Source organism: Nelumbo lutea, chromosome 1 (assembly GCF_056320005.1).
Source record: "Nelumbo lutea isolate HS-2025 chromosome 1, American lotus-T2T, whole genome shotgun sequence".
NCBI lineage: Eukaryota > Viridiplantae > Streptophyta > Magnoliopsida > Proteales > Nelumbonaceae > Nelumbo > Nelumbo lutea.
In genome coordinates this window covers 74,564,742-74,636,436 of record NC_142684.1, presented here as the reverse complement: position 1 = coordinate 74,636,436, position 71,695 = coordinate 74,564,742, and the positions used below count along the sequence as shown (strand labels likewise).

The following is a 71,695-nucleotide window of genomic DNA, read 5'->3' as shown; positions in this document are numbered from 1 at the left end:
TCATTTCATCAAACTCTTTGAACAGCATTGGATTATTCCAGGGTACATCTCATTTATCCAAGTCTATCTGATGAATAGTTTTAGTAGATGAAGCAATATTCCTCAGTATCTTGTCCCTTTCACAATTTATTGGAGTATCTAGAGGGAATATAACTGTCAAATACATGATAGCAAGTGCTACCTGAAACTTATGCTTATTGGGAAAGTTGAAGGAATGATTTTGGTGCCCTTCCATTTTGTGGTAGTTTAGAGGTTTGGTTGGTAACTTGTTTGATAATTTTGACTATGCTAACTTTCTTTGATGATTTAAACGTAGTACATCTTTGTACGTGTAAAAGGGTCAATTACCCAATGATGGTCTCAACTATGACCTAGGGTCTTCAGGAAGGGGTAGACTAGATATGGTCTTAACTTTTGTCATATTTTCTTTTCTTGTTTTTCCTTCCATCAAGTGGCTTCTCTCAGACTTGAATGTGTATTCTTCTGGGTTTTTTCTGTTTGGAGTGCTTGAGGGTGGTTTTGGATGTTGGTTTTGTCAGGAGAGGGTGTTGTTCTATTGGGGTCTGAAGTGGTTTTGTTTGTGCTGTCTTTGAGTCTGAGTTTGGTGTGTGCTGGTTGTGTTTTTTTTTTTTTTGTTGTCAAGGGGGTTTGATTTTGGTGGTTTGTTTGGACTTCTGGGTTTTTTGTTAAGTTTCGGTTGGGTTGGAGTGCTTGTGTGGGAGTTAAAGTTTGTTGTTTTCCTCTCTCGAGTGACTACTGATCACTCTCCTTTAATAATTTCTTTCTTCCTTTTTAATAAATTTTATTTTATTACCAAAAAAATCCCGTATTTTTCCATTTGTAACCCCAAGATTTTGCTTTGTACATGAGCCAAGCAGAAAGAGGCCATGTATTTTTGTTTGTGGAATTTGTTACATTATTTTCTTGATCAGAAAGAAATTATTACCTTTGAACTTCTTTTGTTATCCTTAGGCAATTTCTATGATGTTGGAAGGGTATGATACTGGAAGAACTTTGAGGGGGTGAATTTTGATGAACACCAGTTGATTGGTTACCACTTCTATGATATTGGTTGATGGGTTATCAGTTTTTTAGGTATCATGCCTTTCTGGTATCATAATTGGACTCTTACCCTTGTTAAAACGAAACAAAAAGCAAAAGAGAAGAAAGTAAAGAATATCTCAATTATGGTGGACAAGCACAAAGGAAATCATTTTTTGATAATCCACCATTAGAGGATTCAAGCAACTGCTGCTGAGGAACTTAGGATCATCCAACCTTTTGTAAGAGGTCCTGATAACTGGGTATTGTGCCCCTTAATATATGCACCCTGTTCATTTCTATGCTGTTTCTATATCATCATTGCAGTGTAATTCTTACAAAATCTTCTGGTGAACTGGGGGATGTGAGCATTTTATTAACTAAAATTATTATTATGGAGATTTTCCAACTGGTTTTATTTGGACAGGGCTTGACTTTTGAACTAAACGGTTTTCATGTTTTCTTGGTTTGCCTCAACTTGGGAATAACTAGGTAACAACAACAATTTTTTGGAATATGGACAATGCATGTAGCAGTTGGTTACTTGGTTTTCATAGGAACATGGAAAAATGGTTCAACTGTTACATTCGTTTTGTTGTGTTGGAACTGAAGGTTGAAGTTTTTTCCTTACTTTATTCAATTTAATTTTTCCCTGATTGAGGTTTTTTATGCAGGAATGGGCTTGGAATCTCCTGACAGGATATCAGAAGAGGTCAATGATCTTCAAAACGAGGCTAAACCAGCTTTTGTTGGAAAATTAGACCTTAATCTTGCAGTGAGTAGAGAAGAAGCAGTTGAGGGTTATGGTCATGAAAACGAAGCATCGGGTAATAAATCCCAAGTGGATTTGAATCACCAGGGGCAACATGGATCCCCTTCATTGCATACTGATGTTAGATTGGAAGAGCCAGAATCTCCTTGTACAAATTCTAGGTTGCCATTGAAGACTGAATTAGATCTGGCGGAAGTGAGCACAAGAAACATTGCCTATGATCAAGAAAGGTCTCCATCTTTGCCTTCATCAAGGGACAAGCGTTACCATGAGGAAAGGGAGGTGGTATCTGGTAGTTCTAATAAATCTTCCTCCCCAATAGAGGTAGAAGCTTTTAGTAATGAAATGAGGAAAGGAGATTCTAATCATTGTTTGTGGAAGTCTCCTTCAGAAGTTGATATCCATCATCAAGGAGAACTTATGGAACAGGAAAATTCTGATATATGTAGGGCAAACTCTTCTCCCCATGATGAAAAGTTGAAGGAAAAATTTTCAGGAAGCTTGCATTATGAGAAAACTGAATCTACCTATGAAGGAATGGAAGCAGGTAGTGCAGATCACCACATGGTAAAGTCCTCATCTCCTGTGAGAATGCAACACAATCCTGATGAACCTGAGAAGGAGGAATCCTATCATGCAAAGAGAGCACCTTCTGAGAATGAAAAGATGGATCTGCATTGCTCCGATCTGCACTCCCCACATAGAAACCCTGAAAGATCATCTTCACCTGTGAGGCAGATGTTCACCTCTCCTGAAAGGTCTCCTTATGTGCAACAATCTCCAGGTCAAAAACCAATATCTCCTCCACAAGTTGTTCAAGACCCAATGCATTCCCCTAGATCTATTCGGCAGAGATGGTCCCCTTCTCTTGACAGGCAAACCAAGGATGTTAAAAGAACTTCTTCACAAGGTCATTTGTCTCCAGCCAGACAGACTTCTCCTCCACGAAGGCAATCTCAGCATGATTCTCAGCGTAGGGATGACTCTTCTCAGAGGCACCTATCTAGATCACCAAGGAGGCATCATTCACCCTCAGACGATAGAAGACCAGGCAGGTCAGAGTCAGGATCACCCAGTAGGCGAAAAGATTCTTCTGCATGTAGAAGAGACAATCGTGATAGATCTCGGTCAAGGTCCCCTAATATAAGAGACCGTCACAGACGATCACCAAGGTCATCTTTATTTTTCTTACTTTTTTTATTTGGATTGCTCAGTTATGGTCATTTTCATGTATCACCATCTGAACAGTAGACAGGTATGTATGTTCAGTTTCAATATGTTTGACTTCCATTCAATGAAAAGAAAGCATTTAATATTCATAAGATTCTACTTATGTCCCTCATATTGTTATTCACAGAAATGGTTAGGTGTTATTGATATCACATTTACTTCATTGTTTGAAGAACTACTAGTCAGAATCCATGTGATGCACGGGCTTTATTTATAAGCAAAATTGAGGATGGAGCTATATAACATTTCCAATTAAGTGGTGCTCATCTAAGTTCAATTCACGTATTATTTTTTGGGTCATGTCTAGTTTATCCAATCAAAATCTAAGTTGCGCTTTAATGAGAGTGGCCAATTTCCTGTTCGCTAGATAAATTTGTATTTTTTTGTATCTCAATGCTAATTTATTTTGCCAGACAACTTTCGAAGAATAATTCTCCTTACTCTTCTTGGACAAAGTAAGGCAAAAAGGCTGAAGTGAAGTAATATTAATGCATTATATCAACATTTTTTATTTGGAATAACAACGAAAGGAAGGTATTTGCACCTTTTTTCAAAACAATAGGGAGGCTTTTGTTAAGGTCAAAATACTAGGGAGTTTCATAGGATTATTAGAAAACCCAAGGAGGTTTCTTTGATTTTCTTTATTTTTAAATGGAATTTAATTTAATTTTAAAATAATTAAACTATGTTTAAGATCCCAAGTGGATCTTAGTTTTTGTATCTCAATGCTAATTTATTTTGCCAGACAACTTTCGAAGAATAATTCTCCTTACTCTTCTTGGACAAAGTAAGGCAAAAAGGCTGAAGTGAAGTAATATTAATGCATTATATCAACATTTTTTGTTTGGAATAACAACGAAAGGAAGGTATTTGCACCTTTTTTCAAAACAATAGGGAGGTTTTTGTTAAGGTCAAAACACTAGGGAGTTTCATAGGATTATTAGAAAACCCAAGGAGATTTCTATAGTTTTCTTTATTTTTAAATGGAATTTAAATTAATTTTAAAATAATTAAACTATATTTAAAATTGATATTTTATATTAATTTTTGAAATTAGTAAAAATTAAATTTAATTAAGTATATTAAGTTTTTATTTTTCAGTAGAACTTAAGTTGGTTTTAAATTAGTAAAAAATATTTATAAAGCTAATAATTGTTAGATAATTTTGTATTAGTTTTATATTAATTTTAAATTGATATTAGTTTTTAATTTATCTTATTCCTTTTATTAATTAAATTCTTTTTATTATATTAATAAAATATTTTTATCAATAATACTAATTAATAATTATTTTTATTTTATTTAAGTAACTAAATTATTTTTATTATGGTTAATTAATTTTTGTTATTTTTGAACGGAATATAAATGGATTATAATTTTAAATGCAAGTAGACTATTAAGTGTAATAATAGATCATTGAATATCTCAATTTCAATATAATTAATCTTTACTAATAATTACAATTTAATGTAAATATCTAATATACATAAAATTATAATTAAATTGATATGGATATATATATAGATAAAGTTAATGAATTTTGTGAAATTTAATGGAGTAATGGAGATGAGAGAATTAGTGGCATTAGTTATTGAAGGAGAGAGTTAATGGCATAATTAATGAGGAGAAATTATTAAAAGAGTTAATGAGAGAGTTGATGGTGAGCTAATGAGGGGTGTTAAAAATCTTAAAGGTGATTGGTCAATACTTGAGTTATTTTGTTCAATTTTGAAATTAAAAATAATAAAAAAACAGAAAAAAGATAAGTGCTTTTGAGAAGAAACCAGAGTAAAGATAAGTGACTTTGAGAAGAAACCATAAAGCAGGAAAGTTCCAGCTTGGCACATTCCATTTTAATAGATAGATATAGATGGCATACTTTTTGTAATACAGCAGTTGTGGCATTAGTTATTGAAGGAGAGAGAGAATGGCATACTTAATGAGGAGAAATTATTAAAAGCGTTACGAGGGGTGTTAAAAGTCTTAAAGGTGATTGGTCAATACTTGAGTTATTTTGTTCAATTTTAAAATTAAAAATTAAAAAAAATCAGAAAAAAGATAGTGCTTTTGAGAAGAAACCAAAGTAAAGACAAGTGACCTTGAGAAGAAACCATAAACCGGGAAAGTTCCAGCTAGGCACATTCCGTTTTAATATATAGATATAGATGTGTAGAGAACATTGATGAACATTGATGTGGGCCCCACAGCTGTGGTCCCACTCTGTCCGTAGGGTAGAATGTATCTAGTCACAACTGTGGTCGATTTATGATTCTGTTATTCTAGTTATTTACTTTTCAGTTTTATATTGTTATGTGTTATGATGTAAACACCAAGGGCAGATGTGTCCTTTCATGTAACTAGCATAACATATAAATATTAAATTAAAGTGGCGGCGGCAGAATATTGAGATTTTGTTCTTCTCCTCAAAACTGTGTTCTACTGCTCTCTCACCACTCTTTCTCCACTTTCTCTTATCTTCGAACCTGAAATTTCTTAGTGATCAAGACTGATAGCAGAGCCAAGTTAGGGTTTCTCATGTGAGTCTAATACCAGTCGACCACATGGGAATCTCCTAGAACTGAGAGCTGAAAAGGAGGAGTTGACAGATTGATTCTTGGAGATCGCCAGAAGTGCTAGTAGCTGTTGGAAACTTGCTAGGGTTGCAGAGTGTTGGTGGTCAGGAAGGATCAGAGAAGACTAGGGTTCGATCAGAGAATTTTTCCTTGTAAGTTATTTACTTTCTAAGAGAAGTTAGATCAGAGAAGATAGGTTGGACCTATCTGGAGGGGAAGGCCGAACCATCCTAGGGTTTTCTCTCTGATTCACTAGGGTTTTACAGCAAACCCTAGGCCAAACTGTCTCAACTGTGTTTCTCTCTACTCTAGGGTTTGAAAGTAACCTTGCGGCAAGCCCTAGTGTTTGACGAAACTTTGAGATTTATATATACAGATTCTAGGGTTTCTTATTAACCCTACTGCAAGTCTATATACAGTACTGAGTGGATTGTGCAACTGAATTGTTCACTTTAAGGACTGATTAAAACCCTAACTCTCCTAGCATATCAGACCACTTTTAAGCTGTTTTCAGAGTCCTAAGGGGTTAGAGTTCTACGGACAGCTACTGTTGTGTTGGCTAGTTGGTTTCAAATCAGAATTATCTCAGTTTTGTGCACATACACTGTGAAGACAAATCAGGCCCATACTGTTTTTGATTGTGATTGATAGTCCAAGTGCTGTTTTGAGACTTGACAGAAATGGAGTTTAAAAATTAGGCAGAAGGCAGCCTTGGGAATATCAGTTATGGTAATGTTTCTGAGATGGGTGGTCAAGTTACGATTGTAAAGTTTGATGGATCAAACTATTTGGAATGGGCCCAATCAGTCATGTTGGCTATTGGTGGAAGAGGTAAATTAGGGTATCTCTTGGGAGTTATGAAGGAACCTCCCAAGGGAGACCCGACATATACCAAGTGGATTCAAGAAAACTACTTGGTTATGACATGGCTGTGTAATTCTATGCAGCCTCATATTAGTCGGAATTATTTGTGAGCAAAGACAGTTAAGGAGATATGGGATGTTATGAAAGAGATTTATTCCCAACCCCTTAATGTTGCCAGAGCATATGAATTGAAATGTGAAGTGAAGAATCTTAAACAAGGAGAGAGATCGGTTTCAGTATATTTCTCTACCTTGTAGTCCCTGTGGCGTGAGATTGATCACTTAGAGACTCTTGAGTGGGAGAGTCCCAAAGATGCACAGATACATAGGAAGTAGGTTGAGACAAATTGGGTATTTGAGTTTCTGGCGGGCCTAAATTCAGAGTATGATATTGTACGGCAACAGATTTTGACTAGAGACGGTGTGACTCTCTCTCAGGCATATTCATTTGTACACAATGAAGAGACCAGAAGGAAGGTTATGATGCAACCTCAGCCCCCCACACCAGCCTTTGTAGCGGTCACACCCAAATCAGGGGGTGATTCAGAGAAGGACAGGAGGAAGGAAGACAAGAAGGATGTGGTATGTGAACATTGTAAGAAGCCCAAACATACAAAAGAGACATGCTGGAAACTGCACCCTCACTTGGTTCCTGCGAAGTTGAGAAGCAAGAGGGCACTGCTCATGTAGCCGTGAACACTGATTCAACATCCTCATCTGGCACAAAAAGAACATCTTTAGAGATCTTAGCAGCAATTCGGGCTGCCCTAATACAGTTAGAAAAGGAAGTTGGAAATTCAGCTCAGCCACCGCAGTCTTCATCAACACCTGCCACATCTGCCTTCGCACATTCAGGTACTCGAGCTTTAGCCTATCATGCCTCAGCTCCAGGTACTACTGAACCTTGTTGGGTAATAGACTCAGGTGCATCTGATCACATGACTAGCTTGCCTTCACTGTTTACTACTTTACCATTTGTCTTCTGGTAGGGATAAAGTATCTATTGCTGATGGCTCCCTGGTTCCTATTTCTGGAAAGGGTGACATCAAGTTATTAGATACTATCTCCCTGTCATCTGTCTTGCATGTTCCTAAGCTTGATAATAACATTCTTTCAGTCAGTAGTATTACCAAGCATATGAACTGCTCAGTAACCTTCTTTCTTGACCAATGTGTTTTTCAAGACTTGGAGACGAAGAAGGTGATTGGGACTGGCCGTGAGACGAATGGGATCTATTTGCTCGGGGAGAGGTTCCATCAGGGAGAGTCAGTTGAGAAGATGTCTTTTGTTTCTCAGCGTGAGTCCGGTTATGCCAAAGCATAACCGATTAGGTCATTTGTCCTTTCGGTCTTTACAGAGTCTGTTTCCTGCTTTATTTGATTCTATTGAGTTGTCTCAGTTACAATGTGAAAGTTGTGAGTTTGCTAAGCATTGTAGAAAGCCTTATTTATTGAGTAATAAAAGGAGTGATAATTCTTTTGATATTGTGCATACTGACGTTTGGGGGCCTTATCATATCCCTTCCATGGGTGGGTACAGATATTTCTTGTTATTTGTTGATGATCATACCTGTTTTTCTTGGGTTTATCTCATGCGTTCACGAGATGAGGTACCTTCCCTGACCCAAAATTTTCACCAAATGATCCAACCCAGTTTGATGCCAAGATCAAAGTTCTCAGATCTGATAACGCAAAGGAATACTTTGCTAACTCATTGACATCTTATCTTCTTTATCATGGGGTTATCCACCAGAGCTCTTGCCCTCATATACCTCAGCAGAATGGAGATGTCGAAAGGAAGAGTAGGCACATTTTGGAAGTGGCTAGAAGTCTCATGTTTACTTCCAATGTTCCTATCCGCTTCTGGGGTGATGTTGTCCTCACGGCGGTATACCTTATTAATCGGGTTCCTTCCAGGGTCCTTGATATGAGATCTCCTTTTTCCCTTCCATACCCACGTGAGGACTTGTTTTCTATTCCCCTTAAGACACTCGGTTGTACATGCTTTGTTCAGCTTATCGGACCCCATCACTCCAAGTTTGAACCCAAAGCCTCCAAATGCATCTTCCTTGGTTATGCACAAACTCAAAAGGGTTATTGCTGTTATGATCCTGTCTCAGGGAGGAAGTTTGTCTCCATGGATGTCACTTTCTTTGAGGGGACACCCTATTATCCTCGGGTTTCCCCTCAGGGGGAGAGCAGTGAGAGTGGGGCAGTTCCTTTACCTATTCCATTGGGTGATGAGAGCTGCAATGGTGAGGGTAGTCAGAGGGATCAGGAGTTGAGGGAAAGCTGCAATGGTGAGGGTGGTCAGAGGGATCAGGAGTTGAGGGTCTATCACAGGCGGTGCAGGCAGGTTGATCCTGATCATCAGCAGTCCAGGCCAGCTCCAATCTCACCTCCAACTCCAGGTCCAGGTACTACAGTTTCAGCCACTTCACCTCCTACAGATGATCTTGACCTTCCGATTGCAGTCCGTAAAGGGAAACAACATTGTACCACATCTACAGCCCACTGTATTTCCCATTTTTTATCCTATGATCGCCTATCTCCTACCTACAGGTCCTACCTTAGCTCCATTTCCAATGTCCCTATTCCAAGAACAGTGCAAGAAGCCCTATCCGTCCCGGAATGGAAAGATGCAATGCAAGCTGAGATGGATGTCCTGTTGAAAAACAACACCTGGGAGGTAGTTGATCTGCTCAAAGGAAAGAAACCAATTGGATGCAGATGGGTATTTACGGTGAAGCATAATGCAGATGGATCTATCGAGAGGTATAAAGCTCGGTTAGTTGCAAGAGGGTTTACACAGACTTATGGCATAGATTACTTGGAGACCTTTGCACCGGTAGCCAAGATGACCACTATTCGAGTCCTGTTATCCCTTGCAGCAAGTCACAATTGGCCTTTACCAAATGGACGTGAAAAATGCCTTTCTGAATGGAGATCTGCAGGAAGAAGTTTACATGCGTTTGCCTCATGGATTCTATGATGCTGAGATAGGTAAGAAGGTCTGTCGGCCTAACAAGGCTTTGTATGGTTTGAAACAGTCACCTAGGGCTTGGTTCGATAGATTCAGACTAGCCCTTGTGAAGTTTGGTTATGTACAGGCCCAGTCAGATCATACCCTATTCATCAAGAGGGTGGAGTCCTCCTTGACACTACTGGCAGTATATGTTGATGATATTGTGGTCACAGGGAATGATGGCCATGAGATTGAGTCCCTTAAACAGCTCCTTCATCAAGAATTTGAGGTGAAAGACCTTGGTGTACTGTATTTTTTGGGTATTGAGGTTGCTAGATCCAAACAGGGGATCTTTATCTCTCAGAGGAAATATGTCCTAGACTTGTTGGCAGAAACTGGAAAGTTAGGTGTCAAGCCTGCAGATACACCAATTGAACAGAACCACAGGATTAGTGCCGAGAGTGGGGAGCTTCTTGAAGACAAAGTTATGTTCCAGCAAGTGGTAGGAAAGCTCCTATATCTCTGTCTCACTCGGCCAGATATTACTTATGCTGTTAGTGTTGTCAGCCAGTACATGCATTCTCCTAGAACCACACATCTTCTTGCAGTAGAAAGAATCTTAGCCTACTTGAAGAGATGCCCGGGTAGGGGTATACTGTTCAAGAGCAACAACCACATGAAGGTGGAGGTCTATACAGATGCTGATTGGGCTGGGAGTGTTGATGACAGAAGGTCTACCTCAGGATATTGTGCCCTTGTGGGGGGGAACCTTGTTTCCTGTAGAAGTAAAAAACAAAGTGTTGTCTTCCGGTCAAGTGCTGAAGCAGAATACAGGTCCATGGCCAACGGAGTGGCTGAAATCCTATGGCTAAGATCTCTACTTGAGGAGTTGGGCATTGAGTATGAGAAGCCCTTGATGCTGTATTGTGATAATCAAGCAGCCATTAATATAGCACATAATCCAGTGCAGCATGACAGAATCAAACACATTGAAGTTGACCGGCATTTTGTACGAGAGAGGGTCTCATTTCAAGAAGTATGCCTCCCTTACATCACATCCAGTATGCAACTAGCGGACATCCTCACTAAAGCCGTATCAAGAAAGAAGCTAGAAGCAGATCTATCCAAGTTGGGAATGATAAACATCTACTCCCAACTTGAGGGGGAGTGTAGAGAACATTGATGAACATTGATGTGGGCCCCACAGCTGTGGTCCCACTCTGTCCGTAGGGTAGAATGTATCTAGTCACAGCTGTGGTCGATTTATGATTCTGTTATTCTAGTTGTTATTTACTTTTCAGTTTTAATATTGTTATGTGTTATGATGTAAACACCAAGGGCAGATGTGTCCTTTCATGTAACTAGCATAACATATAAATATTAAATTAAAGTGGCGGCAGCAGAATATTGGGATTCTGTTCTTCTCCTCAAAACTGTGTTCTACTGCTCTCTCACTACTCTTTCCCCTCCTTCACTTTCTCTTCTCTTTGAACCTGAAATTTCTTAGTGATCAAGACTGATAGCAGTCTTGAACAACTACAAGATGACATACTTTTTGTAATACAGCAGTCAGTAATTTGTCATTTTCTCCCATTTCTACCGTGGCACCACAACTCATTGTCAAATTCTGCTTGGATCTCTTTGTCATAAGCTCATAATCTCATGTTCATTTTTTTTATCAGTATCCTTGTGTTTATTTAACATAGTCACATGCCTCTCTCACTTCCTCTCTCCACTTGTAATTCCCCTCTATTACTCAACAGTCTATGTCCCTACATTGCAGTAAAATCATGGTTGCTAAATAGCTCTAGATCTGGTTCTGTAGTAGTTGGAATCACTTTGTCCAAATCTCTATATCATCTGGTTTGCACAACCAGAGTTTCAATCTCTAAAAACAGATATGTTGCAAAAGGTGTAGTTAGTGATTGCACCTTCCACAATTTATCTGCATTCTGTAGCATATAATAATGTCCAATTGTTCACTGTTTATTTTGTTTCTGTTTTCCATTTTAGATTCAAATGTACTAACAACATGCTTGCATGTTGTAGGAGGAGGCACTCCCCTAGACGCAGAACTCCTTCAGGGTATTATTCTCGTCATCGCTCTCCTAGAAGGAGACCTTGGTCACCACCTCCTAACCGGAACACTGGAGTGGGAAGACCTGGAAATAATCTATTTGTTGCAGGTTTTAGCTTTGTGACTACAGAAAGAGATCTTGAAAGGAAGTTTTCAAGGTTTGGTCGTGTGAGAGATGTTCGCATAGTTCGGGATAAGAGGTGACAGCATCTTGCACTAAACTGATTCTAGATTTAGATAGTTATGATTCCTAAGTTGATCTCGATCCAGACATCTAAGCAGTTTCGTCAATTCCTAGGTCTAACCTTTATGACATCTTGCTGTTTTATATTTTAAATATCTGGAATGCATCATCCTCCATATGTCTTTCTTTTGGTCTATGAAATATGCATCATCCATCTTTAATTACAGGGTAATGGTCACTACTACCTTAATCAATCACTATATTGGTTGTTCTTCAATACCATCTATCCATAGAAAAAAGAAAGAAAAGAAACAAAATTAGACCAGGTGTGGCTTTAAAGAAAGAAAAGACAAAGGAGAAAAAAACCAGATAGTCTTTAGACTTAGTTTTGCCATGTTATACATAGTGACATTCCCAGAACCGTAAATGTACAAAACAGAAATTCAGAGATTTAGAGAAACCAAGAAAGGTAGATCTGGACTAAAGGATATCACCTGAAGATGGAGAAATAGCAGTTTGAAACATCAATGAACTCTTATGATAATTAGTAGAAGAGGAAAATTGAAAAAAAACATGCATTATTATTCAGAGGCTTAATAACAGGGATAAATACAAAAAAAACTGCTTACATGGTTAAATATCAATAAACTAATTACATTTGTACTTAGTTCAATATCAATAACCTAATTACATTTGGATCAATGTTGTCAGACTTGGCCTGGAGTGGACAGGCAGACCGTCAGACTCAGGAACCTCTGGGCAATCAGTTTTTAATATTCTGCTTTTTAGTATTTTTTTCCCAAAAAAATATCTAACCTGCTATTAACCTGGGCAAACTGTTGAAATCTGTCCGGGTTTTAGCAACCTAGCCAGTTTTCAATGATTTACCTGGGTCTTTGTTTCATCATAAATTATAAAGTGATAATAAGGAGAATCAAACATATAACCTCTTATTTACAAAGAATAATATGTTACCATTGAACTGTGGCATGATTTGCGTTTATTTTTGATTATTTAATGTCTATGCTGACCAAATGTGTCAATATTTTTTGAAAAACATGACTTGCAAGACTTGAAAGACATTTGAATGAAAGTCAGAAAATAATCATTGGATCACAGCTAATACACATGAAGAAGTATACATAGTACATTATGTATTTATTTATAAAACAGCACAGGCCACTGGGTAAAATCAGTGGTCAGACCACTTGAGCCATGACCCAGTGGCCTTCCTGGTTCTGTAAATGGTCTAAATCTGACAATATGGACTTTTACTACGACTGTACATGTGTGAATTAACTGTTAATTTAATGATGCCTAAACTTTAAGCATAAATTCTATTAAAGATTCTTATTTTGTAAAGAATAAAAGAAAAAGAATTTCATCAAAGAAAATAAAAGCAGAACAAGATGAAGGTGATAAGATATCACAAGAGAGAAGAAACTAATGAGCCTAAGCCACATCTAACAATTCAACAACACCGGAACACCCTACAACAACCCCAAAACTATAACAAAAAACACCACCACAACAATTGTTCAACCCTCCCAAAGATCAAAACTCCAAGTCTCCAACCCCTAGAACTTTCAAACCCGAGCTCTCCCAGAAAAACTAAAGCAGCAGGTACTTAAAAGAAACCCCCAACAAAGCCACCCTTAATCCTCTTTGAAAACTTCCTCCTGCCCTGTATCAGCCTCGTTCCAAATCTCTCCACCTTCACCTACTGTGACTTTCTTCATCCTCTCCTCCCTCTCCCTCTTTTTCAAACTTCTCGAAGGCTCTTCTAGCAAGCTCCTCCCCACCCCCAAAAAAAAAAAGAGAAAAAAAGCCCAAGCCCCTTTCCCACCTCTACATCTGTTTTAATGAGATCCTCAATGGACACACACCCTTGCCTCACCTGCTCTCCTGAAAAGGTATCCTGCACTTCCTTCAATATTTTGGACCCGTCATTCTCTTTCTGCATCTCTGAAGAGAAAACCTTTGATTCTTTGAATGAGGTCCCAACTCAGTGGAGGTATGAGCCACCCCACCAAACACCTCTGACTCCAACATTTTTGACTTCCTTCCCCATCTCTTGAGTGCCTGTTGTACTTGCTTGTAGGACCTGTCCCCACCAAACCATCTTTTAACTGTGAGAAGACTTTAGTCACATGAACAATATGAGAGGCATTTGAGCTATGAGGTAGGTCTCTTAGCCTCCACCACAATAGCAGCATCAAAATTTTGCAATGTATTGGCCAATGCGTATTGTATCAGTGGGTCACAGATATGCAAACTACAAGGAGTTTTGGGGTTTGACTAGTTTCAGGTGATAGCCAGGCCCTATACCAACCCCCCCCCGAACATGTTTGGGAAAAAAACTAAAATAAATATAGGCACCCTCTTAAAAGTCTGATATACCCCATCCGGTGTATCAGACTGTATCAATATTTGGAACCTTGAGTTTGATATTCCATCCACTGTAATAAAACCTGACTGCATCACTTTCGTTCCTTCAAGATATTGACCTTTTCTTATACCGTGCTTGATCTTTTTTTTTTTTGAGGATTTGAATTGCATATATTTCACTTTAAAGAGGTTGATTTGTTTTTGCTTGGTTGGGTTCTAAAGAAACTGGTTGAATCAAAATCTTCATTTAACTTGGAACTTGTGTATTATATCATGTTGTTTTGGTTTCAAAAAATTTCATATTCTTGCTGTTGAATCTTTATTTTTTTGTATGTAAGGTCTGGGGATTCCCGTGGTTTTGGATTTTTATCCTTGGAAAGAGATGAGGATGCAGATGCAGCGATCCGAGCTTTGGACCAAACTGAATGGAATGGTCGGATTGTCCTGGTGGAGAAATCAAAAGCTCGCTGAAGCTTTACTATGGTTCAAGCTAGTTAACCTGTTTAAACTTGGAGATTCTGTTACTCTCAATTTTGTTTCATACTCATACATCTTTTGTCGGTATGGTTTAAGTAATGGATATATGGCAAGTATCACCTTAGATAAGATTCTCGACATTGTAATAATGGTTCACGTTTTCATGTTTCATCCCATGGAATGACTGCAGAATGTCAACCAGTTTATGTATTACAAAGTCTGTTTAATTTTCAACCATGAGTTTAAATGCTAGAGTTTATCTACAAGCTACTAAAACAACTGTTCTATTTAGATGGACTGCTAGTACATGCTGACATTTCTGGTAAGTTGCTTAGAAGTAACTATTCACATAAAATCCTCTTTCAGTGTTCATCATCGGTTACGTATGAAAGTTCTCTACCATCTTTAGTGCCTGAGAATGTGTCAAAAGTATGTTATAGTTGGAAACTTGACTGGAACATGATTGATTCATTCACCATATCCAATCTATGTGGAGTCCATGGATGTTTTGTTTTTTCAGTGCCTGGCCTCTGAAGTAAGGTTCTGTGCCTCAGTGTTTCTAGAGTAAATAGTTAAGACATGAGTACATGAGTTTATGCGTTTCATTTCATTCTTTTTTTTCCTTGGTTCTTTATCAACTCTCCTAATACATTTCTAGAGTTTTTTCCCTTATGCTGCAGGCATCGCAATGAGCTTAGCCTTTAAGTAGAGATTGAGAATATGATGACTATAAGTTGGGAACATGAAATACCTGAAAATTTTGGCCTCGAATCAAAATGATTGCTTTGGAGTTTGTGTTCCTTCTCGGTGTTTGCTACTTGATTCTAAGACCCAAGTTGCCATATAATATTGACTGGATAGGGAGGATAACTGGATATGTTTATATGGTATCTTCCCGGGCTTCTAGTTTATTTTTCCTTCTTTTTCATTGTAAGATGGAAGTACAATTTTCAGGAATTTTTTAGTGGTGCAGGTTGTGTGATATATTCTTTACTATGGGTTCAACTCAACAAAGCTTTCTTCCAACCTTAGGGGTGATATTTTCTGAGCTATAAATCAAATATGATGATTCAAACCTCAGTTTTCATCAAGCACAATATCTTCCTTGATCTTTCGAAGTTTGAATATGAACATGGGGTGCTAGTCTCATTAAAGCTGATTGTGATGGGTCACATGTTCTGTTCAAGTTTCAGAATTTAATTTCTGAAACCAATGACCATGACATTTCATCCTTGGTTGTGTGAATGTATGGTGGTGACCTTTGCTGTCTGTTTCCGTGTGTTTCTTTCTCACTGTAACCTAGAGTGGTTGAGAATCTCCATGTAAGCTTTTGGACCTTCTGTACCCAGAATAAATTCTTCAAGAGGCTTTATCTTGTGCATCTCGTTACCAAATCATTGAGGTTGGTAATCACTGCTGGTTTTGTACTCAAAATAGGTTTTGCTGATGGTTGATACTAGGAAGAAAATTCAGCTTTCATGAAATCAATTGTTGGATTGCCTGGAATATCACATGACCAAAAAATGCAAATATTTTATGCTTTTGTCCTTGTTTGGCAAAAACATTGTTGTATGTATTTGTCCCAAGTAGAATGTACCCCATAAGTACATGGTGAAGAAAGTAAAAACTCCTTTTCTCCTTACAATGCTTTAGGGTCTTCTGAATCTAGTTAGGTTAGCACATGCAATCCTAGTATAATGGCTCCGGTTGCTATAGACATGTTGATGTTAACTATCCTTTACTGCTATTGTCCGCCTTTTAGAATTTACAAGTCATGTTTTTTTGTTATCATTCTTAACACAGCCAATTAACCTGGACTTCTTTTACTTGATCATGGGGACTGCCGGAAAATACTTAGTCTTTTTTTTTTAGTCATGAACTCTTGAACCACTATAGACTTTCGAGTGTTTGGCGTTAAATCCTCGAGTATCTGAAATTCTGAATCAGTCTATCGCTACATGTGCTGCTCAAGTATATGAGAACTGTTGCAGTTTTCAACAGGTCTAGTGTGTTCTTGATTTTGTTTTCCGATCATTCATTGGAAAGAAACATGATACTCTTGAACCTTGGTTTGGGCTATATAGAGACCTTAAGGCTCATTCTGGAAGAAGTACAAATGCAGGTTTAGCAATACAAAATATAAGACTTTGCACTGTACATACTTGAATTTGCACTTTTTTTTTTTATCAGTAAAAAGAAATTTCATTGATGAAAATAGAAATTACAGGGGTTAAAGTTTATGAGTAGCCTCGGCTACTCCACTACAATGTAATGTATCCACTATTAAATTGATTTTTTCACTCTTACAGTTGAGCTCAGAAACAGTGATCCCTGTTATTGAGCCTAAGTTATTGAATATGAACAAAATGCCACAGAAGTGGAACCAATCATTCTTGTATCAATTTCACAGGAAAAAAACAAACAAAAAGTAATTCAATTATTTCAGACCTCTTTTATATTATAGAATTTGGCGATAAAAATAGCTGATGTGAGATGGCCTTAGAATGTATTGGACACTGGGCAAGTGGACAGCCGGAGTGGATTCAAGAGGTGGTGCTTTGCACGTTGTGATGGCCCTTAAATAATGGTGAAATAGAATGTTAATTAGACCCACTTGCTCTGATTAATCCACGGCTTTCATGTAGGAGATGGAGCTGGTGATTTATAAATACGGCTTTTTCCTAACAAATACTCGTCAGACTTTTTCCCAAGTTAAATAATCAAACAAATACAGCTTTTTAAGCCGCAGCCAACGGACCAACTGCTGACCAAGGATCATGACCAAGAAATGCACAAACACAACCGAAGCCAAAGCTATTCCTTTTTTTTTTTTTTTTTAAAAAAAAGATGAGGGATAAGTAATGGTGGTTGATTGAGTGTCCAGAACCAGAAAAATTTTTCATGGGCCTACGGTCAAATCCAAGAGAATGCGTTGTCGTATTGAAGGGTCTGACCAGAAGCTAAAATTTTCACCGGCAATACGCAGATATAGCCAATGGTATTGAAGGGTCTGACCACTTGGCCAGGTCATGAATAACATTTGAACTCATTTTTGTTAGAATCCAAGGTTTGAATCAGCAGCTTTAAGGTAAATCAAGTTACAATCGTAACTCGGGGGGTATTAATAAATCAGCTTTGGTTCTGATTTCGGTAAGGAAAGGTCATAATTATGACTCTAATCCATATATGCTTCACATTTCACAATGCCATTAGAAATATAAACAAGGCCAACTGGCCAACAAGGCAAATCAACATCTCAACTAATCCTTTCTTTTTTAAAGTCCAACATCTCCACTAATTATTATTGTTATAAGCTTTACTAAAATATAAATATATATTATAAGCTTTAAAAAACCTTTCCTGAAGGTGCCAATTTGCTCAATTGGTAAGGGCTCTGACTGGTTGTAGCGGAGACAATCCCGCTTTCACTATGGGTTTAGGGATGGGCCACACTACCCTACCCTCGCTGTATGACCCCACAGAACCAGTTAAGAAAGTCTTAAATTAATGGTTTAGGTATATGCTATATGCACAAGAATTAAGACAGAAAAAAAAAGCAACTAATATGGGCTTGGTATTGGTAGTTAGGCAAGTTGGTTCGGCCCCACGACTAAGTCCATGGATGTCAAGTCAAACAAAGAATTGAGATAATTAGTTTTTTTCCATGGACCAGCTAAAACTTGAAAATGGCGTCACAGTGCATTGGATTAGAATATCTTACATTTTATTTCATTGTTAGACTTTGGACGAAGTGGAGCGTCGTGAAGGAGGTGCTCAGTTAGGATTATGAACTCTATCCACCAAGAAGAAAATATCCTGATCCAATATTCTCTTTGGAGTTTTGGACTTGTGTCCACGATCCATCTATGATCTATCTATCTACCATTCTATCCATCTATCATTGCTGTTTCCAGTAAAAGAGATTTCATTTTAAAATTAAAAATATTTCAGTGCTTTACATGGGCATTGGCTTTTCTGCCACCTTGTTTACGTCTCTTTCTGCTTCGTCTTATGGCCTTTTGGCTTTAGTCTTTAGGAACAAGGTTGTCCTGTTGTGAATGTGAAATTTCTTCATTTTAACTTTTTCCATTCCACCCATTGTGATTATGTTTGGTTTAAAGGAAAAGATGGAAAAAAAGGAAGAAAAAGACAGAAAAATCTATACAAAATTTGTAAAGATTTTCTTTCAAACCAAACATAACCAAGCGAAGCGAAGACTTTCCTTTTGTTTTTGCCACTACCATCGTCTTTCTCTTCTCAGTTCTCTATTCGTATTATAATCATCAAATATCAATTAAAAAAAACTTCGGGTTTTTATAACTCAGTCCATCTTAGAAATCTGAGCCCCACTGTCAGGTGGATGAATCCTGGCCGTAGAGGCCGGTTTATGAGTTGGGTCATGGGTGCCACCATAAGGACATGACTCATTGCAGAAGGTTCCTACCTGTTCATTCAATCTACCATCTTGAATTTTTTATGATATGGCAACAGTGTAGACGCGTCGATCACTAGGATGGGTTCTTCTTAATCGAGACTTCAGTCATCCTGCCTGAAGTATTTCTTTCTTAATTAGCATTAATATCAAGAGAGAATTAAGTTAATTAACCACACCATTTCTTTGGAAGTATCAGGTAATTTGTCTAAACTGGAGCTGATTAATTACTCCACCTAAATCCTTGCCTGCCTTCTCTCTCTTTCTTTTTGTCTCTCTGTCCGGCCGTGGTCGTGCCGTCGTGGTGGTCCAGATACTGGAATCATTTCTCCAAGTCTTGGAAAATTCAACTCTCTCAGAAGCAGGAGACCAAATTCTCATCTGGGTTCATCTGCTTTCAAGCAGACTAAATTCACTGGTCCAAAGAGCCGGCTTAGAAAATCTAATCTGACCTTTTTTCAGAAATTCTAATCCCATCAGAACCTAAGCTCACTTTTATTCTTGATTTTGTATTCCGTCTGGCTTATCTGATCTTGGTTTTTTCTGGGATATCCCAAGTTGGGTTGTATTTCTCTGAAATTCGTCACCATAGCCATAACTCCCTATCTGGGTGCTCTATCCTGAATCAGTAGAAACATGGGACATTGTTTCAGCAAGGACAACGTTTCACAACTAGATGTAAACGGGGATAGATCAGGGGCAGATGTTGCGAGGCATCAACAAAGAAGACAAGAGCCAGTTGTTCATACGCAGCACAAACCTCCTGCCCAGCAGCAGACCCGCCCATTACCCGAAAGGCCCAAGACTCAGCCGCTGACCCCTGCTCCAGTTAAGTCTTCTCCTTATTCCCTTACTCACAGACAAGAAACCATCTTGGGAAAGCCTTTTGAAGATGTTAAGTCCCATTACACAATTGGAAAGGAATTGGGTAGAGGTCAGTTTGGTGTTACTTACCTTTGCATTGAGAATTCAACTGGTCACACGTATGCCTGCAAGTCAATATCGAAGAGGAAGCTTGTTAGTAAAAACGATAAGGATGACATAAGAAGGGAGATTCAGATCATGCAACACTTGACCGGACAGGCTAACATTGTAGAATTTAAGGGAGCTTATGAGGATAGGCAATCAGTACACCTTGTGATGGAGCTCTGCGCTGGTGGGGAACTCTTCGATCGGATAATTGCCAAGGGGCATTATTCTGAGAGGGCTGCCGCAACCATTTGCAGGGCCATCGTGAATGTTGTCCACATCTGTCATTTCATGGGCATCATGCATCGGGATCTCAAGCCGGAGAATTTCTTGCTTTCCAGCAAGGATGAAGGAGCGATGTTGAAGGCAACCGATTTTGGGTTGTCTGTGTTTATTGAGGAAGGTGAGTTTTGTCTTCAGTTGTTCAACTGGCAAACTTTCAATGAGAAATTGGTTTAATAGATTGAAATGTTCAACAATATGGTTGATCTGTGTAGATGCTTTGGTCTTTTGCCTTTCGTGCTTTGTTATATATTCATTTTCTTTTCTTTGTTATATAGTGTTTTTTTTTTTTTTTTGGCGTCCTTTCATTTAAATCAGTGGTATTCTAGAACATTTTTTAAGGTTATCCAAAACTGTACTAAATCTACTCTGCCCTGTGTGTTCAATACCCATGGATGTAGGTGAACTAATGCAAGTAGAAGGCTCTAAAAGAGATAGGGAAACGCCAATGGAAATGCGGTAAACAATTATTTAACGACTTATAATTTGAAAGAAAACACGGCTTTTGATAGAACAAAGTGGCAGGACAGTATCTATCTAGCGAAAGTAGTTGGGATTAAGGCTGACTTGAGTTCACCTTAGTTCTATTTATTTCGGTTAGAATTAATTTTGAAACTAGTTTTATTCTTTTAGATTGGGAAATGGTTGTAATGGGTCAAAAAGTACAACTTTAGAAGTCCGATTCAGTCTGAAAATATTTTTATCTGAAGGTATGATGTTGGGAGTCTTTATCCCAACTATATGGGATCAGCTACATCAATCCTGTTTCGCCATTCTGTTCTGTTTAAAGCCTGTTGTAGTCCTTAGATTAGGGAAATACTTTATAAGGTTCATACTGTTGCTTAAAAAAGGACTAAAATTTTGGAGTGGAATTTTGCTTTCAGCCCTTTCCCCTCAGTTTGGTGCTAGAACCATTCCTTTAAATTTCTTCCAAGTACTAATTGCTTTAAAATTCTTCTAGGTGCTGATTCATGGCAAATTTTTCTTTATTACACCTGAAATATTGAAAGCATATAAAAGTATAACTCATACATCAGGTTGTTATACAATGAGATTACTCATGGGTCCCAGGAAGAAATAAAAAACTAAAATTACTTTCTGTTCTGAATATTTAAAGATTTGTCGTAGTATTAACCTTTTTCATGAAAGATAAAGAATATACTCCCCTGAACTCATTATAGGATCTTTAAATGCTGATTCAGAGACAGTCCTAGATGCTGATTTCTAGGTTATCTTTGTTTTATCTTTTCTTCGTTGATTTTAGAATTCTAGGATTATTGCTCTCTTGGATTACTACTCTAATTTGTCCTTTTCATTTTTGCATTACAATTCCTTTTCAATTCCCTTCATATGGAAACCTCCCTCCTTTGTTGTGAAACTCCTAACCCTCCACCTTGATCTTCCTAGGGGTAATACATCAGTTTGACATGTTGGTTGGTCCTCCATCAAGAACCTTGGTCAGTCAAAAATTCTTGCCTGACGTAAATCCTCTACTTCTAACACATGCAGGAACAGTTTGCTAAGTTGATCATTGACAACACAAACAACTAGCTTCTTGATGGATAGAAAATGAGCTTATGAGGAGCTCCTGGAGCATACCAAGATTATAAGATGTTCAGTATCATGAGCACTGCTACAATGTTCATCTCATTGGAGAACTGAAGAAGGACGCCATTTCCTTACTGTAATTTGTAGTTACAAGGCATGACAAAGGGCATTCTTTTCATTGTTGTTGGTGTTGGATCTCAATTCCTCTGTGTTTATGCTTTCTCTTGTAAAGGGAATTTAATTCATTCAGTCTTTGTCCTATTTTTCACCAAAGATATTAGAAGTGTGTTTTTGGCATCTCTGTTTTCTATCTAATCTGGTTTTGTAATATTTTTACTGGTTTTAGCTTTACTTTTGTGCAGATTATAAATGCTTCTCTTGTATATATTGACTGTTGTGATACTCAAGCAGAATTAGGAGATACATTTTTATGCTATTATTCATGACTAACTGGTTTTCCGTGGTATTCCTGGCAGGAAAGGTATACAGAGATATTGTAGGAAGTGCCTACTATGTTGCACCCGAAGTGTTGCGGCGTAGTTATGGAAAGGAAGTAGATATTTGGAGTGCAGGAGTAATCTTGTATATTCTGCTCAGTGGTGTACCTCCATTTTGGGCTGGTACAATATAAACATTTAGTGTTGTCCTAAAAATTTGTTTTATGTAATATAACATAGAGGTTCTCTTCTGACAACTTTCAGTCAGAAAATTTGGGATTTGTGCAGTATTAACAGTGGATATTGCAGAAACGGAGAAGGGAATATTTGATGCTATACTGAAAGGAGATATTGACTTTGAAAGTGCACCATGGCCATCTATTTCAAGAAGTGCCAAAGATCTGGTTAGAAAGATGCTCACACAGGATCCCAAAAAACGGATTACCTCTGCACAAGTTCTTGGTGTGTCCCTCCTTTTCATTGTTTTCTTTTTCTTATTCTTTCTCCATCCTTTTTTATCATCAAGATTGACTTAATATGATCGCAACATATGGCCATTGGAATATTATCCACAAGGTTTAAGTTATTGCATATTGTCAATAAGGCCATTTTCTTAGCTGTTGGTAAAGTCCTATATGCAATATAAGATATTATCTTAGCCCATGAAATGGCATTTCACTTGGTATAACTTGAAAGTTGAGCACAGAAGCTGATATATATCAAAATATTTTAATGTGGAGATTACCTTTTCATCATGATACAAATTTTAAGAGGGATTCCATAAGGTTTGTGTTGTTTCCACGAAGATAATATGAGAAATGATAAATGATTGAAGTTTTGGTCATTGTTCAAAAAATTCCAAATATGCAATTGCTTATTTTGTTGAGTTGAATTGGTTTAACTTCACAAATCAGTTTATTGTAATAAATTCACATTAAATTGTGTCCTTGGTGATAATTACTTTGGTATTTTTATTGCAAATCTATGCTTTTGATTGAGATTTAATGGCTGATTGTCCAGAGCATCCATGGATTAAAGAAGATGGAGAAGCATCAGACAAACCAATAGATAGTGCAGTTCTGTTTAGGATGAAGCAATTCAGGGCTATGAACAAGCTTAAGAAACTTGCACTGAAGGTAGGTTAGTTATTCATTCACAAGATTGTTTATGACCGAACAAACTGCCATTAAGTCAGCAGGATGGAAAGTTTAGCAGAATCTGTTATCCCTTCCTCAACTACTACAGGCAGCACTTGTACAAAATGTTGTACCTAGGTGGAATTTGATCTAATGACATGACTCTTAACACCAATTAGTATATGCGTATAGAATATACTGAAAAAAAGAGGTTTTCTTTGGAAGATTTAATTTCATATAACCAGATCATTATCTTTATATGGATTTCCTCCTTATGTGACACACTTACTGGTGGTTCTGATCCACTAGAGAAGCAGGGAGGCAAGAATCCTCACAGCTTCAATTCCTGATTCGCTTATCTTTGTGTTTTCACAGGCTGATTTCAATAATAAAATATCCTTGTCTAACTTACATTTCAGCTAGCTCTAATTTTAATCTTCTTTAAAATGTTCTATTGGTTTTTTTGGAAACTCTTCTAGGTCATCGCAGAGAATCTTTCTGCAGAAGAAATTAAAGGGCTGAAAGCAATGTTTACAAACATGGACACTGACAAGAGTGGTACAATCACCTATGAAGAACTGAAGACAGGGTTGGCTCGACTTGGATCAAAACTATCAGAGGCTGAAGTCAAACAACTCATGGAAGCTGTAAGATATAAGTGCATTGAAAAAAATAAGCTAGATTTCTTCATCTTTTAGTTTACATGTCTGAAATTCTTGGGTTGATCATTTCTTTCTTTTTCAGGCTGATGTGGATGGAAATGGAACAATCGATTATATTGAATTTATTACTGCAACCATGCATAGGCACAAGCTAGAAAGAGACGAACATCTATATAAAGCCTTCCAGCATTTTGATAAAGATCAGAGCGGGTGAGTGTGCTACTTTTTCTTTTTGTTTCATTGTAACATCATGGTGTTGTAGATCAGTGATTTACTTCTCACTAGTCCACTGTCTTTGAATATTTAATCTTCAGAACAAGAATGATCTATTTCCTTGTCTTCTCTCCAATGAACATATATACTTTTTGACAACTTAATATTAAGTATAATTAATTAATTATTTATTTTATCCATCAAAAACTTAATATTAATTATTTTTCCTGGTTTATTCAACTACTAATTTTGTAATTTTCATACGTAAGTTTATTTATAACTATGCTGCTTTGTTAGTCAATCTGAAATGTTGTGAACTACAACAAATCTTGTAATATTTTCAATGTCAAAGTATGAAATTTTCTTGTGTCAGGTTTTTTGGTTCTTATTTCTTACATTGTATGTTGGGGTTGGCATGTTGAGATTTGTTCTTACTCTGTCATTGGCAACATGTACATGGTTACATGGGTAGAAATCTGGTTGAAAACTAACAGGGTTTGTCATGATGTCAAAAGTCAATTTGGGGCCTTTTAGGTGAGTGAAGGTACCACTTGACTTGGCTAGGCCTTAAAGATGGATTGTAGAAACTAGATTAGAGAGAACTTACAAACTGTCTTACTCATGTTATTAAAACTTTGTTCAACCATACATTCTAAACAGGTTTATTACAAGAGATGAATTGGAAACAGCTATGAAGGAATACGGAATGGGTGATGAAGCCAGCATTAGGGAAATAATTTCAGAGGTGGATACAGATAATGTAAGTTTTCTCTAAATTGAAACCTGAAAGTGTTACGTTGCAGATTTAAAAATGGCATTGATGTCTGTTAAACCTACAGGATGGGAGAATCAACTATGAGGAGTTTTGTACAATGATGAGGAGTGGATTGCAGCAGCATGCCAAGCTACTCTAATTCCAGTGACAGCCAGCTTTTTTTATTTTATTTTATTTCTGCCAAATGCATTGGTAGAGCGTAATATTTAACTACCTCACCAAGTGAACTATGCAAGCAATATAGAAGGGTCTTGAAGACTTGGGGGATCTCATTGGAGACCTCTAGTATGTGCAGTGCTGAGTGCCCTTTATCTAAGAGGATTATTTCCACTATTGTCTCATATTCAAATGGAAAGAGGCATGAAGGCAAATTTAGCATGTAAGGCCGTTGGTTTAGATAGTTTGGAGCTTGTACTCTTTGTATATCTAGTTTCTTCATGTTTGCTTGTTTTCCCTTTCATTCCAAGGAATTTGTATTGCAGCTGTTTTTCATTGTGACCACTTACGTTAAGAGGCATCCATGCTGAGAGCCTATATACAGAAGAATTTGTTCTTGTCATAGAAGTTGACTTCATGTGAGATTGATAATGTTGCTTTTGATGTATTTTGGTTTTTGCATATGTGTATTTCTGGCATATTCTTATATTGTAATGCAAATGCAATATTTTAAGCAAATCAAGAAATAAAGATTTAAGTGTTACCCAAGTACACTGTATACCTGTATTACATGTAGAAGGATTGTATCCAATCCCCTACCTTGCTGCCCGGTAAGCATTCAAGTGCATGAATCTTAAAAGTTATAGGTTAGAGAAAGAAAATATGCAAGGTGCCAACGGGTTGGTAAGGTTTCCCTGTGGCTGCGCCGGAGACTTTTGGGATAAAATCCTACTTGCATCCTTTACTTACAAATTGTTCCCACATCCCCACCCACAGAGCATCACGACCACCATGTATTGAGAATATCTCCCTAGGATTGATAAGGGAGATATTCCCGATGCGCAGCTGTAATGATGTGGGAACAGCTCGTGGGTAGCAGATCTGAGCCCGTCTGCAACAGGGGTAGAGTAAATAAATAAAACAAAGGGTAAATTTCTTAAATTAATAACCTATTCTTACTCTTTCTGACAATTGAATAACTCTACATTTAATTTTTTTTTTTTAAAACCCAACGCTACTCTTATCCCCTTCCTCTCGACCCATCACACCTTTCCTCCTCCAACCTCTCTCTCTTTCCTTTTATCTTCCTCCCACAGTCTCCATCAACACCGATCATCTTCCTCCTCCGACGTCTCTCTCTTCCCTGTATCTTCCTCCCAATCTCCATCAATATCAGATCATCGGAGAGAATGCACCGTATTTGCAGTAAACAGTCAATAACAAAATATAAAAGAATAAAAGAAAATAAAAGCAGGGAACGAGCAAACTGGCACACCCTTCATCCTCTTTCTTCTTCAACAGTGGGAAGAAGCAGAGAATGAACCGAATAGGGGTGGCGGCGGCAGTAGCAACTAAAGTGGTATGAGCGAATTGAACAGGGGTGACAGCGGCGGCAACCCCTTCTGGAGTCCGACCTTTCTCTCTCTCTCTCTTCTTCCTCTAGGCGACAGCGACGACGGCAACAACCCCCTCTGAACTCCCATCTCTCTTTCTCTCTCTTCTTCCGTGACGGAAAAGCATCTGAACTCTGATCTCTCTTCTTCCTCTGGGCGACGGCGACATCTAAACTCCGATCTCTCTCTTCTTCCTCTGGGCAACGGTGACAATATAATCTCTCTCTTCTTCCTCTGGGTGACAGCGACAGCATCTAAACTCCGATCTCTCTCTTCTTCCTTTGGGCGACGACGACAACATTGGAACTCCGATCTCTCTTTTCTTCCTCTGGGCGACGGCGACAACATTTGAACTCGAATCTCTCTCTCTTCTTTCTTTGGGCGACGGCGACAGCATCTGAACTCCGATCTCTCTCTTCTTCCTCTGGGCGATGGCGACAGCATCTGAACTTCGATCTCTCCTTCCTCTGGGCGACGGCAACAGCATCTGAACTCTGATCTCTCTCTTCTTCCTTTGGGCAACGGCACTGGCACTACCCTGTAACTCCACCCAGCGGCGGGTGGAGAGAGAAAGAGGTAGAGTAGAAATTTACCTGTAATTCCATCCAGCGACAACCTCTGAACTCTAAAGATAGTTTAGGCATTTTGCATTGTTTTTTACGGAGGTTATCTGTAAGAATAGAGTTACTCAATTGACCGAAACAGAAACAGTATGATTTAATCAATTAATTAAATCATAACAATAGTTTAAAAAAATTATCCTATAAACAAAAAAGAAAAAAAATATATTTTTATGTATGCAATAAAGTTGAGATATCAGTTTGGAGTTTTTTTTTCGTGAAAATAAATATAGATTAAAACGAAGAGAACAACAAACACCAAAATAAGAAACAAAAGCCAACAGAATTAAAAAAAAAAAAAGAAAAACGCAAAGAAACCACTAAGAAAAAACTATAGGAAAGCACTAGAGCTAAAGGGAAGTCGATCCACAAATAAACAAGATGAACCGAGTCCTGCAACAGCCAGCCTGTGGGCTGTCATATTAGCCTTACACCTGCTGGTAGAGGCTATCAATAGTTTTTTTTTTTTTTTTAATTTGGTTCAGAGGAATCGGTTTAATGTCTATCCACCCCCTGAACCAGTCAAAACTCCAATACACCGTATGTAAAGGCGTATCGGAAGTATTGCACTGTTGAACTGAGGCAGTTAACTATGGGGAGGTTATCAAGTTCAAAAATCAGATTAAAATTGCACTGTTGAACTGCTACTTTCAAAGCTTCAAAAAGTGCCAACACCTCTGCTAAAACTGCCGTAGAAGTATTGCACTGGCTAAAACCAGCCCACCAAACAACACTGCCGCTGTCTCGAGCTAGGAAACCAAAAGAGGCTTTACATGTAAAAAACCCTCCATCCACGTTTACTTTCAAAGCACCCTGATTTGGAGGTAGCCAAAATGAAATTTGATATGAAGCATTCAGAGCGCTAGAACAGTTTTCCAATCCCGGAGGCGATGGCTGAAACATCTCTGCTATCGACCCATTCACAGAATTAATGATAACAAAAGGGCTTGTGTCAGTGTTTTCAAAGTAGAAGGCATTCCTATCCTTCCAGATAATCCATCTTCAGAGACCATCTTCCCATTTTTAGTTATGGCTTTCAAAAACCAAATTTTAAACTTTTCATCCCCATTCACTGTATCAGCTCTTAGGCCTAGACCCGAGCCAAACCATACATAGAACTAGGGCATGGAGAGGAGTTTCTTTCTCAGCACCACATCTCTTGCACTCTACAGAATTTATGACTTTTTTCTTTCTAGGCTCTCTCTTACTGGCAACCCCTTATTACAGCATCTCCATGTAAAGTGTTTTATCTGGGTTCGATCGGTAGCTTCTAAATCTCCTTTGGGACTGCCACACCACCTAGGGAAAGAGAGGGATGCATGCGGGTAGAAGTTTGTAGCTAATCGGTAGGCAGATTTAACTGTAAACTTACCTGGAGTAGGAGTCCAAATGAATTTGTCTTCCCACTCATTAGAGGCTAGCATGATGTTGCCAATAGTGCTTGCAGTAGGTCCAGAGAAGAGATCATTAATCTTCTCCATATTCCAACACCTCCTTTCAGAATCAACCAAGGAGCTGACTTTTAAGTTTTTGGACTCTCTAGAACAAGGTCCCATTGGTTTAAAGTTCTCCAAGTTTAGAATCCAAGGGTCGGACCAGATGTTTAGATTGGAACCTACATTTGACTTTCCAACAACCCTCTAACAAGAGAAGCTTTCTACCCTCTAGTATACTTCTCCACTCCCAAGATTGATTTATTCTTTTCTTGGAGAAAATGGTCATTGGGCTAGTACCTTGCTTTCAAAGTTCTAGCCCACAAACTCTGAGAGTCTTCACAAAGCCTCCAAGCAAGCTTAGCTAGGAGGGCTAGATTAAAGAAATGAGGATACCTATTTCTTATGCCACCATCAGCTTTATTTTTGATAATTTGGCTCCAAGCTATCCGATTCATTTTCCTCTTTTCCTGAGTATTCTCCCACCAGAATTTTCTTTGTAATTTTTGAAGATTTGAACAAATTATTTTTGGCAGGAGAAAATTAGACATGTAGTAAGTTGGGACAGCAGCGACCACTGATTTTAGAAGGATCTCCTTTTCACTGTGAGAAAGCAAGTAGTCTCTCCAGCCTAAGACTTTTGATGCCATTTTCTCAGATAGAAAGTCAAAAAAGAAGACATTTCCTTCTTGGAATCAGGGGTTGGGTTCCTAGGTAAATGGAAGGCTTGTCCAGCTTTTTAATGTGTAGGGTTTTTGACAGAGCTCTTTTAAATTTTGGGTACAAATGCTTACTGACCTTTGATTTGTCAAATTTGACCTTTTGTCCTGAAGCTTGCTCATAGATTGAAATAGCTTGAAGGAGAGAGCCCACTTCCTTGAAGTTTGTTGAGAAGAAGATAAAACTATCATCTGCAAAATATAAATGGGATATCACTGGGCTTGCCTGCAAATTTAAATGTCAAACATCAACTTATTCTACACCAAATTGTTGAGAATAGTATAAAGCACATCAGAACAAATTAAAAAAAGATAAGGTGAAATGGGGTTTCCCTGTTTAAGACCCCTTTTTGGATGAATCTCCCTAGAAGGGGATCCATTTATGAGGACTCTATAAGACACTGTTGATACATATTTCATAATCTACCCTATCCATTTTTCTTCAAATCCTAATTTTTTCATTGATTTTTCCAAATACATTCCATTCTATTATAAATTTTATTCATATCCAACTTAATTGCCATAAAATGGAATTATGAAGTTATGGAGTGCTATTAATAAGCTTTCTTTTTCTTATTATCAATTTGTGCATATCTGATTGTCCCCAACTTCCAATCATCTGATGGATTTGGGTCTAGAGCTATGGAGCCGCTTCTGTCGTACAAAATTACACATACCTTGACACGAATGTGACAAGGCCCAAAGTCGATATGTTAGACTCAACAACCAATCGATCTCTGTTTGTCGGTTAAAAAAAATGAGGAAAGAGTGGAGTAATCCAATAGGTGTTACATTTCATCATTTATATAACACTTCCATAATTATCCACGTAGAAACTAGAAACAAATCCCAAGTTTTAAGCATATCAGTTATCAAATCGCTGAGTATTTTGTACAGATTTTCTTAATATTGATAAAAACCTGATGAAGTGGAATTTGGCTCGACCTCATGAGAGGGAAACACGTGAACATGATTTAATATGAGTGACAACTCAGCATAAATCAATTCGCTACAAAGCGAGCTCGAGTGAGTTAATACCCGAATTAAAGTCATTTCGAGCTAAGATCATTTCGATATCAGATTGTGACTAGGATAACGGAACCAAGCTCGTTATAGATCGAGCCCGGACCGATGGATCACCTCGGTCCAAGGGCACTTCGGCATTCGTATCAAGGCAGACCTAAGGAGCACAAGCTTGAGAAGCTCACTACCAATAAGCTCGCCATCGAACAGCCAGATATCCTACAGGCAGCTCACCTACCGTTCAGACCTCCGCATGGCAACCTCGAGGAGCACACTGCCGTACTCTGTATCCCACAGGACCGTACCTTGTAACGGTCACATTAGTTCACCAACTCCCTAGTTTTGACGGGAAGGGACAACATTACTGTTTGACGACGTTTTGCCCACCTAACACGCAAGCAAGTCCCATCATAGCTGGGATCCGGTAACCGTTCCACCAACCCGCATGGACCCCAGTATATAAAGACTCCGCCCCCCAGGGGCGAAGGTATGTTCTATTCTTATTGTTGTGTGTGTAATCTTCGCTCTCTAGCTCTCTCACTGTTACCATCTTCAAGCTCTCTACTACCACTGTGCTCTAACTTAGACATCAGAGTATCCTCGCTGGGTGAGCCACCCCAGGATCTCTGATTCATCTCTTATCGTTGCTGGCAGCCAGATCATATCCAACAGGGAGCAGTTGGATTATGCCACATCATTTGGTGCCGTCTGTGGGAAGTTTGTTATTAAAAGCCTTTTTATTTCCATTCCAAAAACCTAAAAAACTCAAAACCAAACCCATGACTCCTTCCAGCAACGCCGGATAGCGCAAAGAAGCAAACATCTCCAGGGGGCAACCTCAGTTCCCAACCGTCTGCATAGGTTAGTTCACCATACCGCTCCCCGTGGGTGGGATCCTAGCACCTACAGTTCCTCAACCAATTGAGCCTATGAATGCCCCACTTCCCCCTGTAGTGGGTGCAACCTCCGTTGAACCATCCATAGTTCCCCTGGAGTTGGACAAAACCAACTAAGCGACCTGGTATACTGTGTACGGGCTATTCAAGCCCAAATGCAGCAGGTCCAACAGTTCCAACAGTACCAACAACAAGTTATGCACCACATGTACCAGCAGTAGTTCCCACCGCTGCAGTAGAACTAGCAAACTACCCCGCCTCAGTGTCCAATCACCCCGAGCAAGGCTCGTCGCCAAAGCAGCTGCCCTTGCCGAGGAGAAACCTCCCAGGTCTCGTCCCGCGGCAGGAGAGAAAGACAAGTCCCTCCCATTTCTCAACAAGTGAGTAGGTCGAAAGATACTTGGCCCACCAGAATCAGTTCACCTCGACCTTCGCGACCTGAAGGCACTCTCGCAGGAAACCGGTTTGAGGTCTTAGCTGAGGACTCCAGGCAAGACATTTCAGTCTGTAGTAGCCGACAGTCCGAATCACTTCTGACCAAAGCACTGTCTGACAGTGCGGAGGTCAGCAGCACCGCTGTGAAACCAGTCGAGCAGCGGCCAAGGAGGCATGCCGGAGCACCCTAGGCGGTAAATCCCAGCTAACTCGCGCGATCTAGCCGACCTGAGTAGCCTAAAGGCAAAATGGAGGTAAGCTCGGGAGTCACAAAAACCGCTCCCCTCCTCTCTATAACCTTTCCACTATCCCCCAAGTTCCTAGCCTCCCCGATGCCGACGAACTTCAAGGTCCCCCCTGGACAAGTATAACGAGTCTTTCAACCCAAACTCCTAGCCTTTCCACTATCCCCCAAGCTCCTAGCCTCCCCGAGGAAGAGATGAACCAACGGACTGAAGCCCTAGCAGAGAAAAGAAAGAGGGAGGGCCACAAATCGAACAACGGTGGTGGCAAAAGAAAGAAAAGCAAGTCCCCAACTAGGGGAGGGAACATGTCAGATTTTCATCCCCAAGCTCCCCCGGTTGAAAGAACGAGCTTCACACCCCTCAACGCGAAGCGAGGGAAAATTCTCATGGCAATCAAGGACGCTTCCTTTGTGAAGTGGCCACCCCGGTTGAGAAGCGACCTGACCCTTAGAAATAAAAATGTATATTGTCAATTTCACAGAGACCACGATCATAACACCGAAACTGTAAAAACCTCTGCAACGAGATTGAAGAGCTCATTTATCGCGTGTACTTGAGAAACTTTGTATGAAGAAGAAATAAAGGCCAGGCAGATCAGTGAGGGGAGCAAAAGAAAGACGCTCCCAAGTCCAACAACAGGCTGACTGAACAGAGGTAGCTGCCCAAAGAAAGACCAGCTTGCTGGATAGTCAACATGATCACCGATGGGTCGGTTGTCGCTGGTTGTTCCACAGAAGCGGGAAAAACTTTAGCCTGCGAACTAGAGCGTGAAGAGCAGAACCCTCCAAAGTAGTCGTGGCCTGAGGATCCTATATTCTTCACCGAGGATGACGTGCGCGGGATTCAGTACCCCCATGATGATGCACTGGTCACAAGAATGAAGATCAACGACTTCGAAGTCAGGTGCATCCTGATAGATTCAGCGAGTTTGGCCAATATCTTGTTCAAAGGCACCTTTGACAAGCTACAGCTCCGGGAAAGTGACCTCCAGCCCGCAAGTACTCCTCTAGTGGGCTTCAGCAGAGAAGAAGTCAGGTCCCTCGGGCGAGTTTCTTTACCCGTGGAGGTCGGTACATGGCCCAACATCGCGAGGTTTGAGCATGCCTTCCTAGTAGTCGCAACGCCTTCCCTGTACAATGCCATTGTGGGATGACCCATCACTCACGCGCTTCGCGCGATGGTATCTACTTACTACCTGGCCATGAAGTTCCCCATGAACTTCGGGGTAGGGGTAGCTCGGAAGACCAGCTCGAGTCACGGAAGTGTTACGTTGCTGCTCTCAAAGGGAAAGCCAAGCTGGTAGATGACCTCGAGTTAGAACGACCTGTGGAATACTTCAAGGAGCGAGCCACGTAACCAAAGGGATGATCCACATCTCGACCTCAGCCAAAACTCTCCATATCGGAGTCGCGATCGAAGAGCCTCTCCGCTCTCAACTGGTAAGTTTTCTACTCAAGAATTTAGATGTGTTTTCCTGTTCTGCGGTAGAAATGCCCGATATAAATGCTAAGGTTATAACTCACAGGTTGAACATTGATCCTTTAGTTAGGGTAGTTAGACAGAAAAAATGCAACCTATCCCTTCCCCGGAGCACTAGAAGATAGTCGATGAGGAGGTTGGGAAACTCCTCGCAGCCGATTTCATCAGGGAGGTCCACTACCCGAGCTGGGTGGCTAACCCCGTTCTGACTTGAATCAAGCTTGCCCGAAGGATTGTTTCCCTCTCCCTAAGATCGACGGTACCCGAGGAGGGCGATGTTTTAAAGTTGTACCTCCCCGCGAGCGATGAGGTGGTCAGCTCGGCATTACTAGCTGGGCTCACATTGGGGAAAGGGGTACAAGCGAAGCACATCATCATATGCAGTGATTCACAGCTCGTGGTCAACTAGGTCACCGACGATTACGAAGCTTGCGACCCCGCCATGGATGCTTATTTAGCCAAGGTCAAGGAAGTTTTACAAAGCTTCCAGTCATACTTCATCAGGCAGATTCCAAGGTTCGAGAACGCTGAGGCCGATGCCCTGTCCCAGTTAGCCAGCACGAGCAGCAACACCATGAGGATCGTGCACATAGAGAACCTACTTTGGCCCAACATTCTTGGGGGGGCAGAAGAGGTTGCTCCCGTTGCACAAACAGAGCCGAGCTAGATTGAACCACTTGCGAGCTACCTACTTCACAGAACCCAAGCTACAGATCACAATGCAACCAGAAGGGTAGAATGACAGGCATCCAAGTACGTCATGATAGATGGACGGTTGTACCGAAGATCCTACATGTTTCCCTACTTGCGTTGTTTGCGACCTTCAGAGGCTGAGCTCATCCTCCACGACACCCATGTAGGCCTGTGCGGTGGACACTTGGGAGGCAGGGTTCTCGCCTAGAAAGCACTAGAACAAGGATACTACTAGCCTACAATGAAAGAAGACGCACTCGAGCTCGTTAAGAAATGCGACAAATACCAGAGGTACGCCAATGTCCATCACCAACCTGCTTCCGACCTAAAGTACCTCACCAGCCCATGGCCCTTTGCATAGTGGGGAATCGTCATTCTTGGACCATTCCCGCCAGCGAAATGACAGAGAAAATTCTTAGTAGTAGCAGTGGATTACTTTACGAAGTAGGTAGAAGTGAAACCCCTAGCAACAATCACAACTTGAACTACACAGAACTTCTTTTGGAAGTGCATAGTATGCTGCTTCAAACTACCTCGAGTGCTCATTTCTGACAATGGTAAGCAGTTTGAAGATATCAAGTTCCAGAACTGGTGTGCTGAGATGGGGATGATAGCACATCCCTAGGAGAACGGGCAGACAGAAGTCACAAACAGAGCCATACTCCACGGACTGAAAGCTCGCTTAGCCCGAGCCAAGGGTCTTTGGGTAGATGAGCTGCCTAGCGTACTATGGTCTTATCGAACTACCATCAAGACCGCCACAGGCAAAACTCCCTTCAACCTCACCTATGGCACGAAAGCAGTAATCCTAGCCGAGATCGAGGTACCTACATTATGCCTGGAAACCTATGACGAAGAAGGAAACAGTGATGAGTTCCGCACCAACCTCGACCTGGTAGAAGAGGTACAAGATCTCGCATACATCCAGACCACAACCTACCAGCAAAGAGTAACTCGGTTTTATAACGCCCAAGTCAAGAAGCAACACTTCCGTGTAGGGGACCTGGTCCTCCGGAAAGTTATGGTACCTGAGCCCGGTGTAGGTAAGCTCGGACCGAACTGGGAGGGTCCCTATTGAGTAAAGCGGATACTCAGGGAAGGTACGTATGAGCTCGAAACCCTAGAAGAGAAGCAAGTACCTCGGGCATGGAACATCAGCAACCAAAGGCGATACTACCTCTGATTACGAATTGAAAAGGCACCAGTCTCAGAAACAAGTAAGCAAGCTCTAACTCTCATATTGTGATTTCTAGCTCGTAGTCTACTATGAGAGTACTAACTTAGCCATCGGAGTGACCTCACCGGGTTAACCACCCTGGGTCCTTTGACATTTAGTTACCCACAGGTCTTTAAGGAGCAACGAAGTTCAGGAGCGGACTACAGGTCCCTCCCAAAGCCTAAGGGCCACAAAAAGACCTAGTTGCCACTTCGGCGTGGGTGAATTTCAAGGACAAACTACGGGTCCCTCCCAAAGCCTAAGGGCTACAAGAAGACTCAGTCGCCACTTTGGCGTGGGCGAAGTTCAGGGGCGGACTACGGGTCCCTCCCAAAGACTAAGGGCCACAAGAAGACCTAGTCGCCACTTCGGTGTGGGCGATGTTTAGGAGTGGACTATGGGTCCCTTCCAAAGCCTAAGGGCCACAAGAAGACCCAGTCGCCACTTCGGCGTGGGTGAAGTTCAGGAGTAGACTACAGGTCCCTTCCAAAGCCTAAGGGCCACAAGAAGACCCAGTTGCCACTTTGGCATGGGTGAAGTTCAGGAGCGGACTACGGTTCCCTCCCAATGCCTAAGGGCCACAAGAAGACCAATTGCCACTTCAGCGTGGGTGAAGTTCAAGAGCAGACTATGGGTCCCTCTCAAAGACTAAGGGCCACAAGAAGACCCAGTTGCTACTTCGGCGTGGCCCTTCCAAAGCCTAAGGGCCAAAAAATGCCTAACTGACAAGGACCTAGGCATTGCATAAGACCTGGTTACCTCGCTGGTATAAGCAAGCTACTTCTAACACCTAAGGTAAAGATAGATCGGGTATAAACCCTACGATGTCTATTCCACCCCGTCTATCCTTACTCATTTCCAGCTCAATATCTCGACAGTTCGGGTAACCTATACATTAAATTGCCCAGCTCGGAGCTCACTCACACTTAGAATTATTTGAACTCCGGATTACTCAGAAAATTGTATATTTCATTAGTAAAAAAGTTCAAGTACAAGAAGTTTACTAAAACTCGAGCTCAACGGCCTGGGAGAGTACATCCATAGTTCAAAAAAGAAGAAAGAGAAATAATAAGAAGCCATCATGCAGAAGGGTCCACCACTTCGATCTCTTCATCACTCTCCTCCCCTGGGGAGTCGGGCTCCTCATCCGCCGCCTTGGCCACCTCGGAGTCTAAGCCTATCATCGTGATGCCGTCGAGGTCGAGATCAGGGAACTTTTGCCGAACCAGGTACCGACACAGATTGAACCCAGATTGATAGGAGCTCGAGCCATATTCAACCTACAGGGCCTCAAACTCCGGGGACTCCTTAAAGCTCTTGACGACCTTCTTTCTCTCCTTTGTGATGGTAGCCTCGAAAGTTTCGGTGTGGTCTCTGGCCGTGACCTCTAGGTTCGTGACCTCTTGCTGAAGCCGCTCCTTCTCCTTTGCTAGTGCAGAGATCTGCCCTTCCAGGGACAAGATCAGCTACTTCTGGGCCTCAACCCCCTTCTTTGCTCTATGCACCTTGCCTTGAGTCAGGTCCAGCTCGCGGTGGAGCTTCTGCACCTCCGGCCTAGCATCACAAGCTTCCTTTATGCGGATCGCCAATTGACAAGCCAACGCGTGGCCAGTAGAGTTAGCCTACCAAAAGAAAACTGAGGTCAGTAAAAAAAAGGGGGGGGGGAGGAGAAAAGCGGAACACTTACCACCATACTGTGACTGCCGACTAATCCCAAAAGCCGGCCCGGAGACATCTCTGCCCACTTCGTGATCTCGTCAGGGAAGATGGCACCCTCACTCTTGCGCATGGCTTGAATGTGGTCCATGATACTCTCTTTTATGCTTAGAAGATAACCCTTTGGTGCAGTATCCACCTCCACGGGTGCAGATGAACTCTCTGGCTCTTGGGGGCGAGCTCCCTCGTGATGGACCTCATCCATAACTGCCTCGGGGGCAGCAGATCGGGCCACTTCCTGGGGAGGTGCAGTGGAGGCTGGCTCCACGATTACGACTTCAGGTGAGAGATCGGCCTCCTGGCGCGATTTCTTCGCAGTCCTCTTCTTTCCCTTCTGGGAGCTCCTCAAAATACTTTCTGCATTGACCGACATGGTAGCTGCGAAAATGAAAAGTAAGATTAGCCACGAACTAATCAGAATCTTAAGAAAGCAAAGATCCAAGGCGACACGAGCTTATCTTCGGCAAGGTAGTCCACACAGAGGAAGCTGACCTCTGCCTAAGACTTGAGCGTTTCCCTTGTCTTCAGGTCCAGTCTAACACCAGAATCCTGAATTGCCGGCCTCTAGTGGGTTGGGAAAGGCCACCCCTCGGGGTTACGAACCACAAAGTAATCTCGTTTCTAGGTCAGGCTCCTATTGGGGAGTTCGTGTAATAGCTTATACCCTGGGCGAGGAGACAGGTAATAGGTTCTCCTATGCTCAGGAAGAGCACAAGAAGAGTTTTTCTTTATTGACAAAATGGAAGAAAAGATCTCGAGGTTGAGGGGGAGACAGTACTCATAAAAAAGAGAAATGGTCCCTACTATGTTGCTAATGGAGTTCGGGTGTAACTAGTCTATGGTGATATCAAAAGACTTCAGGGCCTCTACAATTAAGGGGTGCAGTGGAAGACAAAGGCTAGCCATGAGCTGCTCTTCAAAAATTACGACCTCATTGTAATCGTGTTCTCAAGGGAAGTTACATAGGGAAGACTATAGGAGAACTCTCACGGGAGGTTGTACCGGCGAACTAAGGCCTAAAGCCGGTCCAAAGTCATTGTTGAAGGGCCAAAGTTGTTTGGAACCCGACCTTGATGAGAAGTGGATGCCAGACTACCCAAGGCCTCTCGCGCCTCCCGAGGTTCTTGTACCTTGGGAAGGCCATAGACTGCCTCTAAGCCCGAAATAGCCTCATCTTGGCTACCGACCTGGGCCGAGGTACCCTCCTTGACCTCATCAAGAAGACTATCAAAACTAGAAGAAGACATGGAACTGAACATAACTGAAAAGAAAGGCAAAGGGAGACTCAATAAAGAAAGACGACCGGACTGGAAGAAAGTGGCGAACTAGAAAACCCGAGCTAAAGAAGCTAAGCGCGACCGCAAATCGAAGACTAGTAAGCGTGTGATGAAGGAAATGAGTCTTGGGACCCCCTATTTATAACCATTGTATCGAAGAAGCAACGGTCAAGATCAAAGCAATCCAACGGCTCCTAAGAAAACCGACAACATGACCCTCGATACCAAAAATGGTTTAGCGCGTTTTTTGCATCTGCAAAGACTATAGGTCGCTTGACGTGCACGCGTGAACCACACATGACCCATCTGACAGAACAGCCAGATTTTGAGCCAAATCCACTTGTCGTATCGTGAACTCCTCAAACCAGGTCAAAACCCCTAGTTCGAGGAGTGGGGGGCAATTGATGAAGGGGAATTTGGCCCGACCTCATGAGTGGGAAACACGTGGACATGACTCAACATGAGTGACAACTCAGCATAAATCAGTTCGCTACAAAGCGAGCTTGGGTGAGCTGGTACCCTGAACTAAAGTCACTTCAAGCTAAGATCGTCTCGGTACCAGATCATGACTAGGATAACAGAACCAAGTTCATTATAGATGGAGCTCGGACCGATGGATCACCTCGGTCCAAGGGCACTTCGGCATTCGTATCAAGGTAGACCTAAGGAGCACAAGCTCGAGAAGCTTGCTACCAATCAGCTCGCCATCGAACAACCCGATATCCTACAGGTAGCTCGCCTATCGTTCAGACCTCTGCATGGCAACCTCGAGGAGCACACCGCCGTACTCTGTATCCCACAGGACCGTATCTCGTAACGATCACATTAGTTCACCAACTCTCCAGTTCTAATGAGAAGGGACAGTATTACCATTTGACGGCGTTTTGCCCACTTAACACGCAAGCAAGTCCTGTCATAGTTGGGATCCGGTAACCGTTCCACCAACCCGCATGGACCCCAGTATATAAAGACTCCGCCCCCCAGGGGCGAAGGTACGTTCTATTCTTATTGTTGTGTGTGTAATCTTCGCTCTCTAGCTCTCTCACTATTATCATCTTCAAGCTCTCTACTACCACTGTTCTCTAACTTAGCTATCGAAATATCTTCGCCGGGTGAACCACCCCGGGATGTCTGACTCATGTCTTTCAGGAACCCAATTCTTATTGTTGCTAGCAGCCAAATCATATCCAGCAAGGAGCAGCCGAATTATGCCACATCAAAATCGATATTGGTGGATCATCTACCCCATAAAACAGAAACCATCCTTACAATACATATTGGTGGGTCATCAATACAGTACAATATGCATCGATCGATACTGATCAATACATAGCAAAATTTTGATTCTTGCTCTATTTTTTCCTTCTTTTCCTTACTTTTTTTTTTTTTAAACCAAACACAAAACACAGACTAAAAGATTACCGTTGCAACAAGTTTTCAGACATGAGGTTCAAATCTCTAATCTATACTGGGGCTCGTAATTACTAATTGGTAAAGCATCCAAATGATTATGAAGCTGAAACGCCAACTCCACATCTAATTGTGTTGATAAAGCCATAACACTCTTTAGTCTTAGTATCTTTTGCTCATCAAGAATAAAATCGGTAGTCAATTGGAGCAAGAATAGGTTAGCAATGACATACTATAGCCTTTAGTCTACACAAAATAGGATCGGGCCTGCTTAATTAAGGCCTTTCAGGTGGACCTGGAGTAGAAGGTTACCATGCTCTATCTTCTACTACCACTCACATGGGCTGAAATCCAGTAACATGTTAATTGGCATTGTTTTAAAGCCTTGAAGCGTGAGGTTTACGTCTTGAGGTGACGTGTACAAATTCAGATGTAGTCCTTACAAAACTGTGCTCATTTCGTGCTCATAGCCTTTTGTAGTCGTGTATTGGGTCCCCATAAATAAAAAAAAAATACTGACTACAGAGAAGTTCCAAATGCAGGGCTGTAAGTGTTGTGAGGATGGTGTGAAAATAAACTGTGAGGACTGAATTCAGTCTTAACCACACAAATTTTGCTTCAAGACTTAAATCTAACAACTTTTGTGTGAAAGTTAAGCCTTTGTCTCAAGCCTCAAGGCATGAGTCGTAGATTATGGCATAAAAAGGTATATGCCTCAAGTATCAATGATTATTTAGCGGTTTAATGCAAAAAAATAATTTTTATACATTTTTATAGTTCAAAATATATAGAAGAGACACTTCAATAATTATGGGCAAAATAAATAAAAAAAGTAAAAATGAAAAATCAACAGGGAAAATTAGGGGTGAATAAGAAAAATTGAAAACCAAACTGAACCGAACTGATGACACTGAACCAAAAATTCTGGTTACGGTTCATTATTTTTAAAAAACTAAAGGTACCAGTTTGGTTTCAGTTAAGCAAAATAGAAAACTAGCAATCAACTAAACTGACCACTATACATATATTTCTATATATTATACTTGCGGACCCCTATGTGATGCATGGAATTGGACTTAAAACTTATTGTTCTATGGGGCTATACAACTCGGGGGTAGGGATGAAAATTTTCTCTATCCCTGCCAAACACCCGACTTCCCCAATCAAGCAGGGATGGGATGGAGACTACCTTAGTGGGGATAGGGTGGGGATGGAAAGTCCATTGATCTAAAAGCCTATACAATAGGATCAACCACCATTAGCCTAGTTGAAGCTTGGACTGCTTGGAAAGCCCACAATATAACTAGAAATTTCAATAACAAATGCATTTCAATTGAAGGGGATTCGAAACTTGTCATTGATTCCCTCAACAACAAGACCAAGCTGCCATGGAGATTGAAGATTATCATCACAGGATATGATTTGCCAAATATATGGAGAAATAAAGTATCACCATGTCTACAGATAAGCCAACAAAGCCATAGAATGATTAGCAAATCAGGCCATAATAATTCTGTGTACTTTGATCCGATTCCTAGAGCTGTGTATAGTCTATAGACCCTCTTGTATCTTGTATCTACGGGTGTCAATTGGACTGGATTTGATTCAATCCGATCCAGTCCAATGTGAGTCCATTATAAATGAACCAGGTCCAATTCAATCCAATGAATATTTTGGACCATCTTGAATCAGTCCAATTTAATGTATATCCAATCTGTTCAAATTCGTTTTGATTTAAATTGGTTTCAACCCAAACATGGTCCATTGAGACCTATATGATTATCTAATATCAATTGCCCAGATATTGGCTTAATCCAATCCAATATAAATTTTTTACACACGGACCAGGTCCAATCTAATCTAATGAATATTTTCGATCATACTAGTCCAACCTAATGTGTTATTGGTCTGTCCAGTCCATCTAAATTGATTTTGGATTGGATGGGGTCCAATCCAAAACCGGTCCATTGACACCTTTACTTGTATCTTCCATTTTATAAAAAAATGGATAAATTACAAAGGCCCCCCTGTGCTATGGGTTAGTGACAAAGACCCCCTATACTTTAATTTGCAACAAAGACCCCCTTCCGTGAGCATTTCATTAGTTGACTTGGAAAAAGATTCTCGTCCAACTATTAAAAATTGTTTAAATACCCAAATTACCCTTTTTTTAATTTATGAAAATCTTACTTTTTTTACACTTTGTACTGTTCATTGTCTTCTCCGTATAAATCTCATCCATATGCTTCGTGTTAGAGAAGAAGAAACCACCTACTTCTTGTTGGATTCAATCCCCCTCTGCAATATTATACATGTTTGTTGGATCTTAGTCGTTCCAGACATCTAGATGAGGCTAAGTATATGATTAAAACAATGTCGTTTACTTGGGCTGCTTTATTAAGTGCTTGTAAGCAGAATGAAAATTCTCAAATGGGAGTCAGGATTGCTAATAATCTACTAAACTTAAAACTGCAAGATCCTTCCATCTACATACTTTTAAGTTTTATCTAATACTTATGGAATCATCTTTAATTTATGAAACCATCTGCTTATGTTAGAGAAGAAGAAATAACATAACAAGAGCTCCAGAACATTATACGACAGAGAGCTTGGAAGACACTAATCAGATCGCAGCTGCATACGTTACAGAGAGATTAGCAAGGAAGAGGTAAAAATGGTATACTTACCCATTGCAACAGTCATGTCTAATCTATGAATCACTTCCATGGCTGTGGCTGCAATTTATTATAGATTTTCATGGCAAATGGAGGTCTTTGTCCTCATTCTTTTTCTTCTTATTGTTCTATATATCTCTTTTAATTGCTTTGGTTAATTGAGGATTCTATTTTATTTCCATTAGTAGGTGGAGAGGTTCCTATTTCAAAAATGTCTGGCACATTTTCCTTGCCTTAGGTGCTAGAGGTGTAAATAGGGCCATGCCGCTCGCTGCTCAACACGGCATGGCATGATGACATGTGGGCCATGTTAGGCCCGACACGATGGTCTGGGCCTTGCTGGGCCTAGGGTTTCAAGTCCACAGGCCAGCACTGCACGACACAACGTGTCGTGTCGCCCGTGACCCACGTGCTAGCATGGCCCAGCCCGTGAGCCCACAGTGGAACGCGCTCTAATTGCCCGATGGCTAGTTTCTGATTTTTTTGGGGTTTTATAGAAATACCCCCCAATAGCTATAAACAATTATATAGGGGTATTTATATATTTTGGTTTTGGAGGGAGAAAGAATGACATAAATGCCCCCCAATAGCTATATAACAGTTATTTTGGGGGGCATTTTGGGTAAAGTGATAAATAACTTTATAATGACCAAAATACCTCTCCTAACAACTAAAAACATGGTAATTTTTAGGGTATTTTGGGTAATTGAATTATTTTCAATTCCTATAAATAGTCTTATCTTCCATCATTCTCATCACATCAATTCAACAATTATCTTAGTCTTTTCTCTAGTTTTCATACTCTCTCAAGTCTCAATCTCTCAATCTCTCATACATTTTTTAATTCTCCAATTCTCAACTTTATTGAAGTTTCAACAAGAAGATGGTTTGCTCAACAGCTCAAGTATCTCAACTCTCAAGTCTCAATCTCTTGGAGTTGAAAGGCTTCAACAGTTGAAATCAAGTTGGGATTCCGAATCGGCAATCTGAGTAAGTACAATTAAATTATTTTTATTTTTTTTAGAATTAAAAAAAAATGATCGGCTCCTCCCAAAACCAATTACCCAACATGTTCAATGCTGACGACATTCAATGACAACATGTAGTATTAGCAATGATATAGATGCTATTGATATTGATGGAACTTTCACCCCTATTACTGATACTAGGGGAAAGAAAAAGAAGGCCACTAAGTTAAGTAGTCCGGTTTGGAAAATATTTAAAATAGAGGAGGTTCAGGGGAAGGAAAAAAGAGTTGTTTGCCAAAAATGTAAGAAAGAATTTATCTATTGTAGCAAGGGTGGATACTAGCCATTTGGTTAGACATTTGCACACCCATGAGAAAGAAGAAGAAGAAGAAGAAGAAGAAGAAGGGAGAGAAACAATACAAACACAAATTGGGCGGAGGAAATTGGTACTATTAAATATTCTCAAGAAAAAATGAGGCAAGAATTAGCAAAATACATTGTGCATGTTGAACATCCATTTTTGTTAGTTGAAAATACTGAACTTAAAAAATGGTTATGTAATTCTATAAATCCACAATCTAAAAAATTTCTAGGAAAACTATTAGATCATATGCTTTAAAATTTTTTTATTCATATAAACAAAATTTAATTTATATGTTATCAAATCTTAATTCTAAAGTTGCATTTACTTTTGATATTTAGACTTTTAAATTTAACATAAGTTATATTTGTGTTATCTGTCATTTTATTGATAAAAATTGGCTTTTAAATAAAAGAATTTTAAGTTTTACTAGGCTTGAATGGCCACATATTGGCCCAACTATTGCTGCAAGTATTTTAAATATTTTATATGTTTATGGAATTGACAATAAATTATTTTCTATTAGTTTTGATAATGCTAGTAATAATGATTCAACAATAAATATTTTAAAATATTAGTTAAAACCATGTTTAAATGGTAAATTATTTTATATCAGATATGCATGTTACATCTTAAATTTATGTATTCAAGATGCATTAAATATTATTTCTACTCATATTTCTAAAATTAGAAATTGTATTATATATATTAAAATAAGTCATGGAGCAAGAAAACAAGAATTTAAATATTTATATCAAAATTATGGTTTAACATATAAAAAATTTAAATTAGATGTTAAACATAGATGGAATTCTACCTATGCTATATTAGAAAGTTGTATTTCTCACAAAGAAATTCTTAGTGATTTTTATAATGCAAAAATGCCTACTAATATTATATTTGAGGAAGACTAGGAAATGTCAATTTGTATAAGAGATTTTTAAAACATTTTTATGATGCAACTTATGAATTATCGGATATTTATTATCCAAGTAGTTGTAATTTAGCTTATCAATTAATGATAATTAGTGATTTTTTTTGCAAAATATAGAAAGAATCCACATCTTAAAAGTATTGTTGAAATAATGGAAAATAAATTTTAAAATATCGGGAGAAAATTTCTTCTCTTTATTGCTTAATTACAATATTAAATCCTACGATTAGGAAGGATGATTTAGATATTTTACTTGAAACATATTGTAAAAGTATGAATATTGAAATTGGAAATAAAAAGAAATTAATAATTTATTATTTGAAATGTACAGTTTATATAAATCTAAAGTAACATGGAATAATAAAAATTCTACAATTTGTATAGCTGCATCTTCCACTTCTAAACTTGAGTCTAGTAGTGGAAGAGAAAAACTTTTTTTATTTAATAAGTGGCAGAAATCCACTAGATCAACAACAAGTTAATTTACTGAACTTAATTTTTATTTTCAAACAAATTCTTCTACTTTAGGTGATTCTTCCTTCACTTCGGAAGGAACAAATGATTTTGATATTTTAGCCTAGTGGAGTGAATATGCAAAAAATTATCCATTTCTTGCCACCATGGCACGTGATCTACTAACCCCTCCGGTGTTTATAGCTCTTTCAAAATCTTGTTTAGTGCATGTGCTAGGGTGTTAGATGACAAGTGAAGCTATATGAATGATGAAAGTCTGGAGATGTGCATTTGCTTTAAAGATTGGATAGATGCTGAAGATAGATTACAAGACAAAGGAGGGCATGACACTACACTTGATGTTTCACCTAAAGTAGATGATCAAAGTCAAGAACAATAAGAGAAAATGATGAAGTCAATATTTTTTGTATACTCAATAGCTGTATAGCAATTTTTCAATTATTGTAAATTGTGTTTTAATTTTATTTAATTTATTTGATATTTTATTGATAACTTAACTTTTTATTTCCAATTTATAACTATATTGTACTTTTTATATTTTATTAATTTATTCCATTTTCCAATTTTCACATTTCATTCATCCATTGTATGCTTTGTATCATTCAAACTTAAATGAAATAAAATTCCTATTTTTCTTCCAATTTGTTATTCACTTCGAGTCTGTCTCTTTGGCTTCTTATTTGGTTAATTTTTTTTCATTTATTTGTTAGATTTCTTATTTTTCCAATAGTTCCCAAAGGAAAATTAAATATTTTAGTTTTACTAGCAAAGAAATAAAAAATAAAAAATGTAAAAAAAAAAACTAGTCTGGCCCGGTTCAAACCATGCCCAAGGCCTGACTAGGGGTGAGCATTGTTCGGTTAAAACTGAAAAACCGAACTGAAATTTTTGGTTTTGATTGGTTTGGTTCGGTTAATTTGGTTTTAAAAAATGTTGGTTTTGGTTTTGGTTTTCAGGATTGGAAGTTTGGTTAACCGAAAAAACCAAATTAACCAAATTTTATTATATACATAATAATATATATTATTAATATGTAAAACATATTATATTATAAGATGTATATAATATATATTATATATAATACATTAATATATACATATATTATAATATTCATAAATATATTAATATATATAATATATAATATGTATTAGTATAAAATTAATAAAATTCAGTTTCAGTTTTTTTTTCAGTTTTTTAATAATTTGGTTTGGTTTTATATTTTATAAATTCGATTTTTAAAAATTTGGTTTATAACCGAATAAACCGAATGCTCACCCCTAGGCACGACCCAGGCCTATAACACGGCCTACAGCCCGCCCGACCTAGGCTTGCGGCACGGCATGGCACAACATAGACCTACACGGGCTTGGGCCATGAGTCGTGCCATGCCGACCCCACAAATTATCCCTAAGGAGGGCGGCATGGCCCAAGACGGCCTGCGGCCAGCACAACATGGCCCATCCTTTACGTGGGTTGCATGGCCGTTTTACACCTCTACTGGGACTGGCTACTGCTGCAAGTCATTAGTTTCTCTATCTCTATCTCTAAGAAAAAAGAGAAATAAATAAAAAAAATATAAACAATGTTGAATCAACTGGCGCCTGTGAAATTTCATGTCTCCTTAAAATCATAAATTTGGTTATTGGGATTGTTGGAATAGCGATGATTCTCTACTCTTTCTAGGTGCTTAGGATTTAACAGAATTACAGAAAGAAAGGGATGGATTTGCTTTGTGGGACTTTGAAATCTCCTCCATGGTAATTGGCTTACTTTCCAGGAAGCTCCCTTCTTTACATAATTCAGCACCGACTTCTTTAGTTGGTTAGACCTACACTATAAATAGTTGGTTAACCTCTAATAGTTGGTTAACCTCAACTATAAATAGGGGTTCACCCCCTACGGTTGTAACATAGTAATTCCAAGTTAAGTAGTGTAAGTGTGTGTTAATGTGTAATAGTGCTATGAGTGTTTGTTTTTGTACGTGTTTTGCATTAAGTAATATGCATAGTTATTCTTAGTTATAGTGTGTTTGCTTTCTTCAATTTGAATATTGTTATATTGCTTCCTTTTTTGTGGTCCTATTTGTTTGTTGTGTTCTACATTTGGTATCAGAGCAAACTGACCGATGTCATCACTCTGTAGGGTTGATGCTTGAGTAATGAAGATCTAGTCATTACTCTATCGGATAAGAGCCATCCATTGTGAATAGTGCGACACTATGAAGCCGATTAGTCCGCGACTAAGCTTCTTAGTGAAAGACGATAGAGGAGGATCTCACCGATCATTATGGTGGGCTTAGCCATCATATTTGTGGGACTGGAGAAGGTAAACCACTATAACTATGTGCATGGAGTCATATTTACAAGGCGAAGATTTGTTGGAAGTAACAATCAGAAGTGAAACTACTGCTCCCATTAACGAGAATGCCAAAAGGAAGTGGAAAGTCAAGGCAGGTAAGGCTCTTTATGCTATTAAAATTACCGTTGAGACAAATAATTATATGAGGGTTGAGACCAAAGTATAATGGTCTTATCACGGCTATTAGATGTTGGTCAACACAACCATCGCTTATTGAATTAGAAAATATGTTGGCCAACCAAGAGACACTAAACAAGCAAATGGCCTATGTCTCAATCAAAGAAACAGAAAAAGCACTCCTCACTTGGAAGAAAGGGCCAAGCAGAAGGCTTAATCAAAAGAAGCCTGCCAAGTTTCATCAGCAAAAGGAAAGTTATCAGCTAAGGGGAGCATCACAAACAGTGTCGATGACACTCAATAGTATAAGAGTAGTCAACACAAAGTAATATGTTATAATTGTTCCAAGAAGGGCTATTATGCACATGAATGCTGGTACAACAAAAGGAAGCCAGTTGAAGGAAACTCAATAACATCAGCTAGTCATCAAGAAGATAAATTAAGTGAAGAAGAATGGGATGCTTAAACTTCTTGTTGTATTATAGATCAAGATGAGCACAACTGCTCTATTGAAGACTATTCAGCCAAATCAACACTTATTGTCTTGCCAAATCCTAGAGTAGTTGCCAGATCCTAAAGTAGCAGAGATTGGATCGTTGACTCTAAATGCTCAAATCATATGACAAGAGATAAACAGAACTTCTTATCTATGTCAGAATATAAAGGCAAGCGAGTTGTTGTTATGCCTAATAATGCAAGGCTTCCAATCACCCATATTGGTCAAGCATTATGCATCTTGCATTTCAACAAAGAAGAAGCACAGCTCCAAAAGTATATCAGAGTATACATACACCAGAGGCACCTCTTATGGAAGGAAGGAAATTAGAGTCTATTTACATAATGTCTGCTGAATCAATTTATGTAGAAAAGATGATGTAATAAAATTGTTGATCTTTAGCATGCAAGACTTGGCCATGTTGGATACAACAGGCTCAAAGCAATTGATGGAAAAGTCAATGTTGAAAGGCCTCCCTCAACTGTCATACGCTAAATCAAAGTTTCGAGCTAAACAACCTTTAGAGCTCATTCACTCTGATGTATTTGGACGAGGGGTGAAACTGTGAAAGGTAGTGTGCGTGATATCGGTCAGACCTACCATGTGCTGTCGGATTGGCACGGAGTCGACACCACCATTCTAGTTTTGCTGACATGTTAACCTTTTGCCAACAATATATTGCAAAAAGTTGGTTAGGATGTAGGAAAAGGAAGGGAAAGTTAGGGAAAATTATACACGGCCTTAGGTTTGTCTATGCTTTCTTACCATCTCTTTCAATACTCTCCATGAATATAAGACATTAGGACTACACAAAATGAAAAAAACTTTTACATGTTATGCCTTTTATAGGGATGACAATGGGGTGGGTGGGTTTTGGAGGGTTTTGTACACTTGATCCTCCCCACCTCTAAGGGTGTCAATAGACCGGTTTTTTATTGAACCCCATCCAGTCCAAAATCAATTTGGATGGACCAACAAAACATATTGGATTGGACCAATCCGGTGTAAAATATTTATTAGATTGGATTGGACTTGGTCCATCCGTAATAAATTTATATTCGATTTGGTTGGATTAAGCCAATATCCGGTCCATTGATATAAGATAAGAATATAGGCATCAATAGACCGAGTTTGGGTTGAAACCAATCTAAATTAAATCGAATTTGAACAGATTGGATGGTCCAGACATTGAACTAGACCGGTCCAAAATATTCATTGGATTGGATTGGACTTGGTCCATTTGTAATGGACTCACATTGGACTGGATCAGATTGGACCAAATCCAGTCCAATTGACACCCCTAACTACCTCTTTGAACCTCCTAATCCATACCTTCCCCAAAACTTGCATCATGTTGGATTTTCAAAATCCAAACTCTCCCTGAGAACATAAAAAATTCAAAACTCTCTCCGGCTCTACCCCCCCCCCCCCTGCATTTGAGGGTTGGGCAGATTGGAAGTTGGATCCCAAGCCTAGATAAACATTAAAATTTCTAATTATTTGATTGAAACATATCGAAAATACATAAACTACAGATTCAAAACATTAGTAAATTAAACAAATAATATACAAGTTCATATGCCTTGCAACAATAAAGTTGATTATAAGCACTATATATATATATATATTTAACTACTAGAGGTATTTTAGTAAATTTAATATATGGGCTAGGGAGGGTTGAGCTTAGCTTAACCCTCCAAAATATGTTTTCCAAAAAAAAAGAAAAAAAGAAAAAAAAAACTGCTCCACCAGGACAGGTAGGAATAGCTTCTCACCAAATAGGGTGAAAATTGCCATACCTATGTAAACCAATGAAAATTCATCAAAATTATTGGTGGTGGTGTGAGGAGTGGTTTGACTAATCAAACTCTATGATAGTGGACTTTGACCAATCATACATCCCCCTTCCCAAGTATTTTAATGAGTTTCCATTGGTTAGGACTAGTATAAGATGTTAGAGTGTAGGAGATCCAAACTCTAATGACCTAATAAATACCAAATATAAGACCACCAAGTAAATGCAAGTGCACAAGAAGTTCAACACAAAGGAGTGGAACAAATCCTGACTCCCTTAATTCATAAGGAAGAAGAACGATTATTGGTTATGTATGTTGACAAAACTGTCATTTAATTAACAATTTGCCTTGAAAACATGATCTTAAGTATTTAACTTCTTGTCCAATTAAACAACTATGCTGATGTTGTCCAAAGTGAGGTGGACTAGCAACAAATAATGTACTAATGAGTTAGATAAGCCATGTTGGATCTGATGACCTACATACACCAATAGTTAGACACCTCGAATAGTTTCTCAGGGAGGAGCACTTCGATGCTCTCATTGTCAGTTAGGCCAAACTGATCATAACCAAATGAGCTACAGAACTCAAGGTAGTAAGAGCTGGAGAGAGCTAAAGGGCTTAAGAGCAGGAGAGTGTGTGGAAAGTTGAAAGTTTTACCTTGAGTAGCACACCCTTGTATACCTACTAGGGACTGTCGTTGTACTTCTTGTTAATGGGACACATGTTGACTTATGGGACGACTAATGGTTGAGCTATTAGGGGCGTGAGCTGCATGTCAAATGAGGTTGTGCCTCGAGTCATAGCCCATGGTCACATGTTTGTTCTTACATGCATAGACTTCCTTATCTTCTAGATTATACCCATTATTACATGATTGCTTGTGGCTCTGAAACAAATCCTTGCCTTATCTCCCATCCACATCGGGGATAAAAATGCCCTTCCATTCTCCATCTCCGATGGAAACGGGTTCTTTATTAGGGATTCAAATCTTTGAAATTTTTAAATTAATATTATTTTAAATAGGGATATTTTTAAAATATAAAAATATTTAAAATTTATTTTAATATAAATAATATCATGAGGACGGGAAAATTGTCATCATAGTGACTATGAAACTACCATTAAAAGAGGTTGAGTAAGGTCATTGATGATTTTGCCCCTTTGATTGGTTGATGAAACCACATAAAAAATGCCCTTTAATATTCCACCTTATATCTAATAAGTTGCATTTGTCCCATTTATCCTCTGTCATAAAAAAGTTAAAATATTTAAGGTTTTATTACATACAGGCCCAGTTCACTTTTCGGTAAGTTATTTATCTTAGCAATTATAGTTACCTGGGTAAGTTTTTCGGGTACACTTGTCCGAGTAAGTGCATTTACACATGTTCTTTTATTTCTCATATAAATAAGATTGACCATTTTAGCCATAAAAATTCATTATTAAAAGAGGCATTTTTGTCACATTCAAGTATTGACAATTCCCTCATAGGTGGAAAAGTCATTTATCCATCTAGGAGATGGGTATCACCAAATAAGTGATACCCAGAAAAATAAACTTTCCTTGATCTCCACATAAATTTGAAAAAAGAACATCGGATTCTTGATCAATTGGAATCAAATTCTCATTGACCAATTTCCCCCACTCTCAAAATCGAAAAAAAGAATGCCTCCAATCTAACAGTTCTTACTTGGGTTTTGTCGTTCCAACATGTGCCATGCCATAACTTCAATGCACCTTATATTGTTCTTAAGTGGATTACGTACTTACATAGTATACAGTCCTGGTCTACTTGTTAGTGAAAGAGAGGGGAGAGGGGAGGGGGGGGGGGGGATTCCGCCTCAATCTCGCTCTAGCTATCTTAGTACCAAAGTATATAATGTGGTTTCTTCTTTTGACATAGAAATTGCTTCACCTTCACCTGTTAATTTCTTTCTCTTGTTCCAAAGCAACACACAAACACATCATGTGAAGCTAATCAATATAAAAATCCAAGTACTACAGGGATTGAGTTTATAAAACACAAACCACAAGACAAGAAAAACCATATATTATAACTCTCCACTTGCAAAGCTTAGGTTCCAAGGTTTAACACAGAAAAAGGCACTGAATTGAGAGAGAGGGTGGTAGTCATGAGAAGAATCCCCTCAGCAGCACATTTTCCATGGAACCCTAAATATAAATATAAAATTTATACAATTAAAAGGATGGAATCCAAGGTTAGTCTCATATTCCTCTGACAAGCTTTGCATTTGAGAACCATTTAAGTTCCGATTGCACGTGAGATTGTTTTCTATCTTGTACCCAACTATCAAAAAAATGCACGTGTGCACATATATTCACATGGGGAAGTGAGTCATGGACTCATTGGTCAAGACACCAAATTTCAATCCCACATTACATGATACATCATACATGCATCTTTCTCCTTTGTCAAATTGCAGGTAACAGTTGTAGGGTACCCCACGTCATTGTCCCATACAAAACTAGTCCCACAAGGAATAAAAGCTGTTAACTCTGTACTGGATCCAAAGCCTAAAAGGGGTGGTCGTTTTTTGTCTTAAGGACAACATATAGAGACAAGGGTTGCAATGAGATCTGAAGGGGGTAGGCGCCCCTGTTTATGACTTTGAAATTTGGTATTCAATCCAATGTAGAATTGTGCTTCATGGTCTAGATTTCACGCCAGATCTCTTGCTCACAAGAATTCTGCTGTCTATTCACAATACACTATTTTATGCATTGGGAACATCTCCTTTTAGTATGATGAGATATTCTTCATGTGTGAATGTGATGTTATATATATAAACGTGGTAGAATTCTTGTGTGCAGGAGATCCAGACTCAAACCCATCTTTGTGTTTAACGGTTGGGATCACAAACACAATCAATCAGTCTTTGAAGTTTGCTTTGTTAATAAAAAACTTTCCTTCCAAAACAACTACCAATAAGGGGTTATTGATAGAAGAAAAGAGCACGATTTAGAGGGGGGGGGGGGGGGGGGGCAAGGTGTGTTGAGGAGAGAGAGCGCATTGATAAGCACGTGGTGTTGCATGCCTCACCCCCCGCCGCTCTCTTTTACAAAACTGAAACAAAAACCAAACTGAAAAGACTCCATCTTCCTGATCGTCCCCCTCAATTGATTGCAGAGAAATCCTTCTCTTGTTGTATCACTCGTCCACTGTCAAATTTCTTTTTCGTTTATTTTCTGTTCTTTCTCATACTTCTTTGACCAGCTTTCGTACCCCTACAGTGCTGTGCTGCGCCCGCCCTTCCTATCTTTCTCTGCAACGTTTCGATGCTTTATCTAAGCCGCTTTCCTCTCTAGGTTTCGTCTCATAGTTGTTCTTTTACCTTTCATTTGGTCATTCTATTTAATTATGTCTTATCAATGCTGTGATGGATTTCCAATTTTGGATCGGTCTATTCTTAACACTTTACACTTAGGAAGCTGTAATGAGGTTTTGTTTTCTGGGTATTTGATCATCTTTCTTTTTTCCTTCTTTTTTCGCTAGTCCCTCCCCCCCCCAAACAAGCTCTAAAGGTTCAAGCAGTTCGTCGACTGGCGTTTTGGTTTATTGTTGTTTCTCGCTTTCTCCGTTTTTTTTTTTTCTGCGTTAAGAACCACTCGCTAGATGTGGGTTTCCGTAAAAGCTTTTCTGCGTCGACGGATGTGGGTTTCCGTAAAAGCTTTTAGATTTTAGGCAGGGCCTGCGTGTTCTCCAATGGCAGAGCTCGAATCCTGCGCTAACTTAGTTAATACTTCTGCATTTTGTGCTAGAAGTCGAGGGTGCTCTCTAGAATTTTCTGTTCCTTCTGCTCCATTGAGATGTGAAGAACTGGGAATTAAACCAGAGGATGCTAGTGTCGCAGATATTTTGGCCGAGTTGCAGAGGGAGCGTCAGAAAAATGCAGAACTTATGGAGAGGATATCCTTATTGGAAGCTCAAATACAGGAGAAGAATAAGGCATCGCTACTCACAGATGGACAAGTAATAATTTGATTACCAAAAATCCATTTCTGAATTTCTACTGCTATTTTTATATTGCCCAGTGCACTTGTTTTGTCTGTATCTGTAACTAACGTTTCCTTTTCTTTTGTTTCTCTTTCATTAATCGACTATATCATGTAGAATGGCATACATCTTAATTCATTTCTAAGACAAATACACAATAAATATATTTTTATTTTAACGGATCCTTCAAACATTATTATTTTCTTAGTGGGTACCATTGAAACATTAGCATACGTGATTGCATTGTATATGTAAGTTCTCAAGGCATTCTTCGGAAGGATTTTCTAGGTAGAAATAAAAATTTTTACGAGATCTTCAGTGTAACAGTGAGAAGTCCTATAACAGAAACTCTGAACTCTGAAGGTCTTTCCGTAATGAAGTTCACGTTTTGTATGGTGATTTGCCTGAATCTCTTGTGCATATTCAGATAGAAGATTGGTTGGTCTATACAAAACAAACAGATTAGCTCAAGCTCAGGCATTCTTGTGCATTTTGCTTGGGAGTTTTGTTTGAGTTGTGTTCATCTATTCTTGGGTTCTCTTGAAGACTTTCTTTTTTATTCTTTTGGTAAACCATCCCTTGTCATTTTGTTTTTGTGTCTCCTTTCTCTGTGTATTCTTCCTGTATTTGGAGTGAACAAAACCCAAATCTGGGTTTTAAATGACAAATTAAGTAATTTACTAACTTAGGAGAGAACCTTTTGAAAAGAAATTGGCACCAACAAAGAAAGGAATTGGAAACCATGCACAGTGATGTATTGCGTTTTAAATACTCTGCATCATTGTTCAATAACATTTGGGTTTAATTTTTATGCCAATGGATTCATGCAGAGATAATATGAATCAAAGGTTAATAATAGATCAAAATTACTTTTATACACCATGACCACGATAACTACTGATAAAAACTTGCGTTCTCCTGATGTTGGAGGATTTTGCCCAACATGTTTAGATATGCAAATAAAAAGGGATTAGTTTAAAAAACAAGGCTATGAAACTTCCCATATGAGAAAAATATCTACATCTGTCTGGCTCTAGCTTCAATCTGGTGTCAGAATACAAGACTAGAACAAGGAACTATATAGATATTTCCCTATATTCCATACTTTCACAATTTAAGTCCATCATTGGCATTTCTGAAAAGAAAATGCCTTCTTCAGGAAGTCAAAGATATTTATGGGTAAATTCAGCATACCTTGGACGTTGTTTGTTTATACATTGCTTAATAAAAAAATTTGAGATCACAGGGTGACCATAATGAATATTCATTTATGTCACCTTGAGATTGTTAAATCTGTAAATGTTCTCCTTTCTCAGGATAATTACAGTGAGATGTCCTCCTTACATGATTTTCTTTCTTCAAAATCAAAATTTTGTAATATTTAGTGATTTCTATAATATTATTGTTCGGTACTAATTGAAGCATAGTCATATATCTTTCTCGTAGTTGAGTTAAAATGGTTCTTATATATTTTTATTTCGGTTTTTCTTATTGACTGATGAAGGTTGTTCTGTCATTTCTTGCATCCAGGATGGTTGCCATGGTGCAGCAGAGAGAAGTTTTAAGAAACTCAGGAGACAACTGATAGAACATGACAAAGTTGAAGATGCAGAGATTGCAGGAAGTCCTTTGACTGCACAAATAAAACATGATGTTCCATGCAGGGCCATTGGGGACAAAAATGAGCAGGAACACCTTGTAAATTGGATGAGCATGGATGAGACACAGTTTCTTAATATTGAAAAATATAAAGATGTTGACTATGCTGCAGATCATGAAGATACCGATGACAGTGATGATGAGGATGATGAGTGCTATGATGAGGATGATATTGATATTGATGATAAGAATATGCATAATGATGGCAATTCACTAGCTACAGGCATATTGAAAAGGCATCTCCATGAAAGTACTGATGGGGAAAAACAAATATCATGCTCAGGAAGGACCCCCTGTGTTCAGAGCCAATCGACAGATCCAAATTCTAGCCAAGAGATAAATGGCGATCAAAACAAAGGCTGTTTATTAACCGATACAGAAATCATTAATAACAAGAAGGAAAATAGAAGGCATTACAGGAAAGAAAATAAAAAGATTGGAGGTTATAAGACATCATCAGAAATCCATAGTTCTGGGCATGAGACTGGGCAAAAAGAATTTGGAAGCAGTCCATTGCACAAAAAGCCCCCAAAGGTAGCCTTTTGTCCGAAAGAAGTCAAGAGAATAATCGAGTCAGATGTACTTTTGTTGAAAAACGCTCAATCCCACACCATTCGGAAGATTGTTGTTTTTGCATCTCTTGGCACAAGGCATGGGTGTGAAGATATGTATGAACTAGATTTCAATCATTTTAGCATACTGAGGAAAGGAGAGCCATATGTTTCTCCCAAAAATCCCGGGGTAAGCATTTCTATTTTGTGGTTTACTTGCAAATCATTTATCAGCATAATGCCAACTTAGATGATTTATGGGGGTAAACATTCTTATTTCATGATACCAAGTGGCATCACAATACTTAATCATGGTGTTATTGTGTTCTATTGCAGAATGCTACCCTTGGTTTTTCTTGATAACCATCCAGGAGATCAACCTTGCATATAATTATTTATTTATTGAAAAAGGGTAAAGTATGATTGTATTAATAAAAGGTCCTGTGTACAATGAGAAGCTGTAGAAAACAAAGGACCTCAAAAAAAGCCATCCTCAAAAAAGTATAATCAGAAATACTATCTCTAAAAACAGTATGTATAGACACCCGACTTCTCAAAACCTCTATTGCCAAGTTAATGACCTCAGCTTCAGTAGTAGATTTTTTCTCAAAAATCCTATTGTTCCTTTCGGACCATACAGCCCACAGAACTGCTGGAGGGATGGAAGTCCAGCGTAACTTTCCTTTCTTAGACAGTCCCTGGATATGCCACTCCTCTAGCAGAGCTCTAACTGAGGCCGGCATGCACCAGCTTAGATTCAGGGATTTGAAGAAGTGTGACCAAACTGCAGAACTAAACTTGCAATGAAGGAAGAGATGCCCGGATGGTTCTACTTGCATATTGCAAAAACAGCACCTCCAATCTGACAGATTAAGACCTTTCAGCAGCATTTCTTTGGAAAAACACCTCTCCAGTGCTGCCACCCATATAAAACACTTGACTTATGGAGAAGCCGAATTCCCCCAAATGGCCTGACTGGGAAAAGGGGCTTCAGACCTTCCCACAAGAAAATTGTAGAAGGAATTTGACTGTGAAATCTCCAGATTTTGACCATTTTCAAACTGTTGAATCTTGCATCTGAAAATTTAGTTATTGGTCTTGTAACAGATTAAGTACCAGAGGGAATAACAGCATCCCGTCCATTGTTCCTTAAGCCATATTTCTCCTCAATCCCCTTCCTCCAGAGTTTGTTTGGTTCAGATGAAAACCTCCACAGCCAGCTTCCCAATAGGGCAACTGGGCAAGGTTGAATAACTTTAGGTTTCTTATTCCTAACCCCCTCTTTGATGGGGCTTGCAAATTTGCTCCCAGCTCACCAAATGGTATTTGTGAGGGTTTTTCCAGCCTTTCCAAAGAAATTTTCTCTTCCTTTTTTTTTTTCCATTTCCTTTGCTACCTCTGAGGGAATGGGGAATAGGCTCATATGGTTTTTTATTTATTGTTTCTTAAAGTTGTTGATGGGTGGCAATATTTATCCTTTAACATTTCTAGCTGGATAGCTGTTTGACAGGTATGATTAGTTTCTCTCAGAAACATAATGTCCACGTATTGTAGTGGGAACATGTTAATCAAATGCATTTTCTTGCTGACCCCTATGTTCATTTATAAATATCAACTAAATTCCTTTATTAAATCAGGAACATGTTTTATATGAGCATCGTGGTGTCCGAAGGAAGGTCTTCTATCCAAATCGACATAATCCTACACTCTGTCCTGTTAAAATACTTGAGGAGGAGAAGGCTATGAGACCATCTGATCCAAGCTGCCCATCTTGCTTGTTTCTTTGCATTAAATATGGAGGCAGGACAAGAAATCTACCCCAAAATGAGTAAGTATGACTCTTTACCATGTCTTTTCTTGATCACTTTTCATCACAATGTTATCTTTGGCATTTTATACATAGTTGAACCACCATCATCTTGTCTTTCTAGGTGCTTGAGTCTCTAACAGGCTTTCTAAAATTAGCAAATGATCCTTCTTAAACGAAAACCATGACACTTGAAGAGTTTTCTGTATATCTTTAAATTTATAGGAAATAGTAACTTAAGTGAGAGAAGCTAAAATATATTATTCAACTTTTAGTTGGTCAAGGTCATATTTGTGAAAGCAAATTGTAAAGACAATCACAAATGTTTCTGTGTTCTTACATGCATTTCAAGGATTTGATGTTTGGAATTGTTCACTGATTCCTTTTCTAATTAGCCAAGAGACACAGATGAAGATATGTTCAATGTCAATAAATGCTTTCTGTTTAAGCAGTTCCACATTTTATTTAACCTTTGTAGAACTGCAGGGTGGCTGTTCTTTCATTATTCTCTCAACTCACCCAATGTATTTATGTGCCAAAATTATCTGCCTTCGGATGTCCTTTCAGTAATGAAGGGAATGAAGTGATATAGTAAACCTGAGGCTTAGAGAGACCATGTCATGGGAAACTAATATATCTATGTTGCTCCAAAGGAGTTTGACACCTTGGGAACATCGCATACATAGATAGCAGTTTGTACTCTATTGACATCCCATAAGCAGTTATGCCAGTTGTGCACGTAAAGAAATTACTTGCTTTTCTTTGTAAGTTGTTCATATACTGTCACGTGCACAAAACACTGTTGCTCATCATCTGTTTGTCCTACTATTTTAAAGTTTGTTATATTTGAGAAGGTTTTAAATAATTTTGTTGCTCTCAAGGCTCATAAAGAAGGGGAGGTGTAATGTGTTACATTTAACCTATTCTTTCTAGTTCTTATAACCAACATGAAGGACTTTGTGTAGGTTTATGACAAACATTGAAGATGTTTTCATTTCCACCTGATCTAGAATTGACCATGGATTAATTCTTTCAGATATGTGAGACAGCGGATGGGAAGGAACAAGCTAAAATCATTTGGACCCCTTATGTGTCAGATGGCAATGCTAGTCAATATTCGCAATGGTAGCTTCTTCTTCAAGGCCTTAGGTATTACACTTCTGTTCATGGCTGGTTTCCCTGATGACCTTGTTCAGAGGGAGACCAAGTACCGGAACCTGGACCTGCTTCAAAAATATTATAGGTATTCATGCTCATCTGCCTCTGTGATACATATTTTCCATGGTTTATACTTTGAAGCAGCGTTTTAAAAAATGAGCCGGAAACGGAACCGTTCTGGGCACCGGTTTCTGGGTCAACGGTCCTATCATCCGGTTCGAATGGATGGCCCGTTCTGACAGCAAAATTAAAAAATTAAATTAAAAAAACGGTAAAAAACCGTTGAATGGGTCGATGGGTCGACGGTTCGACCACCCGGTTCAATGGTTTGTTGACTTTTTCAACGGTTTTTACCAGATTCCGGGTTTTGGGTAAAACGGAACCGGTTGCCTGGACGGTTCCCGGGATGAACGGTCCGACCGTCCGGGTCAACGGAGCATTTAGTAGTTGCTTTTTCCCCAAGATTTCATCTAGGATATCTTGTAGTAAAATTGCAAAATGATGAGCGAGCTTATTGCAGGACAGATGAGGATGCTGAAGGGGAAGTTTTGTTCCATCCATATCCAGTGCTTTATGACACGGTAAGACTTTGATTTGGTTGGTCCACATACGGGTACTATTTAGATATTAACCCTTGCCCTTAATTTTTTGATGCTTCCATCAAGCTTCAAAATGTCTTGCATATTTGCCGAATTTCAGTTTATTCAACTTTAATGAGTGAAACCAAAACCAAGGACCATTGGTTTCACCCTGACATTAATCCAATGGACTGGATTTGGTCCAATCTGATCCAGTCCAATGTGAGTCCATTACAAATGGACCAGGTCCAATACAATCAAATGAATATTTTGGACCATTTTGGACTGGTCCAATTAAATGTCTGGAGCATCCTATCTGTCCAAATTTGTTTTAATTTAGATTAATTCTAACCCAAACCTGGTCCATTGACTCCTATATTCTTATATTCTATCAATGGACCAGATATCGGCTCAATCCAACCCAATCCAATATAATTTCATTACAGATAGACCAGTCCAATCTAATCCAATAAATACTTTGGACAATTAAGTCTGGGCTGGTCCAATTCAATGTCTTGTTGGTCTGTCCAATCTGTCCAAATTGATTTTGGTTTTGATGGGATCCAATCCAAAACCAGGTCATTGACACCCCTACTTCCACCCAAACAGGCAAAAGAATCACATTGATGACCAAATAAAATTTTAGGAGTATTTTATAAGGATAATACATGAGTTCTACTCTGTAAGTTAACAGTTTTGAATCTTTCAATGCTTAACATAATTCATTAGAAGTTCCAATTCGTGGTGGGTAGACTGGGTTTGGCCTTTCGTTCTCCAAGACCCAGATAGCTGGGACCAACATTGGGTAATGGCCCTTCTTTCTCCAATTTATGTCGGGGCATGAAAATGAAACTATCCAATCCAGAGGATCCTCTATCTGATGGATGGTATGGACTGGAAACAATCATGCCTTGGCTGGATAAAGCATAACATCAAGCTGGTTCTTAAATCATTTATCTTAAAAATGCTATCATCAAATTCAGCAAAATGTGAATATTTTCTTGTAGTTTTGTTTTGTTGAGAATCATGAAATGCCAAATATCGATGTATTGTCCTAGATGAGTTAGGTATTTGGTTAAGTCACTATTCTTTTACATGCTGTTATAAGAACTGTCCAAATATTTAAACAGTGAATAAAATATGGTAATAAAGATTAAATCATTTCTTGGGTAGGTAAGCTAGGATTGAACCTGGTTGTTTATACTGTGTTACAGAAATCACAATCCAGCTAAATGATGTGCCAAAGATAACAGATTCAACATTATATAGTTTTGGTTTATTTTCACAAAAGTTCCTTGGTTAATAAGTAATCTTCTTTTTCTACAGCAGGCTGGTCTATATCCACAACGGTTACCTGGGAAAGCAATTTCAAATAAATCAAGTGGCAAGAAGCAAACAGTGTCCACAAGCAAGCCACCAAATTTAACAAGATCCTCAATCCTACCATCTGTTCCTTCAAGTCCTGTACCTCCTACACAGTTTGGGCTTATGGGATATACCTCTATCCATGGTCAAGCAATGGCAGCATTCCAGTCTCTTCCATCTCATACTCTAACAGAAACTCCACCTATCTCAAACTCTGCCACAGCCGCTTCTAACATAAATATGCCCTACCCTACAGGACAGGCTCCAACTACATATACCATGTTTGCACCACACCCAGGCAACACCTTTGTGCCAATAACATATTGGCCTCATACAAACGCATTCCCTTCATGTCCTTACCCAGCTTCATATGGTTGCCGATCTTTTGCTCCATCAACAAATTACATTTCCCTTCATCCACATCCTTACTATGGACATCCTTCCTGTGGTCCTCTTATGCCTAAAGTGGTTGAAGGAACTGGGAAGAAAGATGCAGCCCTGGAGGAAGCTGACAGTGATTCTGACAGCAGCTCAGTTGGTACAGAACCAAAAAGGGACTTGACAAATTGTAAGTAATGAACAACCCTGTCTTACATGATCTGTTGTGTAGAACATTATGTATTTATGGCAATGAATTGCTTCTTAAGGAGGCAGCTACAAATTAGCATCTGTTTCTTCTAATGAATGTGTCATTTCTCATTAACATTTTGCTTATCACCTCATAGCCAAGCTATGGTTAATGGTTGCACATTCAGCATGTAGCCAATGCATCTGTGAATCCTATCTTATATGTTGAAGATTGAAATAACCATAAGATAGGATTCACATGTAGCCAATGCTTATCAGTAGCTTGCCTCAGATACATATTTATTTTTTCTTTCCACATTAAGCTTATGTTTGTTTCTTGGCTAGGACAGTAGGACCTTATAATATACATATATCGTGCTTTTACAAGAGGAAAAAAATGCCTTCAGCATTACCTGTCGGGAACAAGGCAATGGCAGAGAATATCTCGTTCCCAACAGTCAAAAACTAGTCGCTTACAGGGGAGTTAAACATAGGGTAGGACGGATTATTTAGATGGTGGGATCAGGAGTTGAGGACCTCTGGCGTTTGATTGTCTGTAAAACCATCCAGAAACAGTAGTTAGTATTTGCAAAAGTTAGCAAGGAATGGAAGTACGTATTGAATTCACAGCCTAGCTGTCAAATTGAAGCCACCAAAAGTTGGTTCCTATGGGTTAAAGCGTTAAACAACATCTGTACTGTTAATTTGAGTAGCGTGTAACTTAAATTGAGAGAAGCATGCCAGTAATTTTTTACATGAAATTAAAGTTGGATTAATGTAAGCATTAGTTAACCATGAAAATCTCAAACAGCTCAAGTTGAGACCGTTCGACACTTGTCATTTCGACTTTTCAGTAATCAAATTCATAAAACAACGGCAACGAGACAATACCCACCCAGTTAGAGAGTATCTGTAGAGCAGTAGAGGTGTTCCCTTGTGGATGCCTAATCTCTTGTGGTGATTGATTTAGATATAACATTTCGATAGTAAGTTATATAATACATGCTCCGATCTCACGTCTCGTGTGATTAAAAGAAGCATGTGTGATCCCCTCCTACAGAAGCCTGAATATTGGTACCAATATTTGTCATTTTTTCACTTGAAATCCCCACTCGAGTTTGGACTTTGGAGTGTAAGTCCTTGTATTCTGTATTATTCTACATGTATCTGTACTGCACATATTTGAATTTGTAATCCTTCCAAGCTGAGCTTTAGTGTTTTGACAGTAAATTAATGGTTCCTAGATAGGGTGGGTCATGGATGGTCTTCATGAAATGCTGCACTCCCGTTGATCCAACATATTCATACGCGATCTCTACTTGTGCTGATGATTCCAATGAAAGCTCCTGTATATGAGTGCGATGAGTTCTATGGTGTTCTCTCTCACACACACATCTAGGTCAAGGATCATGCACCCATCACTGTCATTTCTGTTCTATTTATCCCATTATTTTAAGGGTTATGTATTAGAACACTCCTATGATTTCACAGATTTATTTAAACCTATCTTATAGTTTTTATTTTATTAAAACACCCCTATAGTTTAATTTTATTTATCCCTTATTTTAAGGGTTATTTATTGGAACACCCCTATGGTTTGATTAAGAATTATTTGTTTTTCTATATAAATATAATAAGACGATCACTTAAAACAAGTGGAAAATGTTCAAGGTCATGGGCCCATTACTGTTTATTCTGAAAGTACCCCTAACACAGTGGAAATTGTTCAAGGTCATTGGCCCATTGTTGTTTATGAAATTTGACCAAATAGAGTGATTGCTCAATTAGTAAATGACTTATTTTATTGGTACTTGCACCACCCATTTTGCCAAAAAAAAAAAAAAAAGCGTCCTTAAATAAGTGCAAACGCTTCTGGGTTCAATCGCTTAAATCATGGAATCTCATACTCCTAGTCTTTTTGTCTTCACTTTTTACATGATCTAAAACTACAACTTTGTGGACCCTTTGATGTTTCTGATAACCTTTCTTTTATGGGCAAGGCCGAAAAGGGAAAATGGCAATATCTTCTCATTGGATTCCAAGCAGTAAATTGATTTCTTTTTTTTTTTTTATAGATCGTAGATGCAATACATTGATGTTGAGGGAGAGAGAAACAGAGAGAGACTGCATTCATAAATTACCAACCACCATCAACTTTTTGTAATCTATGCATCATCATCATACACCATCACCACCACCCATACATACATCGTCCCATTAATCCCTATACCCATCACCACATCAACAGAATCCACCAAGTACAAAAGGGAGAAATACCTCACTAACAACAATGCATGCATGTGGTTACCACCATCATCACGCCACTGTGCATAGGGAAAGGTAATAAAAAAACAAGACCATTTTTATTCTACATTCCAACCACCTCTCGTTCTCTCGTCTCCCGAAGTCGTGAGAAAAGCTGGAGGCATCCAATTGCCATTGGTTGTAGCCAGGTTCCTAGTGGTGCTTGTTGGCTACACTACACTGCTTTCTGATTTCACCCTTTGTACCAGTGAGAGGGTTGTTCTCAGAGAGGATGGTAATGGCCCTGGCGAACTCCTTGAAGAAGTAGTCTTGGCTCTTGGCCATCTTCTTCACATAGGGCTTAGTCCTCTTGTCATTGGCTAGCTGGTGGTCCACTATCAGCAACCCTTTGTTGTCTAATATGTTCCTGTAGTAGTTATTGTCCAGCTTCATGGGTGTCCCACGGTCGTTTCTCACGTACTGCACAGCCTTTGGATCCGGGATCGGATCCGGGCATTTCTTGAGCATGTGCTCCACATGATTCGGGTTGAATGCAGGGTCTACCTCCGGGTACAATCGGTGCACCAACTTGATACAGTGGGTTCGACCCACACTATGGGCTCCTGTTACAGAGCACAAATGTTGGTAAATATGCAGCTTCTAGCTAATCTTCTACTTCTATCTCACCAACTATCCTATGGATGGATGATGAGTGATAAATGCATGCACTCATAAATTCAAAGCTATGCAGGTAGATCTAATGGTGGGGAAGATTTAGATGGAGAATTGATGTATGGTAATGGGAACCTCATTTACATAATGCACAAACATGTCTCCATGTATGTATGATATTGGTGAGTTGTGGTAATTAAGAGATGGAGTATATGTATATGTACCTAACAGGGCAACAACTCCAGGGGTATCAATGCCCATGGCTGCAAACCTGTCGAGAACCACAGAGATGCTCTCATTGTGGTCGGGGAGGTACTGCTCGATCACATCTGCACGGCTCCTCCTACCATCCCTTCTCCCTGTCTTTAGAGGGATATAAGGGCCACCAAGCTGAAACAAGAGCAAATAACATCACTACTCTGTTCAAACTTCATTGTTTTGTGGAGATAATTAGTTTCTAAAACCACCACCCTTCTAAGCCTTTGAATTTGAAAGGAAGAAAGGCGATGCGAAAGAGAATACATGCATCCAACTCCTTTAGTTATTAGAAAATAAACAGATCAAGACTCAAGTAAGCAAAAGAATTAATTCCAACTCAGGCGGTTGTTTTACAAATAAACAAAATTTTGAAAGAGCTTAGTGCACATCTGAAAGAAAACATGAAAAGAACTAAACAAATCAAGAAATTTTCATAACACCGAAAAAAACCATAGTTCACAAGAAAAAAAAGAAACTGTCCAGGTTTAGATCTTTAGCCAGGCAACTCAGAAAAAAAAAAAAAGGCCAGATCTATAACACTAAACAATCTATCACCTCAGCAGTAGGTATAAGAAGCAGCCACAGAAAAGGTAAACAAAAGGTGGCCAAGAAACAACTCACCGAAACTATGCCATCTCTTGCAGACAACACAAGGATATCTGCGCAAGAAACCACCCCGGGGCACTCCCTTTCCACAGCTTCTTTTATGGTATCAAGGTATCTGAAGTTCCTAAGCCCAAAGCTCCTGTCTGTTTCTTTCTCAGACAAGTCCCTCCTTGTAGAATCCAGTAGAAGTGAAGCATCGCATGACTACCCACAAGTAGAAAAGAGAAGGATCAGAAAATTAAAGCAAAACCTGTCAAAAAGATTTCAATTCCAAAAGGCAGAAGGAAAGAGAAAGCATTATATACCTGGACGGCACAGTCATGGAAAATGTTCCTCAGCCATGAGAATGCAGTGTTCTTGTGGCGCTTGTACAGAAGCTTAACTTGTTCTCCGATAATATCTTCAGCTTGAGGGCATGAGTCCTTGTAGAAGTTCATAACAAGGCCTGGGTCCTCTTCATTCTCTGCAAAAGTAGGCTTGATGGCCACAGCAGAGAAGGACAAGAGAGCAAAGAAGAAGAGAGCTTTGGAACCCATCACCCCCTTCTCCAAAGATGAGTGTTCTTGCTTTTGCTCCCTCTTCTTAGCCTCTTAAATAATGCAGATTGAGGAGAAGAGAAGGTAAATAAAAATCCAAGGAAAAGAAACAGATGGTAAGATTTGGGTTTTGATTCCGATGCTTGCTGCTTCCAATTGTCAGTTCATATCATTTACTGCTAACAACACACCTTGTGGATTCTAGTGGGTGAAGTCAAAGCATGTTACACCGAAGAGATTAATTAATTGTTGGCTTGTGATGTGATGGAATAAGATAACCCGAGCCATCGTCTTGAGGCAGTAGTCGTGGACCCCGCCCAGAAGCGACTATTCTGGAATCCTTTCTCCTGGTAATTAGCTATTTGCAATAATGAAATAAGGTTTCATTGCTCTTGCTCACACATGGCAGTGCATCGTACAGAAGACGATCGGATTGGTATATTCCTTTGAATCGATATATGTTTGTTTTTTCCTAAGGCTCGCAGTTAGCCAGACGAGATCCAATGATCGTGCATATATCACGCCAACATGTTCAGCAACATTGCTTCTCTTTCTGTTCACAACTCGATCTCAGTGTTGGTGCAAAACTAGGACCAAAATTGATCTTTTATTCTATGATCTATCTTTAGAATTCGAGATCTGGCCGGGGTTGATGTCATATATAAAATTCATCCAGTATTCTAGCCTACTTGTAATAAAAGGACAAGGCGATTTGCCTTGTATCTGCTGCTTTCCAGGAAAGTTAAACAAATCATAAATGAATGAAACTCTGTTGATGTGAAGAGTACTGAAGAGCGTGCAGCTGTAAGTATACTTTTGCCAAAAACAAAGAACGCAATGTAGGTATGGAGTCCTGTTTCTATCCCACTTTCATTCATGGCAACTGAGATTTTCAGCTTCATAACCCTCTTTCACAAGGGCACCGCCGCACCGTCACCACCCTTCTTGTGACTCTTGTCTTCAAAACTTTTAAGTATAAACAGTTAAAAGGGTGAAGTACTGAAGTTATTATGGCTACTTTTGTTTGGTAAAAAAAACAAACTAAGGCTATGTTTGATTTGAAGGAAAAGGTAAATGTAGGGAAATTCATCCAAGTTTTGTAAAAGGTTTTTTTACCTTTTCCTTCTTTTCCCTATTTTTTTCTTCAAACCAAACACATTCTAAATTTGGACAGTAAAAAGGCAGAAATAAGATTGAGGGCCATTTAAAATCGGAAGTTGAAATGGGCATTTTGATTCCAATTATTTCATTGGACAGAAATAGAATCCCATTCCCATTTGAGGGAAAAAGGGAATGGTGATTCCCTCTCCTTGGGAATGAAAATCCATGTCTCTAATTTTGAAAGATTTCAATTCCAATTCGGATTGTGAACCAAACAAACCCAGGAACCTCAAAGATTTTCTAGGGTGAACTACATGTAAACATTCCAGGTACTTAAAACTGAGCCAAGAACTTACCAACAATTTTGTTGAGTCCTGCTTGGGACGACTCTAAATTTTCCTTAAAATTTTAAGTTTTTAGGACGGAAGGGGCGCGTTCCAAACAACGATAGAAGAAGCAGTATGAAGAACACCTTTAGGTGGGACCTGTTCATGAGGAGTCCCCGTTCCCTGAGAATGAGACAAAATTGTGAAGTATTGATGTTGGGGCCATTTTAGTTTCAGTACAACTCTACGTGTTCCTCTTATCTTTTATCCAAGATCGATCTTCATTCCATTGAAGATATTGGACAAGGTTGCTTTAAGCTATTATTTTCACTCTTTCTTAAGTAGAATGCCTTTTGTTTTATAGCCATTGCTAAATTGCTAATGTTCACTCTAAAATATATATACAGATATGGAAATTAAAAGCCAAACACCGGCATTATTGCGATGATGGGAGTGCAACTATGAATGAAAAGAGGTGGTCCTCTTTCATTGATTTTAGAGGAGAAAAATAAAATGGATCAAGGGGTTGCTTTCCTCCAGACTCCAGAGAGTTGAAGAGAGTCTGGTCTAGTGTATTATTTTGATTTTTGATTCATTATTTAGTAGGTAGGACTAAGGAAGGGTGTCAAGAATCATCAATAATGAAAAGCGAGAAAACGAAACAAGACCAATAGCTAGTGGTGGACAATCATGAATGAAGAGCGCCTGTGTTAGTGCTTTGTCTTTTTCTACCTTTAAATCCGAAAATGGGCTTTAACAGAAATAAGGAAAACCGAGCCACGGCCACCGACACTCTACCAAGTGTTCAGTGGATTTCTCTCTTTCACACTCCATTGCAATTTGGAGGAGGAAGGGATTTTTTTTTTTTGGGCGGGGGTAGAAGGACCAGGAAATTGGGACACATGGACAGATATTTATATTTTATAATAGGATGTGTGTTTAGGTCAGCAGATAGGAGGCTCCCCTCCTCATGCATATTAATGATTTATATCTACCCAAGATTACTCAACTACCTATGGTTAACAACAACCAGGTGGCCCTTCCTGATAAAATGACAAAATGGCCACGTGGGTCCTTCTGCTTATAGGTGGCACTGTTTTGCTACAATGCATGTCTCTTTAGTCAACTGTTGGGAAAAGAACAAGAAATGGAAAAAAAAAAAAAACAAAAATTCCATAAGAGAAGAATGAGGTGGGACCCATGAAAATTATCTCCAACTTTTATCTTGTAGCTTTTCATGGGTCCCATTGTATCCCTGGGCGAAGAGAATAATGAAAGAGTTGCATTACCGGTAAATGTGTATGTGGAACGTATTAACTTTACATAATAATAATAATAATAATAATAATAATAATAATAATAATAAATAATAAAAGTTTTCTTGTTAGAATTCATATAACAAAACAAGTAACTGAAAAGCTACGGGTTGGGAGTCCCAGCCCACTCATGCCTAACAGCGTCAGCCATAGTATGAGGAAGACCTGTTGCTTCTGTATAGAACCAACCATATGACGGTCAAATGTATCCATCAGGGCCTGTATCCTGATCTCGTACGGTTCTTATTTAGGCATTCATCTTCACCTATCCCTAGCACGCTCAAGTATAATTAAGAGATAATTGTCCCTTAAAAAGGATTCGGAATAGAAAAACTCCAACACCACTCACTCATTTACTCTCTGCACCTACCTTGTCTTCTTAGCATTAATTCAAGGAGATCCGGTGCATCCGATGACTATCTCCAAGGCCTCTCCTACACCTTCCCCTACTTTACACCTCATACTAATTTGAGCGTCGGAGCCTCTACCTCGAGTATTCACCCCGAGGCCTCTGACATTCCCTGTCTTGTAGTATCTCTGGTTACTAGGGACTTCACCTTGACTTGCAGTCCTCGGCTACCATAGTCCTCGAAAGGAATACTTCACCTTGGCTTGCAGTCCTCGACTTCAGCCAACCTTTTCCGAGGCCTCAGGGTCCTCGGCCAACACTCGGAACCTGAAGGGTGAATTTACCTTGTTTTCCCCGGCCAATCCGTGTGGCAATACCTTTCAATCTAAAGAAATTGTTAATAAGATTATTTTTATTTTTGTTTAATATGATGAATATATAATATTATAAATGTTACTGAATTTTTCTATAAACTTTTTGCAGCATGGGTTTATCCATTTGACTTAGACAATTGAACTTACATAAAAATGTTCCATCTTTGCATTGATTTTAAATTTTGTGTTTCATTTTCATTAGTAATAAAAAATAATTTCCATTTTAATGTCATTTATTTAATATGATAAGTATATAATATTAGATATGTGTACAGAAATTTTTACAAACTTCATGCATTTCTATAAATTTTTATATTTTTATATATTTTTTATTTTATTCTTTAATTATGACATCATGGATTAATCCATTTAACCTGGATGGTTGAATTATTGGAAAACAGTTGTCTCTAGGTCAGTTTTAAATTTTTATTTCATTTCTATTATTAACAAAAACACTTGTTATTTATCATACTTATTTTTGTTCAATATGATGAATATTTTATATTAGAAAAGTACTTGGTTTTTCTACTTTTTTGTATTTTTGTATTTTTATATTTTTTTAATTTTATTATTTAATTATGACACCATGGGCTTATCAATTTGACTTAAAAGGAAAAAAAAAATTTTGTTTTTAGTTTGTTTTAAATCTTTAATTATATTTTCATCATTAATAAAAAAGATTCTTATTGATCACACTTAAGTTTTTTTTATATGATGAATATATAATACTAGAGATGCAACCAATTTCCTTTATATATATATAAATATGTGTGTGTGTGTGTGTGTGTTTTAATTTTCTAAGTTTTTTGTATTTCTATCTTTTATTTTAAATTCTATATTATTTAATTATGACACCATTGGTTGATCAATTTGATTCAAATGGTTGGACTACTGAGCTATCACCCAAATGGAAAAGCAATTTTGTTTTCAAGTTGGATTCGAATATAGACAATGTAGAAAAAAAAACATTTGAGTACATGCACAATTTATGTATTTTCTATAATTTTTTTTTGTAATTTTCTAGTTTTTATTATTTAAATATGGCATAAGTTGAACCATCTAATATGGAAGTTTGAATTTCCCACCAATAAAACACGTTCCAACACCCTTTCAATATGATCTAACACCGCACATCACACCATGATTCTAGGACAACTATAAAACCAGGACCTACCATATATGAGATGTGTGGTGTCACATGATGTTGAAAGGGTATTGGAACGTATTTTGTTGGCAAGAGATCTAGATTCATAGGAAGGTTGAACTCTTGACCTACCACCTAAACATAAAAAAAGGTTTTATTTTGGGATTGATTTTAAATTTTGTATTTCATTTCAATCATCAATAAAAAACAATTCTTATTTATCATACTTATTTTTTAATATAATCAATATTATAGATTTAATCAATAGAATTTAGGGTAAAAGACTTAAACCTCCCATGAGATTTCATCTAAGTGCTAAAACATCCCCTAATTTTTTAAATTGGACTTAGACCTCCCTTCTCTGGTGATATCAGTGGACAAAAACCTTCCACCCGTTAACTTTACATTCATATATGTTACACATGACATAATGTGCAAACTAACTTTTTTTTTTTAAATCTCAAAATTACCCTTATAGGATAAAAGGGCATTTACATCCATCATTATTTTTAAAATTTTATAGGAGGACAATATACTAGTTTCACACAAGATCACTCATTTGTTTCTCTTGATATAGAATGGACCCAATTAATGAACAATCAATCCTCTGTGGCCTATTGCATCCCACCTTACAAGCCGAAGAAGGTGATATAAATAACTATCAAAATAGATCATTTCTAGCATTTCGGATCAACAATTTTACCCATTGCAGTGTAATCCCAAAACCATTCCAAAACCCGCCTTTTGATCCTCTTACTAGAGTTCCCTAGGTTTTTTTTATCAATAACAGTGAATTTTATTAAAGATTGAGAAAATACATAAGTAAGGATCTAAAAAGAATCTTAACTCCCTAATACATCAATGTACACCCAAACCGTAAACAAATACAAAATAACCCAAAAAATAGAGTTTTTGTTCACCCCTTGCCTAGCTAATCCATCTGCTAATGAGTTTGCACTTCTTTTTACCCATGTACAACTAACTTCCGTATCCTTACTCAGCCACTTAAATTTCCTCTTTTCATTATTGTAGTTCCAGAGCTTGGATTTGTCCTCTTTTAACAAGTTCACTACAATTTCAGAATCACCTTTTATGATCAATTTCTTAATATGCATGTCTTTGACCCTTTGAACGCCTTCAAGAGCTCCTAAT

General features: G+C 38.7%; 4 protein-coding genes across 14 annotated transcripts in view; 3 read left to right on the top strand and 1 right to left on the bottom strand.

Annotated features, from left to right (window-relative positions):
* Positions 1 to 14,803, top strand: part of LOC148875389 (uncharacterized) — a 26,616-nt gene extending 11,813 nt beyond the window's left edge. For 4 of the 7 annotated variants that reach the window (XM_088964625.1, XM_088964628.1, XM_088964629.1 and 1 more), the window contains 3 exons: positions 1,716 to 2,985; positions 11,493 to 11,720; positions 14,431 to 14,803. In XM_088964625.1, coding sequence (XP_088820751.1) covers positions 1,718 to 2,985; positions 11,493 to 11,720; positions 14,431 to 14,563 — 1,629 coding nt within the window. In that variant the 5' untranslated portion in view covers positions 1,716 to 1,717 and the 3' untranslated portion in view covers positions 14,564 to 14,803. The remainder of the gene's footprint in view (positions 1 to 1,715; positions 2,986 to 11,492; positions 11,721 to 14,430) is intronic. The other 3 variants (XM_088964631.1, XM_088964630.1, XM_088964632.1) reach the window with 1 other exon arrangement.
* Positions 14,804 to 18,917: 4,114 nt separating this feature from the next.
* On the top strand, positions 18,918 to 25,728 carry LOC148875388 (calcium-dependent protein kinase 2-like). Its single transcript, XM_088964623.1, has 8 exons — positions 18,918 to 20,373; positions 22,277 to 22,420; positions 22,547 to 22,699; positions 23,258 to 23,373; positions 23,853 to 24,020; positions 24,118 to 24,245; positions 24,909 to 25,008; positions 25,088 to 25,728. Exons 1-8 carry the CDS (start codon positions 19,638 to 19,640, stop codon positions 25,160 to 25,162), a joined length of 1,620 nt encoding a protein of 539 aa, XP_088820749.1. The 5' UTR covers positions 18,918 to 19,637; the 3' UTR covers positions 25,163 to 25,728.
* A 27,185-nt stretch (positions 25,729 to 52,913) lies between these two features.
* On the top strand, positions 52,914 to 63,168 carry LOC148875387 (uncharacterized). 5 transcript variants are annotated; one of them, XM_088964619.1, is made up of 7 exons: positions 52,914 to 53,908; positions 55,463 to 56,332; positions 57,780 to 57,970; positions 58,986 to 59,192; positions 59,628 to 59,688; positions 61,015 to 61,618; positions 61,968 to 62,118. In XM_088964619.1, exons 1-7 carry the CDS (start codon positions 53,642 to 53,644, stop codon positions 62,084 to 62,086), a joined length of 2,319 nt encoding a protein of 772 aa, XP_088820745.1. In that variant the 5' UTR covers positions 52,914 to 53,641; the 3' UTR covers positions 62,087 to 62,118. The 5 variants fall into 5 exon arrangements, with proteins under 5 accessions (XP_088820745.1, XP_088820748.1, XP_088820747.1 ...); XM_088964621.1 differs by lacking the exon at positions 61,968 to 62,118 and adding an exon at positions 62,862 to 63,168 and having other exon boundaries at positions 52,923 to 53,908; positions 61,012 to 61,618; XM_088964620.1 differs by lacking the exon at positions 61,968 to 62,118 and adding an exon at positions 62,866 to 63,037 and having other exon boundaries at positions 52,923 to 53,908; positions 61,012 to 61,618.
* Positions 63,169 to 63,750: 582 nt separating this feature from the next.
* Positions 63,751 to 65,966, bottom strand: LOC148875386 (peroxidase 42-like). The gene is made up of 4 exons (XM_088964617.1): positions 65,703 to 65,966; positions 65,413 to 65,601; positions 64,758 to 64,923; positions 63,751 to 64,484 (listed from the first exon to the last, which is right to left on the bottom strand). The coding sequence occupies exons 1-4, from the start codon at positions 65,931 to 65,933 to the stop codon at positions 64,075 to 64,077; spliced, it is 996 nt and encodes a 331-aa protein (XP_088820743.1). The 5' UTR covers positions 65,934 to 65,966; the 3' UTR covers positions 63,751 to 64,074.
* Positions 65,967 to 71,695: the final 5,729 nt, after the last annotated feature.

What these genes read in the sequence shown, in the direction of transcription:
- LOC148875386 (XM_088964617.1), bottom strand. Translation starts at nt 65,933, where the DNA reads ATGGGTTCCAAAGCTCTCTTCTTCTTTGCTCTCTTGTCCTTCTCTGCT. An exon ending in TCCATGACTGTGCCGTCCAG is followed by an intron (nt 65,602 to 65,702) that starts GTATATAATGCT and finishes ACTTGTGGGTAG; the next exon opens with TCATGCGATGCTTCACTTCT. An exon ending in TGGAGTTGTTGCCCTGTTAG is followed by an intron (nt 64,485 to 64,757) that starts GTACATATACAT and finishes GCTCTGTAACAG; the next exon opens with GAGCCCATAGTGTGGGTCGA.
- LOC148875387 (XM_088964618.1), top strand. Translation starts at nt 53,642, where the DNA reads ATGGCAGAGCTCGAATCCTGCGCTAACTTAGTTAATACTTCTGCATTT. An exon ending in CTGCTTCAAAAATATTATAG is followed by an intron (nt 59,193 to 59,627) that starts GTATTCATGCTC and finishes AGCTTATTGCAG; the next exon opens with GACAGATGAGGATGCTGAAG. An exon ending in ATCCAGTGCTTTATGACACG is followed by an intron (nt 59,689 to 61,011) that starts GTAAGACTTTGA and finishes CTTTTTCTACAG; the next exon opens with CAGGCTGGTCTATATCCACA.
- LOC148875388 (XM_088964623.1), top strand. Translation starts at nt 19,638, where the DNA reads ATGGGACATTGTTTCAGCAAGGACAACGTTTCACAACTAGATGTAAAC. An exon ending in TTTGATAAAGATCAGAGCGG is followed by an intron (nt 24,246 to 24,908) that starts GTGAGTGTGCTA and finishes CATTCTAAACAG; the next exon opens with GTTTATTACAAGAGATGAAT. An exon ending in CAGAGGTGGATACAGATAAT is followed by an intron (nt 25,009 to 25,087) that starts GTAAGTTTTCTC and finishes TTAAACCTACAG; the next exon opens with GATGGGAGAATCAACTATGA.